The sequence below is a fragment of the Heteronotia binoei genome, chromosome 11 (genome assembly GCF_032191835.1).
Source record: "Heteronotia binoei isolate CCM8104 ecotype False Entrance Well chromosome 11, APGP_CSIRO_Hbin_v1, whole genome shotgun sequence".
Lineage (NCBI taxonomy): Eukaryota > Metazoa > Chordata > Lepidosauria > Squamata > Gekkonidae > Heteronotia > Heteronotia binoei.
In genome coordinates, this window is record NC_083233.1 from 9,494,546 (window position 1) to 9,555,493 (window position 60,948).

Below are 60,948 nucleotides of genomic sequence, written 5' to 3' on the forward strand. Positions count from 1 at the left end.
CTCTCTTGATGGTGGGGACTGCGGAAAGGAAGCTCTGGCTCTTTCTTTCCTTCCCTGGGGGCACAACAAGGAGGGGGAGGAGCCTCAGCCATTCATTAGAAGGATATAGGATCCAGAGGATGGTGACGAAGATGGTGAAGGGTCTGGAGACCAAGTCACAGGTTGAAGGAGCTGGGCATGTTTAACCTGGAGAAGAGGCAGCTGAGAAGTGATATGATCACCATCTTCAAGTACCGTATTTGAAGGGCTGTCATATAGAGGATGGTGTAGAATTGTTTTCTGTGGCCCCGGAAGGTAGGACCAGAACCAATGGGTTGAAATTAAATCAAAAGAGTTTCCGGCTCAACATTAGGAAGAACTTCCTGACTGTTAGAGCGGTTCCTCATTGGAACAGGCTTCCTCGGGAGGTGGTGGGCTCTCCTTCCTTGGCGGTTTTTAAACAGAGGCTAGATGGCCATCTGACAGCAATGAAGATCCTGTAAATTTAGGGGGAGGTGTTTGTGAGTTTCCTACATTGTGCAGGGGGTTGGACTAGATGACCCTAGAGGTCCCTTCAAACTCTAGGATTCCTCGGGAGGTGGTGGGCTCTCCTTCCTTGGAGGTTTTTAAGCAGAGGCTAGATGGCCATCTGACAGCAATGAAGATCCTGTGAATTTAGGGGGAGGTGTTTGTGAGTTTCCTGCGTTGTGCAGGGGGTTGGACTAGATGACTCTAGATGTCCCTTCCAACTCTGATTCTATGTTTCTAAGAGAGGCTTGTCTCAGTAGCTCTGCAGGGTGATTAATTGAGCCTGGCAAACTTAATCACCCAGTAGAGCTATAGAGCCAAGCTCCCTCATTGGCTGAGGCTGCTCCTCTCTCCTCCTCTCTTTGGGAAAAGGGAGGGGGGAGAGGGAAAGGCTGCTTTGCTGCTCTGGCTTATCCGGGGAGAAACACAAAATGGTGACCTACAAAAGCAGGCAAGGGAAAATGAAGCAGATGACAGCCAGTTGCTGGAGGGCTTGATTGGAGCCCTCTGTGGGCCTGATCCAGCCTGTGGGCTGTATGTTTGACACCCCTGGTGTAGAGATCTTAGCAGTTAAGAGGCTCCTGCTGCTTCCCTTTGCCTTCCCTGGAGATCGCTGGCGCCCTCCTCAGGGGACAGACTGTAGTGCAATGGTGATGTTTTTACCCATGGGCTACTAAAATACTTTGCATTTATATAGCCTTTTCTGTACTCAAAGCCCTTGGAACCTTTGCGGTGCCCTGTTAAGCACCTCGGGCTTCTTATCGACATTCTGCAGAGAAGGAGGCTGAGGGGATGAGAAAGAGTGGCATATGATATAGGTTTGCCAACTCCAGGTGCAGAAATTCCTGGATATTTGGGGGCAGAGCCTGGAGGTCTGGGGAGGAGTGGGACCTCAGCTGTGCATCCGGCCACGGAGTCCACTCTCCAGAGCAGCCACTTTCTCCAGGGGAAGTGACCGCTGAGGTCTAGAGATTAGTCATAAATCCAGAGCATTGCCATCTGCACGTTGGCAACCCTGCCCCCAAGTCACAGCAGAGGCAAGATTTGAACCAGGGCCTCTCTGATCCCAGTACATTCAAGTAACCTGCTGTTAACTGTGCGCTTGCTGATTTGTTACAGGTGGTGAACAGCGGCCTTATTTACCAGATGCATGAAGCCAATTAAGATGCTGGGTCTGTGTTGGGGTTGTCAAATGTCCAGGCAAGAAGACATCTCGGACTGCTCTGGGGCTTTTGAGTGCAGTTTGGCTAATCACGATGAGCAGAGGCAGCTTTCCACGGCACAACAACAAACACCACTGCCTGCAAATAGCCGCTGCGAAATGCAAAGAAGTCGTAGCTGGCAAAGTTGGCAATTGGCTGTACTTGGCTGCTGGGCTCCATGTGGCTTGAGGGTCGCAACAGCTGCCAGGCTGAGAAAGATAAAAAGGCAGCCTTGCTGAAGAGGTTTATAATACAACTAACATATAGTAGAATACTGACACCTATTAATTGTTTTGGCTCATGTTATATTTGCATTTATTTATATCCCACTTTTGCTTCCCGGTTGGGACTCAAAGTGCCTTTTAGAACATGGTTCTCAAAACTGCTCCAGATTGTCTCATGACAGAAGAAGAAGAAGAAGAAGAAGAAGAAGAAGAAGAAGAAGACGAAGAAGAAGACGACGACGAAGAAGAAGAAGACGATGACGAAGAAGAAGAAGAAGAAGAATTGCAGATTTATACCCCGCCCTTCTCTCTGAATCAGAGACTCAGAGCGGCTTACAATCTCCTGTATCTTCTCCCCCCACAACAGACATCCTGTGAGGTGGATGGGGCTGAGAGGGCTCTCACAGCAGCTGCCCTTTCAAGAACAACCTCTGCCAGAGCTATGGCTGACCCAAGGCCATGCTAGCAGGTGCAAGTGGAGGAGTGGGGAATCAAACCCAGTTCTTCCAGATAAGAGTTCACACACTTAACCACTACACCAAACTGATCTAATGTCAAATATATGTGTGTGTGTGCACGTGTATGTGTGTGTGTGTGTGTATGTTTGAAATGTCATAAAGTATGAAAGCCTTGTTTTATTGAAAGTTATAAATAATATTTGGCATTAGATCAAGATCAATAGCCCTGTTAATCTGTCTGTAGCAGCAGAGAAGAGCAGGAGTCCACGAGCACCTTACAGACCAGCAAAATTTGTGGTTGCAGGGGAGGAGCTTTCGTGAGTCACTGCTCACTTCTTCAGATCTGATATTAGGTGTGAGACTGGAAGCCATGTCTCCCAGAGGTGTGTGTGTGTGTGCATCCTTCTCTGCTTGTGCTAGCTGAGAGGGCAGAAACAAAATAAAACCTCCAGCAACCCTGTGAGGTAGGCGTCCAGGCTGACCCAGCCTTGGAGCAGCGGCATCCCCAAGTTTCACCTGGGTTTGGTCTGAGGAACTCCCTGAGTAAAACACACTATAAAGCAAAAGAAGGCTTTACCGAAGAAAGTAAAGACAAAGTAATAAAAATACAAGGCACATCCACAAAATAATAAAGCTATCTCATTATCTTACTTACTTAGGTCTTACAGCAGCAGTGACGGTTCTTAAGCATAGAATTCCAGAACATAAGAGAAGCCATGTTGGATCAAACCAATGCCCCATCTGGTCCAACACTCTGTGTCACACAGTGGTCAAGCCTCAGGTGTCATCAGGAGATCCACCAGCAGGGCCAGAACTCCAGAAGCCCTCCCACTGTTGCCTCCCAAGCACCAAGAATACACAGCATCGCTGCCCCAGCTGTAAGAATGTGAGAAAAGCCATGCTCTGTGTGTGTGTAAACAAGGGGTGGAGCGTGGAGAGGTTGGGCTTGGAGAAGGGGTGGGACCTCAGAGAGGCACAATGCCATAGACTCCACCCTCCAAACCAGTCACTTCCTCCTCAGGAACCATTGTTGTCACTCTCCAGGTTTAGGCTGGAGATCACTCAAAATCACAACCGCTCCCCAGGTGGCAGAGATCAGCTCTGCTGGAGAAAATGGCTGCTTTGAATGGTGGACTCTGGCATTGTACCATGCTGAGGTCCAGGGCTTTTTTTGAGCAGGAACGCACAGGAATGAAGTTCCAACTGGCTTGGTGTCAGGGGGTGTGGCCTAATATGCAAATGAGTTCCCGCTGGGCTTTTCTACAAAAAAGCCCTGTTGAGGTCCTTCCTCTCCCTATGCCCCACCCTCTCCCAGCTCCACCCGCAAAGTCTCCAGGTATTTTCCAGCACAGCCCTGGCAACTCTATCCCTCTTGCTGGCACTTGGAGGCTGAGAGCTCCTGGGAGAGGCCAAATGTTGGAAGCAGTCCTCAGGCTCAGAAAAACTTGGATGAGGCAACTAGTTTGAGGTGGAAGCATCAGGATAAGGCCCAGGCCAAGGCTGCCTCTGAGCCCCGCCCAGCAGCCTGACAAAGAAGCAGGAAGGCTGACCTTTTCCTAGGATCCCCTGCCCCCACCCTCCTCTGCCAGGATGTGATGTGCTTTCTTAAGCTAGGAAAACGGGTCGTCGTCTCTCTCTCCTTGCTTTCTGACTCATTTCCACTCAGGAACAATGGACTTGGACACGCCCCCCCCCATGTTTGGGCTCTGTCTCTGGCCTGCTTGGTCCCTGCTGGACTCTGAGCAGAAATCGGGCTCTGGGACCTCCAGGGAAATCCTGGGACCTCAGCGGGACCAGGCAGAAGGAGCACCTGGGAGGAGGAGGAGGAGAGTCAGGGAAGGGAAGAAGGCCAACAGAGTCGCAGCATGGTGCAGGAGTTAAGAGCAGCAAACTAATCTGGAGAACTGAGCTTGATTTCCCAACTCCTCCTCCCCATCAGGCCTGCTGGGTGACCTTGGGCCAGTCACAGTTCTTTCAGACCCTTCTCAGCCACACCAACCTCACAAGGGGCCTGTTGTGGGGAGAGGAAGGGAAGAAGAAGAAGATGAAGAAGATATTGGATTTATATCCCGCCCTCCACTCCGAAGAGTCTCAGAGCGGCTCACAATCTCCTTTCCCTTCCTCCCCCACAACAGACACCCTGTGAGGTGGGTGGGGCTGGAGAGGGCTCTCCCAGGAGCTGCCCTTTCAAGGACAACCTCTGCCAGGGCTATGGCTGACCCAAGGCCATGCTAGCAGGTGCAAGTGGAGGAGTGGGGAATCAAACCCGGTTCTCCCAGATAAGAGTCCGCACACTTAACCACTATGGCTGACCCAAGGCCATTCCAGCAGGTGCAAGTGGAGGAGTGGGGAATCAAACCCGGTTCTCCCAGATAAGAGTCCGCACACTTAACCACTACACCAAACTGGCTCACAAGGCTTTGAGACTCTTGTCTGTGCACTCTGTGTTTCCTCTTATGGGTCAGTTCCCGCCTGGCTCATTGGAGCCTTTAGGACTGAGCTTGGGGACATGGAAACAATGGGAAGCAGGATCCAACTGCCAGCCCCCTGCTGGTTCAAATGACCCAAGGACATTCTAGCGCAGGAACTCTTGAGTGTATCTAGTTGGCCCTGCTCAGCAGTCTTACTCTAACTGTAACCATGGGGTAACCTGAATAAAGAGCTTCGATCACTGCAGCCCTCACCTCTTCATGTATTGAACCCACTATTTAACAAGACTCCTTACAGTAGAGAAGAGTGGGGTATAAAAACAATCTTCTTCTTCGCTATTTCACAGATGAATATAGAGAAGAAGAAGAAGAAGAAGAAGAAGAAGAAGAAGAAGAAGAAGAAGAAGAAGAAGAAGAAGAAGAAGAAGAAGAAGAAGAAGAAGAAGAAGAAGATGATGATATTGGATTTATATCCCGCCCTCCACTCCGAAGAGTCTCAGAGCGGCTCACAATCTCCTTTACCTTCCCCCTCCCACAACAGACACCCTGTGAGGTAGATGAAGATATTGGATTTATATCCCGCCCTCCACTCCGAAGAGTCTCAGAGCGGCTCACAATCTCCTTTACCTTCCTCCCCCACAACAGACACCCTGTGAGGTGGGTGGGGCTGGAGAGGGCTCTCCCAGCAGCTGCCCTTTCAAGGACAACCTCTGCCAGAGCTATGGCTGACCCAAGGCCACGCTAGCAGGTGCAAGTGGAGGAGTGGGGAATCAAACCCAGTTCTCCCAGATAAGAGTCCGCACATTTAACCACTACACCAAACTGACTACACCAGACACATATTTATTCCCCTGCCAAAAAAAATAAACAAATCCATGCCCAACTCCTCCCATGCGATCATTGTGCATATTTTTCTCCCAGTTAATCTCCAACGGCAGCGTTAATAGCTGTTCCCTCCTCCATTTATAGCGGCCCCGTGGCGCAGAGTGGTGAAGCAGCCATACTGCAGTACTGTGGGTCTGAACTCTCTGCTCATGACCTGAGTTCGATTCCGGCGGAAGCTGAATTCAGGTAGCTGGCCCAAGGTTGACTCAGCCTTCCATCCTTCCAAGGCCGGTAAAATGAGTCCCCAGCTTGCAGGGGGGAAAGTGTAAAAGACTGGGGAAGGCAATGGCAAACCACCCCGTAAAAAGTCTGCCGTGAAAACGTTGTGAAAGCAACGTCACCCCAGAGTTGGAAACGACTGGTGCTTGCACAGGGGACCTTTCCTTTCCCTCCATTTTACCTCACGACAACCATCCTGTGAGGTAGGCTGATCCAGAGGTCTTAGAGTTCGTGCAGCAGCATGTCAGTGTTCAGCATCTTTTCCACACATCTCAGAGGTTCCAGCCTTCTTCTCTGCTCCCCCAGTCCCTTCCTCACCCCAAGAGCATCCTTCCCTGAGGCCATGTGGAGAAGCAGCCGTGGAGATTGCAGAGGAGGGAGGGGGCTGCGGCTCAGTGGGAGAGCACCCGCTTGGCACGCAGAGGGTCCCGGGTTCAATCCCCAGCATCTCCAGTAGGGTTGCCAAGTCCAATTAAAGAAAAATCTGGGGACTTTGGGGGCGGAGCCAGGAGACTTTGGGGGTGGAGCCAGGAGACATTGGGGGTGGAGCCAGGAACAAGGATGTGACAAGCATAATTGAACTCCAAGGGAGTTCTGGCCATCACATTTAAAGGGACAGCACGCCTTTTTAAATGCCTTTCTTCCATAGGAAATAATTAAGGATAGGGGCACCGTCTTTTGGGGCTCATAGAATTGGACCCTCTGGTCCAATATTTTTGAAACTTGGGGGGTATTTTGGGGAGAGGCACTAGCTGCTATACTAAAAATCTGGTGCCTCTACCTCAAAAAATAGCCCCCCCCAGAGCCCCCAATACCCATGGATCAATTCCCTATTATTCTCTATGGGAATCGTTCTCCATAGGGAATAATAGAGTGCCTAGTAGACATTTCCCTCCCCCCCACGCTTTCTAAAGGGGGGGCCTCCATACCAGGGAATCCCCCCTCCCTGCCCCCTCCCTCCCTCCCCCCCCTCTCTCTCTCTCTCTCACACACACACACACACACACAAATACTTACCGTACTTGGTCTTCTTCCAGCAGAATTTGCTGCTGTGAAAACGAAAGCAAGCTGCACAGGAAAAGAAAGGGAGGGGCCGTTCCTGTTTCCTGTGCAGCCTTAAAGGGACACATTTTAAAAAAGGATCCCAAGCTGTAAAACAACATGATGCCTACAGGTATGTTCTCTCTCCCCCCGCCCCCAGATTTTTTAAGAGCGGGGGAGGAGGCTGAAAATTCGGGGGTCCCCTGCCAGGGCGGGAGGGTTGGGAAGCCTAATCTCCAGTGAAAAGATCTGGAGGAAGATGATGTGAAAGAGCTCTGTGCCTGAGTCTCCAGAGAGCTGCTGCCAGTCTGAGTAGACAACGCTGACCTTGATGAACCACGATGCAGTACAAGGCAGCAGCTTCCCCTGTGTGTTCAAGGGGGTGAGATGCCCCTTCCTGGCGTTCCCGGAGCATGCTTCGGCGGGGAGGGCGGGATAGAAATCAAATCAGATTAAAACAAAACTCCTGCGCTTTCTGTCAGCAGAAGCTCTTCTTCCTCTTTGCAGCACCCTGGTCCTTGTGCTCTCCCCCAGGAAGATCATTCTGGGGGGTAGCAGGGACTGCAGATCTGAAAAACTGAAAAACAGCTTGAAGACACGCAGAATTGAAGCATAAGTCCATTGAAATGAAAGATCAGGAATATATGTTTTTCCCACCATATAGGAATGGCTAACAGGGCAGAATATAAACCCAGTGTCTTCCTCTTCCTCTTCTTCCTCTTCTTCCTCTTCTTCCTCTTCTTCTTCTTCTTTTACAGAAAGAATCTCCAAGAGGGGAACAGAATGGGGGCTGTGACATCCTCCTGTGTGTTCTGCGGTTATGGACTAGCACAGCTGTCCACATGGAATGGTCAACTTTGTGGTGATCACATACTCCTGTTACTGAAGTTAGGATCAGTTGTGGGCTGAAACAAGGTGCTGAAGATAAGGCACCTTCATCTGTGCCTGAAATGCAAACTGCAGACCTTGCACAACCTCAGTCTGCCTCAGGGCCATGCAGGGAAGAACAACCCTTCAACATAGTCAGGCTTCACTCATCAAAACTAGGTACTCTGCTGCATTACTGGCAATTTAAAGGGACAGTGCTCGTGTTTTAGAGGACGTGACTTTTCAAGGCGAAGGTCTTTATCAGTCTGAGGAAAGAGCCATCAATCTCAGCTACGGTGGCTGAATGGGATCTTCTTGTTTGGCAGTCTGCCTCTGAACGGCACCTTCTGGAGAGCAGCCATTGGGGGAGGATGAGGAGGCCTCTTGGGGCCAGGATAGCTCTGGTCCTCCTGGCCTTCCGCACACTATGCAAAACATACAGGAGAGCTTTTTAATATGGGCTAATAAGGCTGTAAAAAGGTAACAGTAGTCCCCTGTACAAGCACCAGTTGTTTCTGACTCTGGTGACGTTGCTTTCACAACGTTTTCATGGCAGACTTTTTACGGGGTGGTTTGCCATTGCCTTCCCCAGTCATCCACACTTCCCCCCCAGCAAGCTGGGTACTCATTTGACCGACCTCAAAAGGATGGAAGGCTGAGTCAACCTGGAGCCGGCTACCTGAACCCAGCTTCCACCAGAATCGAACTCAGGTCGTGAGCAGAGCTTAGGACTGCAGTACTGCAGCTTTAACACTCTGCGCCACGGGGCACTATATATAAGGCTGTACTGCAACAAAATATCTCAGAAAGATGTTCTGGTAAAGAGATAGGGACTGTGGATCATACATGTGTATCATACATACTGCCTATTGATGTAAGTATGATCCTATTATGTTTGCAGTATGATCCTACTATCTGTGTTTGGTGTAGTGTTAAAGAGGGGCAGACTCTAACCTGGAGAACCAGGCTTGATTCCCCACTCCTCCTCCACATGCAGTCAGCTGGGTGACTTTGGGTCAATCACAGTTCTCTCAGAGGGCGTTTTCGCACTGACCTTCTAGTGGCGCGACCACCCTCTTCACACCGGAGGATCTGCCCGGATTTCGCACAAGAAGCGCCGGCGCACACAAAAGAGCCGGCGACTTCAGTCGCGAAACCCGCTCAAATGGAAACCGCCAAGAAGCAGGAAAACGTTTGAGCGGGTTTCGCGATGGAAGTCGCCGGCTCTTTTGGGTGCGCCGGCGCTTCTTGTGCGAAATCCGGGCAGATCCTCCGGTGTGAAGAGGGTGGTCGCGCCACTTGAAGGTCAGTGCGAAAACGCCCAGAATGTTCTCTCAGCTCCACCTACCAAGAAGGGAAGGAGCTTTTAAGCTGCTCTGAGACTCCAAGTGAAGGGTAGGGTAGAAATCCAGCTCTTCTGCTGCTGCTTCAACATCTGCTTTATTTAATGTGCCATGTTAATACTTCTGGCTTATTTCAGCCCTGATTCCACTCAAGGTGTAGATTTCTGCTTCTTTTCAGATTCTGAACCCTCCTGCTTTGCTTATTGGATGGCCCATCCTGTTGGTTGTATTTGACCTATACTTTGAATTCTGCTTTGAGTCTTGGTCAGAAAGGTGGACTATAAATAATGTGAATGAATGAATGAGGAGGGTCTTGGGGCATCTGTTTAGCCAATGTGGGAAACGTTGCTAGTCTAAACAGACCTTTGCTATAGCCCACAAGGCCATTTATGAAGATAATTAATGGTTGTATTTTTACAGTGTCATATTTTTACTTGTTTGACAACATCACCCAAAGGGTGATTAACATGTGGAATTCAGTGCCACAGGAGGTGGTGGCGGCCACAAGCATGGCCACCTTCAAGAGGGGGTTAGATAAAAATATGGAGCAGAAGTCCATCAGTGGCTATTAGCCACAGTGTGTGTGTATGTATAAAATTTTTTGCCACTGTGTGACACAGAGTGTTGGACTGGATGGGCCATTGGCCTGATCCAACATGGCTTCTCTTATGTTCTTATGTGACACAGAGTGTTGGACTGGATGGGCCATTGGCCTGATCCAACATGGCTTCTCTTATGTTCTTATGTGACACAGAGTGTTGGACTGGATGGGCCATTGGCCTGATCCAACAGGGCTTCTCTTATGTTCTTATGTGACACAGAGTGTTGGACTGGATGGGCCACTGGCCTGATCCAACATGGCTTCTCTTATGTTCTTATGTGACACAGAGTGTTGGACTGGATGGGCCATTGGCCTGATCCAACAGGGCTTCTCTTATGTTCTTATGTGACACAGAGGGTGTTTTCGCACTCACGTTTTACTGGCGCCACGACCCTCCTCACGCCGGCGAATCTGCATGGATTTCGCACCAGAAGCGCCGGCGCACCCAGAAGCGCCGGCTACTTCCATCGCTAAGCCAGCGCAAACGTTTTCCTGCATCTTTGCGATTTCTGTTTGCGCTGGCTTAGCGACGGAAGTAGCCGGCGCTTCTGGGTGCGCCGGCGCTTCTGGTGCGAAATCCATGCAGATTCGCCGGCGTGAGGAGGGTCGTGGCGCCAGTAAAACGTGAGTGCGAAAACGGCCAGAGTGTTGGACTGGATGGGCCACTGGCCTGATCCAACATGGCTTCTCTTATGTTCTTCTGTGACACAGAGTGTTGGACTGGATGGGCCATTGGCCTGATCCAACATGGCTTCTCTTATGTTCTTCTGTGACACAGAGTGTTGGACTGGATGGGCCATTGGCCTGATCCAACATGGCTTCTCTTATGTTCTTATGTGACACAGAGTGTTGGACTGGATGGGCCATTGGCCTGATCCAACATGGCTTCTCTTATGTTCTTCTGTGACACAGAGTGTTGGACTGGATGGGCCACTGGCCTGATCCAACATGGCTTCTCTTATGTTCTTATGTGACACAGAGTGTTGGACTGGATGGGCCATTGGCCTGATCCAACATGGCTTCTCTTGTGTTCTTATGTGACACAGAGTGTTGGACTGGATGGGCCACTGGCCTGATCCAACATGGCTTCTCTTATGTTCTTATGTGACACAGAGTGTTGGACTGGAGGGGCCATTGGCCTGATCCAACATGGCTTCTCTTATGTTCTTATGTTGCTAACCAGTATTATAAATTCATTCAATAAATACAAGAATAAATATCTAGATAACTTGTCCAGATTTCAAAGTTTGCTTGGAATAGTTTCCTCCATGGCTTAGCCAAACTCAGCGAATCATTATCACATTTCTGAAATGCTCTATGGGGGATCTTTTCCCTCCCCAGTGACTACACCGACCTTCACCTGGAGCATCTAGGAATGGGCAGAAGCGGAGATAAGTATGTCATACATCCAGTGCCCACTAGGTGTCATCCTTGCACCAAACAACTGGAATCTATTAATGCAAAATTCTGTAATTCAAATCGTAAAATGGGCCAATTTAATAAATATTACCTACCTGCTTCCTTTTTATCTCACCTATCCTCCAAGAAACTCATGGCACTGTAGATTTTCCTCCTCCCCATTTTATCCTCACAACAATCTTGTGCTGGGCAGAGAGAGAAAGACATTGAGAACATGGGCCGAAGTGAGTTTCTTGCCTGAGAGGTTTTCCTACCAAAGCCCCAGAAATCCAAGGCTGGGGAGTCTGTTGCCTTATTTTGTCCAATCAGAGAGGGCGTGGAGTTGATAAGTCCCAACCAGGGATGAGCTGGCCAGTTTGGTGTTGGAGAGCCAGTTTGCTGTATTGGTTAAGTGTGCGGACTCTTATCTGGGAGAACCGGGTTTGATTCCCCACTCCTCCACTTGCACCTGCTGGAATTGCCTTGGGTCAGCCATAGCTCTGGCAGAGGTTGTTCTTGAAAGGGCAGCTGCTGTGAGAGCCCTCTCAGCCCCACCCACCTCACAGGGTGTCTGTTGTGGAGGAGGAAGGGAAAGGAGATTGTGAGCCGCTCTGAGACTCTTTGGAGTGGAGGGCGGGATATACGTAAATCCAGTATCTTCATCTACCTCACAGGGTGTTTGTTGTGGGGGAGGAAGGGAAAAAGATTGTGAGCTGCTCTGAGACTCTTTGGAGTGGAGGGCGGGATAAAAATCCAATATCTTCTTCTTCTTCAAGCTGACCCGTGGACCCGAGCCTATCAGGAGAGCCTATTCCTTTGAGCAGTTAGCTAACCCTTCGCAGTCCTGGCTGGGGCCACGTGTGACAGAACTGCGCAGGAATTCCAACTCCACATCTTATTTTTAGCCTCTCTTTGGAACTCTCCTGTCAAGGTATAGCAGCCCTTAAGTCTGTTTCCGAACATCCCAAGAAGAAGCTGGGATTCCCTCTGCAAATAAGGCTCCTCATGGGCCAGCATTTGTTCATTCATCCCTGTGCTGCAGATGGAATCAAGGGGGTTTCTTGCATTTTTAGGATTTTTTAAAGGAATCTCCCAAGAATTTCCCCCCAACACTACCAAAGGTTTCCTCATTGGACCACCATAAAGACAAAGAGGTGTGTTCTAGATCAAAAGAAGCCTGAACTCTCCCTAGCAGGTTAAAAAGCCTAAGCTGACGTTATTGTACTTTCGTCACATGATGAGAAGAGAAGAGTCCCTGGAAAAGACAATAATTGACGCACATAAGAAACAGATGCCAGGAATTTGTTTGCCTGTTTTTTGTACTGGAAACTAAATGTCCCTCTTCCCGCAGCCAGCTTTATCTGAACGAGGAGGTTTCTCCAGTATTTGGCCAGCAAAAGGACTTCATGCTTGCAATGCCCCCTGGAGCACCCGTGATCTAATGTAACAATATCCCACACCTCTGAGCTGGTCCGTTTGTCTTTCTAAACTGCTTTGCTGAAGCAGGTAGGAGAAGTCAGGGACCTTCCAAAAAGCTGAGAAAGAAAAGAGAGTGTTACGCAGCCTTTCCTTCGAAAGGGATCCCTCCGCTTTCCCCCTCGAAGAACCACATAAGGAAAAATTGCACTGCTTTCCCTCGGTTTAAGGAGGTATCAGTATAGTAGTGACATCAACAGTAAGGATACCTATTTCCCGGTTTAGCAGCCAAAGCACTTTGCAGCAAAGGAAGGGACAAAGGCTGACACATCTCAACAGGACTAGGAGAAAAGGATCAAGAGTCAGTGTTGGCCTGCAGAAATAAGCAACAACAACCAGGTTCTAAACTGCAGGCTGTTATGCCAGTCATAAAGGTAAAGGTAGTCCCCTGTGCAAGCACCAGTTGTTTCCGGCTCTGGGGTGATGTCGGGTCATGTTTTCACGGCAGACTTTTTACGGGGTGGTTTGCCATTGCCATCCCCAGTCATCTACGCTTTCCCCCCAGCAAGCTGGGTCCTCATTTTACTGACCTCGAAAGGACGGAAGGCTGGGTCAACCTTGAGCCGGCTACCTGAACCTAGCTTCCGCCGGGATCGAACTCAGGTCGTGAGCAGAGCTTGGACTACAATACTGCAGCTTACCAATCTGCGGGGCTCCTATGGCAGTCATGCAGAGATGTAATAGCAGACTGATCACTAGAGGAAGAGCCAGCATGGTGTAGTCACAGTGGTTAAGAGCACTCAGAATCTAATCTGGAGAACAGGGTCTGATTCCCCACTCCTCCTCTACATAATATCTGCCGGGTGAACTCGGGGGCCAGTCCGTCAGAATTCCCTCAGCCCCGCCTGCCTCACAAGGTGCCTGTTGTGGGGGGGGGGGGGGGTGCAGTCAGACAGGCAGGTTGCCATGGCAGGATCTCAGCTTTAAATGAGTTTGGGGCGGTTTCTGTCAATCAGACAGCACCCCGTTAGCTGGCCTCATAGCATCCCAGGCCTGTGATTGAAGAAGAAGAAGAAGATATTGGATTTGTATCCCGCCCTCCACTCCGAAGAGTCTCAGAGCGGTTCACAATCTCCTTTACCTTCCTCCCCCACAACAGACACCCTGTGAGGTAGATGAAGATATTGGATTTATATCCCGCCCTCCACTCCGAAGAGTCTCAGAGCGGCTCACAATCTCCTTTACCTTCCTCCCCCACAACAGACACCCTGTGAGGTGGGTGGGGCTGGAGAGGGCTCTCACAGCAGCTGCCCTTTCAAGGACAACCTCTGCCAGAGCTATGGCTGACCCAAGGCCATGTTAGCAGGTGCAAGTGGAGGAGTGGGGAATCAAACCCGGTTCTCCCAGATAAGAGTCCGCACACTTAACCACTACACCAAACTGGCTCTCCAAACTGATTGGTGATCCACCTTGCTAATGTGCTACAACCAGAGATCTGCAACTGAGTTGGTCCCCCCCCCCCGGTCAATTCCCACTGTGCATGTGCAAAGCAGACAAGCACATATGTGCTTCTGGCCGTGTTCTGTGGGGGTGCTGAAGCACACATCAGAGTGGGCTTGGGGGGGGGGGCGGGGAAGGTGCATCAGACACGGAGTGGAATGATCCCACCACTCACGCATTTCCATGGTGCTCAGATGCCCAGAAACTCACCGTGGAAGTGCTTAGCCAAGGTAGCCACCGGAATTTGCTGGTGACTATTTAATCCACATGGGAGTCATTTTAGTGTGAGGTGGGGACAAGTGGGGCAGGGAGCCAGATGTGCGTGTGTGATCACGCCCATTTGATCAGGAGGGGAGAGGTGGCTGTGGTGGGCCAGACTGTCCGTGTGATGGCACCTGGGGAGAGGAAGAGAAGAAGTAGGCATCCTTGAGACTCCTTAAGGGAGAGGAAAAGAAGAAGAAGATATTGGATTTATATTCCGCCCTCCACTCAAGAGTCTCAGAGAGGCTCACAATCTCCTTTCTCTTCCTCCCCCACAACAGACACCCTGTGAGGTGGGTGGGGCTGAGAGGACTCTCACAGCAGCTGCCCTTTCAAGGACAACCTCTGCCAGAGCTATGGCTGACCCAAGGCCATTCCAGCAGGTGCAAGTGGAGGAGTGGGGAATCAAACCTGGTTCTCCCAGATAAGAGTCCGCACACTTAACCACTACACCAAACTGGACAACTACACCAAAAGGACAGGTCCTCTTGTGGATCAAAAACTGGCTAGTTAATAGGAAGCAGAGAGTGAGTATAAATGGGGTATACAGGTCTCTTCTTTTTCTTCTTCTTATCCAAAACCCATGCGGAAAAGAAAGACACCCCCTGCCTCCCCCTCCAAGTAATAGGGACACACAAGCTGTGGAAATTAGAATGCTGAAGATTCTGCAGAAGAGGTGCTGCTGGAATGGCAGACTGAAGAGCACTACAAGGCAAGGGCCTTCCCTAAAGTCTGTTGGGCAAGAAACGAAAATGAACTGTTTGTTATACATAGTTTCAGCCACTATACAAGGATGCATTCCCCGCCCCCCCCCCCCTTCCATGCATGTTGTTCCTCTTAGGTGGGCAATTCACTAGCAGCAATGATAACAGAGGTGCTTCTGTGCATACACAGAAAGTAGTTCCCTTACCACTGGATAACTACAGCTTGCCCCACTTCCAAGTAATTATGGGGCTTTAGGGTTGCCAGGTCCAACTCAAGAAATATCTGGGGACTTTGGGGGTGGAGCCAGGAGCAAGGGTGTGACAAGCATGACTGAACTTCAAAGAGAGTTCTGGCCATCACATTTTAAAGGGACCGTGCACTTTTTAAATGCCTTCCCTTCGCTTAAAATAATAGAGAATGGGGTCACCTTCTTTTGGGGCTCATAGAACTGGGCTCCCTGGCCCAATCTTTTTGAAACTTAGGGAGTTTTTTGAGGAGAGGCACCAGATGCTATGCTGAAAATTTGGTGTCTCTACCTCAAAAAACAGCCCCCCCAAGAGTCCCAGATACCTATAGATCAATTCTCCATTATACCTTATGGGAATCGGTTTCCATAGGGACTAATGGAGTGCCCAGCAGACATTTCCCTCCCCCACCCCTGCTTCCTGATAACCCTGGAGTGGGAGGAGGGCCTCTAAACCAGGGGATCACCTGCCCCCAACTGGGGATTGATAACCCTATGGGGCTTCTCATGCCAGAGTTTAGAACTCCAAAGCACCGTTCAGAGCCCCTCCTTTCAGCCAAGGGCCTCCTGTTCATTCTCATGCCAAAAATGCCTTCTGGAAATAGACTGCACTTCCAAAAAGCATCTTCTTCTTTTCAAAAAAAAAAATCCCCTTGCTAAAACACAGAAGAGAATGCAGTCCTATCAGCACACTGAAAATAAAGAGATTAAAAATAAAACCTAAAGCATGCGATGCATTTTAATTCCTGCTGAAAGGCATGCTGGGGAGGATTTGCAGTTGTCCTCTAGAGGCAGCGAGGCACAAAACAGCTTCCAAGAGCAAGGAATTGCGGATGGTGCCGGGAGATCTTGTTGCTATGGCAATTTCAATTTTGCACCACGTCCTTTGATAGAGAGGATTATGAAAGGCACCTTCTGGAAGGGTGAGCATCACGGTTAACAGCAGATGCTACAGGTGACACTGCAGGCAGGTGAAAATCTCTAGATAAGAAGAGCCTTGATGGATCTGACTGAAGGTGTATGTAGTCCCACATCTCATTGCTCACAATGACCAGTCAGATGGCTCTGGGACTCTTTTTTGTGGGGCATAGCGGTTGGCTCCCTTCTCTGCCATGTGGCCAATAAAAGTCTGGAGGCTCCGCTTAGCTTTCTTTCTTTTTTCATCTAGTGCCCTTTTCGACATCATCACCATTTCCTGTGGTAGTAGATTCCGTGAATTTCTTCTGTATCACACAAAGGTCTCTCTTGAATCCAACAATAATTGATAGCATCCTGAGAGTCCAAACTATCATATTATGAGAGAGGAAGAAATAAAGTCTCTATCCACCAGGGTTGCCATCTGGCCTTTTTATAGGGGCTTAATGTATGGAAACTGGCAGTTGAAGCTTTCATGGCATGCAGGTAAATAACATTCCATTAAGCTGTTATTAAAAGGCCTGGACATTTCCCCCCAGGCCAGTTGGCAGCAGGAATGACCAAACACAGAAGTCTCTGGAGATTTTTCTTTTTTTACATTCTTGCTACTACACCAGGAACTGTTAAAAACTCAAATTATATTATTGCTTCACATCTCCCTTTCCTTATAAGCAACATCAATATCAACCTTTTCAACAAAATAACTTTTCAACAAGATAACTTTTCAGAATATGAATTACAAGCATGAAACCCACAATGACTTCTGGGGCACCTCATTTTCTCTTTTATCCTCCTCCCCACACTATTTTATCTTCCCTTCCTCCTGGAAGCCCCCATAACCTCCAGCCTTTCCCTGCTCCCTTCTCTCCTTCCCACCCACCAGCCAACCTAACTTTTATCTGCCTGAGGCTCCCAGATCCTAGGCTGATGTTCTAACCACTGCACAACACACCCACAATCAGCTGTCTTTCCTTCTCTTCCCTGGGCAGCTTCTCCCTAGGAAACATCCAGCCACATTACAAAAATCACCCTCTAAGTCCAAGTCACCTGCAGCCCTGGGGCACTGTCTCACAATGAAGCGAGAGACCATTTCTGTAAGAAAATAATAATGTGTACATAGAGACATCACTGGAGATACTGTGAAATTCTGAGGTACATCTGGGATGGAGGGAACTCAGGATATTAAGTTCCAGATGTGTGAAACCCTCTAAGCCAGAGTTTTGTTTCCTGGTGCTAATTTGGGCAACAATTTTACCTTGTGCCTGTCTGAATCTTTGTTGTCGTTGCTAACGCTTAATTCTGCATCCTTTACTTCTAAAAACCTTCAAATTCGACCACGTTGGGTTAAGCCGGGTTGGATCTACTGGCAGAGGCCTCCTCATGCCCTTTTCTCCCCAAGGTCTCCCAGCAGGTTTCCATGGCATGAGGGGTATTCCAGCCTGGGTCTCCCAGATCCAAGCAACCCCACCATGCTGGCTCTCCGTTGGAACCTCTGTGCCTTACGAGGGCAACATGACGTATACCCCCAAATAGCTGGGTTTTTAAATCGCCACAGCTGTTGTTTCAAACAGAAATGTTCTGCTTTTCTATATTTAAACAGATTTTTACATTTAACTGGCTGGTCTTCAACTGAACACCAAAAGTGGCAAAACCAGCAGCCCAGAAGACAGGGGAGAACAGAACAGTAGGATGGCATAAATGGACTAAAAAGAAAAGAAATGTCCCCTTCACATAGACACAAAGGCCAGCTCAGTGCCCCAGAAGATATGGAAGACGTGATAACTGCTGGGTGACACGAGAGGGAAATAGGGGAAGGGGAGGAATCAGCCAGCTTACTGAAAATGGGAGAGTGGGTGGGATTCTGAATTGTCCTTCCTGCTTGCAGTTCCTCACAGGGGCCCAGATGGTCTTTAGTCACAGCAAACTGAGAGGTCCATCTCCAGATAATGAAAGGGACTCAACCAGGGCACCTGTCTGCAGGTGGGGGTGGGGCTGGCCCTTCAGAGCTCACCCCAGTTTGGGGGTGAGGGGGTGAGGCTGAGAGCAGCAAAGGGTTAGTTAAAAGGGAAAAGAAGAGAGGAAGAATTGGCTTTGATCATTTATATTACTTGGTGGAGGAAATTTGGCAGTGGGGTAGGGAAATTTCTGAACTGCTCTTGCCTCCCCCATTCCCGTAGGCACCCAGTTTGTTCCCTCAAATAGCAACGCTGATGGCTGAAGGCCTACCACGAGGGCAGCCAAACGTGAGGGTTTCCGTGGGCTTCGGGGATTCAGTCAGGTACGCAGAAAAATCACCTCTTTATAAGCCAGAGAGAGAAAGTCTGCACAGAACAGGGTGATGCCAGAGTTGCTGCCAACATAAAATAGTGCCAAACGAAGGGGCGAGGGGGAGAGATTTTTAGAAGCTGGGGATAATTCTCAGTAGAATATTGTGAGGCCTTGAATTTCATCCCTCCCGATATTTGTCCGTGAAAATTCAGCTGGCCGATAATGACATTTTTATCAATTGTAGTGAGAGAGAGTCCGACCTCCCGTTGTGCCTCTAGAAATTTAAGAGATGGAAGACGAACGGTCCCTGCTGGTTCTCTACTCAATTCAATTTTCCAATTTAATTGTTGCAGCCAGCTCCCTCTCTAATCTTGGTCTCTATTCAACTGAGGCCATCATTGTGTGTCACTTGTCTGCTTATACCTGCCCTCTCTGTCATCTCCCTGGTCCCACCCCCTCTTCTTAAATTAAATTAGGTCTCATTAGATTATGTAGGGAGACAGATTGCTTGTTACAGTCATTGGTCCCACGAGAGAAATAGGAACACCAGCCATCTTTCACGGCCCCCCACTTGAGTAGCATCATTTCCCCCACGGGACCTGGTGTCAGGTGGCAGGGCCTCTGCGGCCACCACTTCTCACCAGAAAGCAGCTCAAAATGGTTACACAAATGTGCTTGCTCTAATGTGTTTAAGGCCTGCTTATCATAAGGAAAGAACCTTTTTCCTTCATTACCCCTCTAAGTCCTGTCCAAGTCACCTGCTGCAGCCCTGGGGCACTGTCTCATGACACATCTTTCCCCTAAGATCATTACAGCAGATGAAGCTAGAGGCCATTTCTGTGAAGAAATAATAACATTTGTACATGGCAACATCGGTGGGAGATACTGTGAAAGCTTTAGGTGCATCTGGGATGGAGGGACCCCAGGACATTAAGTCAAAACCGTAAAGCCAGTGCAGCATAATGTTGGGACCTTGTCACTCATAACAACTGGTGGCCATGAATGAGGATGGATATCACACGAGGCAGCCAGCCAGTGGGGGGTGGTGGTTAACATGTCAGACTAGGATCTGGAAAACTCAAGTTTCAATCCCTGCTCAGCCATGGAAGCTTGTTGGAGGACCTTGGGTCAGTCACATACTCTTAGCCTAACCACCACCTCACAGGGTTGTTGTGAAGGGAGGAATGAAAGAGTGGAGCATGATGTGAGCCGCTTTGGGCCCCCCTTGGAGAGAAAGGTTGGGTATAAACAAACAAAAGAATAAAATGTTTGTATAACTGTTAGCGACGCATCTGGAAAGGTGCACAGGTCTCCCTTGCTAGATTGTAAGAGGCCTCAGCATGTGGGGAATTTGACAGGCTTGGTAAATAATCTTCTTTAGCTAATATACAAGTAACTATCTTTGCAGGTTTTTAGACACAAAAAGCGTGAGATCGGGCCTTTGCGCGACCCCCTTCCCACGTTACGACTTGGAACATGGTTGAAATGAAAGGCTGCAATAAGCAACTCAAAAATAATATTCCAGCTTCATCATCTTGCATGGATGTGTTCAAGTTCTTCTTCTTTGTCGCGATTCAAGTATTAGATGGCGCTGACCTGCGCTTAAAGGGCACTCTGGATGGGATGAGAGCTTTTCTCATTCAGTTGATTACAACACCCACGCCAGGATGATGTTAAATGAAAACGAAATGAAAACAGATGGGAGGCCGGCAAAGCATCTGCTAAGCTGCCCAGCCAACCCGTTTTACCTGGAACCAGCCTCTGCTCGCATCTGGTGTCTTCCAATTGGAGATGACTGCTGTGATGAACCCGGCGGGTGCCAAGAAACAGAGACTCGTCTCTGAAATGCCCAGGACAGAAGCGCTTAAAATTGGTGGCACGTTACATACAGCTGCAACAAGACTTTGGTGTGGCAGACAACAGCCCCTTGTCTAGCATGCTGACACCAAAGCCAAAATAATAGTTCAGTTGTAGGTGCAACGAACAACCTGGGAAAGGTTTACAAAGCAACAATCTCTCCACAGTTTCTTTACTGGATCTCTCTCAGGTGGGTAGCTGCGCTACTCTGCAGTAGAAGAACAAGATTTGTGTCCAGGTCACCTTGAAGACCAACAAGTTTTTGAGAGACAAAGCTCCCTTCGTCAGATACAAGGAGGAATGAAGAAGAAGATGATGATGATGAAGATATTGGATTTATATCCCGCCCTCCACTCCGAAGAGTCTCAGAGCGACTCACAATCTCCTTTCCCTTCCTCCCTCACAATAGACACCCTGTGAGGTGGGTGGGGCTTAGAGCGCTCTCACAGCAGCTGCCCTTTCAAGGACAGAGAGCGGCCTAAAATCTCCTTTATCTTCCTCCCCCACAACAGACACTCTGTGAGGTAGATGAAGATATTGGATTTATATCCCATCTTCCACTCCGAAGAGTCTCAGAGCGGCTCACAATCTCCTTTACCTTCCTCCCCCACAACAGACACCCTGTGAGGTAGATGAAGATATTGGATTTATATCCCGCCCTCCACTCCGAAGAGTCTCAGAGTGGCTCACAATCTCCTTTCCCTTCCACCCCCACAGCAGACACCCTGTGAGGTAGATGAAGATATTGGATTTATATCCCGCCCTCCACTCCGAAGAGTCTCAGAGTGGTTCACAATCCCCTTTACCTTCCTCCCCCACAACAGACACCCTGTGAGGTAGATGAAGATACTGGATTTATATCCCACCCTCCACTCCAAAGAGTCTCAGAGCGGCTCACAATCTCCTTTCCCTTCCTCCCCCACAACAGTCACCCTGTGAGGTAGATGAAGATATTGGATTTATATCCCGCCCTCCACTCCAAAGAGTCTCAGAGCGGCTCACAATCTCCTTTCCCTTCCTCCCCCACAGCAGACACCCTGTGAGGTAGATGAAGATATTGGATTTATATCCCGCCCTCCACTCCGAAGAGTCTCAGAGTGGCTCACAATCTCCTTTCCCTTCCACCCCCACAGCAGACACCCTGTGAGGTAGATGAAGATATTGGATTTATATCCCGCCCTCCACTCCAAAGAGTCTCAGAGCGGTTCACAATCCCCTTTACCTTCCTCCCCCACAACAGACACCCTGGGAGGTAGATGAAGATATTGGATTTATATCCCGCCCTCCATTCCAAAGAGTCTCAGAGCGGCTCACAATCTCCTTTCCCTTCCTCCCCCACAACAGACACCCTGTGAGGCGGCTGGGGCTGAGAGAGCTCTCCCAGAAGCTGCCCTTTAAAGGAGAGAGTGGCTCACAATCTCCTTTCCCTTCCTCCCCCACAACAGACACCCTGTGAGGTAGATGAAGATATTGGATTTATATCCTGCCCTCCACTCCGAAGAGTCTCAGAGCGGCTCACAATCTCCTTTCCCTTCCTCCCCCACAACAGACACCCTGTGAGGTAGATGAAGATATTGGATTTATATCCCGGCCTCCACTCTGAAGAGTCTCAGAGTGACTCACAATCTCCTTTCCCTTCCTCCCCCACAACAGACGCCCTGTGAGGTGGGTGGGGCTGGAGAGGGCTCTCACAGCAGCTGCCCTTTCAAGGACAACCTCTGCCAGAGCTATGGCTGACCCAAGGCCATGCTAGCAGGTGCAAGTGGAGGAGTGGTGACCCCTACACCAAACTGGCTCTCCCTGAGCCCTGAAATCCTCACACCCTGGACATCTTGTTGGTCTCGAGGGTGCTTTAAGTGGGCTCACGTCACGCTTTTCTGCTGGGTCTCCTTCCCAATGACCTGATGGGAATTTGCCACCAAGTTGTACTTCTCTCCCTCACCCAGTGATTGGGAGTCCCTGGGATCATCTCACTTCACGGAAAAGGTTTTACGAAATGTTTTTAGAAAGTTGGGTGGGGCCAGGCGAAGCTTTTGTCCTGCAGGGTTTCTGATTGGTTGCGCAGGTTTTGTAGAGGTTGTCATTGTGACAGCTGCGCCACAGCACAAGGGTCTTCATTGCACAACTGAAGGTATATGCAAAAATATATATATTCAAAGGCACACCAGGAACATTTGTAGAGGGAATGCCGTTGATGTTGTTTACTTGGATTTCAGTAAAGCTTTTGACAGCGTTCCCCATGATGTTCTGATGGAAGAAGAAGAAGGTATTGGATTTATATCCCGCCCTCCATTCCGAAGAGTCTCAGAGTGGCTCACAATCTCCTTTACCTTCCTCCCCCACAACAAACACCCTGTCAGGTGGGTGGGGCTGGAGAGGGCTCTCCCAGCAGCTGCCCTTTCAAGGACAACCTCTGCCAGAGCTATGGCTGACCCAAGGCCATTCCAGCAGGTGCAAGTGGAGGAGTGGGGAATCAAACCCGGTTCTCCCAGATAAGAGTCCGCACTCTTAACCACTACACCAAACTGATGGGTAAACTAGAGGACTGTCGACTGAACTCTAGGAGACTTAGGTGGATAGGGCGCTGGTTGGAGAACTGCACTCAAAGAGTGGTTGTCCATGGCATTTCATCTGAATGGAGGGAGGTGTCCAGTGGGGTGCCACAGGGCTCGGCTCTGAGCCCAGGACTTTTAAATATTTTTTATCATTTATCTGGATGAGAGTGTGGAGGGGCTACTCATTAAATTTGCAGATGACACCAAATTGGGAGGAGCAACAAACACACCCAAAGACATCGAATTTAACGAGCTCTGAACATGCTGGAAAAGTAGGTGGATGTGAACAAGATGCAATTGGACAAGAATAAATGCTGAGTTCTACATCTAGGTAGAGGGAGGGACGGTGGCTCAGTGGTAGAGCATCTGCTTGGTAAGTAGAAGGTCCCAGGTTCAATCCCTGGCATCTCCAAAAAAGGGTCCAGGCAAATAGGTGTGAAAAACCTCAGCTTGAGACTCTGGAGAGCCGCTGCAAGTCTGAGAAGACAGTACTGGACTTGACATATCAAGGATCTGATTGAACATATGAACATATGAAGCTGCCTTATCAGGGGAGGGACGGTGGCTCAGTGGTAGAGCATCTGCTTGGGAAGCAGAAGGTCCCAGGTTCAATCCCCGGCATCTCCAAAAAAAAGGGTCCAGGCAAATAGATGTGAAAAACCTCAGCTTGAGACCCTGGAGAGCCGCTGCCAGTCTGAGAAGACAATACTGACTTTGATGGACCAAAGGTCTGATTCAGTATAAGGCAGCTTCATATGTTCATAGGTAACAAAAATAACATGCCTATTGGATGGGGGAATACACTACTGGGTGACAGTGTGTGTGAACAAGATCTTGGGTTAAGAGTGGACCATAAGTTAAATATGAGCAACCAGTGTGATGCAGTGACAAAAAAGACTAATGCAATCTTGGAGTATATCATCCAAACTGCAAGATGTCATAGTCCTGCTGTTCACTGCATTGGTCAGGCTGCACTTGGAGTCTTGTGTGCAGTTCTGGAGGCCTCACTTCAAGAAGGATGTGGACAGAATGGAGGGGTACGGAGGAGAATGATGAGGATGATCAGGAACCTGGAGACTGCCCTGTGAGGAAAGGTTGAAGGACTTGGGAATGTTCAGTCCGGAGAAGAGGAGATTGAGGGGGGACAGGATTGAAGGGCTGTCACTCAGAGGAGGGGGGCAGAGAGCTGTTCCTGTTGGCAGTAGAGGAGAGGACTCACAATCATGGGTTTAAATTAAGGATGGGAAGGTAGAGGGAGAGTTGTTCAGGATTGGAATCGGTTACCAAGGGAGGTGGTGAACTCCCCCTTACTGGCAATCTTTAAGCAGCAGCTGGACAAACACTTGTTAGGGATGCTGTAGGCTGATCCTGCATTGGGTAGGGGGCTGGACTAGATGGTCTGTATGGCCCCTTCCAATAAGTGCACTGCATGCACACGTATCTATAGTGAGGAGCAGTGGTTCGGGGTAGAGGGCTCTGCTTGGCATGCAGAAGGTCCCAGGTTCAATCCCAGACATCTCCAGCTAAAAGGCCCAGATAGTAGGTGATGTGAAAGATCTTCCTCTGCCTAAGACCCTGGAGAACCACTGCTAATCAGAGAAGACAATACTGGCCTTGATAGACCAATGGTTTGTTTCAGTATCAGGCAGCTTCACATGTATATCTATGGATCATGGTGGTTCTCCACAGCCTTGGGGCCACCAGCTTTGTTAACAAGCTTCATTGACAGCTGATTTGGCAAAGCTCACATATTTTAGAGAGCCCCCTTTCAAAATTCAGCTTCCCTTGTCTAAGGAGATGCAATCCCATGCAAGAAAACACCCAACTGTTCTCATAGCATCAGCCATTCAAGCAGCTGCATGGAGGGAACTGCTTGCCTTCCTAGGTCTCTCAAAGCCAGGGTGCTCAAAGATGGTGCCTTGTGCAAGTGCAGGAAGGGGCCAGCACATTTTAGGCTCTTTGAATTGCCTCACACGCCCCCATACTCAGCAAGCCATTTGTGCAGGGAAGGTTGCATTGCAAAGACCAGGGGAATGGGAAAATAGTGTGCAAAAACACTACCTCACTTTGCATGGTAGAGTCCTTAAAGCTGCATTGCAGAAACAGCTGGGAGATCTGGCATCTGCACCCCTGGGAAGGAATGGCAGAGCACATGGTCCTTCACATACAAGGCCCCAGGCCCAGTCCTCAACATCTCCGCTTTTGAATGGCCTCAGGAAGCACGCCTAGGAGGTGCCTAGAGGGCAGCTTCAAGTTTGACCAGCCAGAGGAATGAATCCTTTCTTGTGTGTTCTGATGCAAATGCTTCTGCAGCTGGATGTGCATATACTCATGGGCATATTGTCTTTGCAGAAACTTTTATTATAACCGTAAGCTGGTGTTAAAAATGTCCATTCTTGCTTCTCTTGCCAGTACAGGTGGTGAAAAGGGCCATCGAGTCACTGCCAATTTATGGCAACTCCATAGGGTTGACATCAGAGGTGTCTGCGGAGCCGCCCTGAACTTCCTTGGTGGTCTCCCATCCACATACTGACTAGGGTTGACCCAGCTTAGCCTCTGAGATCTGGCTAGCCTGTGCCATCCGGGTCATGGAAGCAGGGAGACATAGAGGCAAACCCAAAGCATAGTAGGTAACCTAACGGCCAGTCACTCACTCAGCCTAATCTAACTCACTGGGCTGTTGGGGATTGTCCCCATTTTATCCTGCCATGTGTATTTGGGAGGAAAGGATATACATTTACCAAACACTCCATGGATATGATCATCTTGTTTTCACTCCTGCCATTCAAGCACAAACTGGGACACTTTCCATCACTCTGAAGACACAGTTAGGCTGCCTCTCTTAAGGATATCACATGGAGCTTTTTTGTAACCTCCAACCAGCAATGCATGTGGCTCGAGAAGCCGCAACCTACTGTGGGATGTCCACATATGTGCTAGCTGTGGGAAAACCGGCACACAATCATCTAACGGGAGATTCCACAAGCAAAACTACAGGCTAACTCCTGTGCAGAATATCTCCCACCATGGAATTTTCTGTTAAGTGTCCCTGAGGCTCTTTCATTTGACACTTCTTCAGAGGCTCAAGCAGAACTATTTGTTATGGGATAAATGTACACGAGTTATCCGAGATCTACTGCAAAAATCTTAAAGAGAACTTTTAACACAGCAAATTCCAAATTAGTTCTGCTCACCCCCCTTTCAAAAGAAAATTCTTAGCTTGGCTACCAGATCAGGCAAAACCTAGAGACAGCTCCTGGTAGAGAGAACCATATGACCATGATACACATTCCACAATTCCAACACTTAAGTGTGCATGCACACGAAAGCTTAAACTTGGTCATAAAGGTGCCATTAGGCTCAAGCTTTGTTCTCTTGCTTCAGACCAATACAACTACCCAACTGAATCTATTCCAATGTGGCTTTAGGTAAAGAACTGCTAAATCACAAACCCAGCGAGCACCTTTAAAAAAAAACCCTAGCTAAAGTTATCCATTACTTAGCTAAAAGCAGTGGATTTAGTCAAGATTGGTTTGCTCCATAGGTTTCCATGGGATGGATGGACAAACTAGAGATTGCACAGGATATCAATGTTTTCTTAAAAGGCTGGGCAATGTAAAGGCTTCAAAGTGGCTCTGGGGAAATCCAATGGGTTATCAGGAGTGGTGGTGCCAAGGAAGAGAGGTTAGCTAGCTCTCCTGAACAGTTTTCACAAGGGAAGAGAGACTGGAGCAGACGTATAATCTGGCCCTTATTCAACTGACTTTCGCAGACTGAGACCCAAAGGATTCTCCACTAGCCTGCAGGGAGAGGTCCCTTTTTGCACCACACAGCAGAACAGCAAGGGAATCTCAATGTACAATTTGAGAACGGGGTCAAAGGTTCACTTGAAATACCCTGAGCCTTATGTTTTTTGAACTCACAGCAATAGTGTTATTACACAGCAGTCTTGTCCCATGGAATTCTGCTGCATTTATACCCCCAGGAACATTAGAGCAAAGTATGTAACTCTTGCCTCTTCCATTTTATTCTCAACTCTGAAGATTAGGCTGGGATAAAGTGACTAGTCCAATGACTGAGTGGGGATTTCAACCTGTCTTTTCCCAGCCCTACTTAGATACTAGCCACTACAACTGAAGAGCCAGTTTGGTGTAGTGGTTAAGTGTGCGGACTCTTATCTGGGAGAACCGGGTTTGATTCCCCACTCCTCCACTTGCACCTGCTGGAACGGCCTTGGGTCAGCCATAGCTCTGGCAGAGGTTGTCCTTGAAAGGGCAGCTGCTGTGAGAGCCCTCTCCAGCCCCACCCACCTCACAGGGTGTCTGTTGTGGGGGAGGAAGGGAAAGGAGATTGTGAGCCGCTCTGAGACTCTTCGGAGTGGAGGGCGGGATATAAATCCAATATCATCTTCTTCTTCTTCGCTGGCTGCCTTACTTTCCCCTACACAGATAGGAACCAAAATGGCTGCTGAACATTTCTCAGAATGCCTCATCAAGATCTGTGGTCACCAATTTCTTAAAGCTGCAGACACGGCTTCTATTATCTTGATGGCTTAGCACCCCACCCCCCAAATATTTTTCAACGAATAAGATGTTTCCCTCAGCATTTTAGGATCCCCCTCCCCGGCCATCTGTCTCTGGCTCCATGGATTTTGTATGGATTGTCAATGTACACCCCGTGGCCTAGCTCAGAATGTGCAAATGATTCTCATATAAACCTAGACCCCAGTTATCCGCCATAAAAACCAGACATGGAACACCAATGAAAGTGGATGCTGTCTAAAAACCTTCAGTTTATTCGTTAGAATTTAGCAAGAAGGACATCCATTTTAAAAACACAGAAAAAACACATTAAAAGGTTTTTACAACCAGTGAAAAGAAAACCAACCAAATTTAATGAAATACAAGTGTAACTAAAAAAACAACAACCCAAAACTAGTTGAGGGAGTCACAGGGATGGAGTGAGAACTGGCCCAGAAGTTTGATCCACCGGTGCAGACAAAAACATTGTATTATGAGGCAATGATTAAAAGATCTATTGTGAGCCAGTAACACTTCACTGTGAGCAATTTGACTGGCTTCTGCTGGAATTGTTACAAACAATGGTTTCAGAGTTCCAGTGCAATGCGTAAAATGACTGTCACTGCAGCCTGTGCAAACTAGATGTTGTCAAATTTCTTATTTGGCAAAAGGTTTCTCTATAAGCACCCTGATCTAGTGGTGGGGAGTTACACATGACTAGCTGCGTGAGAATGCGGACAGGAATTTCCACATGGACATGCACACACGTTGTCATTGCCTGCAATGCATGATCCATGTGTAAATCTTCTCAACAGTCACTGTCTAGTCTTTTGATGTCAACATTATCTGAAAAGAGCTACATGAGCCAGAACGAACCCCACCTATAAGACTTGATGTTCTGCAGTGGAATGTTGAAGCCTAGTAATGCTGGGGAGGGGGAGACACTTTGCATTGACCTAACACTTCCTTCGCGTTTAAAGCATGAAACAAACATTCTCTCAGTAATCCTTACAACAGCCTTGTAAGGTAGGGGTAGCTCCATAAGGCAGTTAGAAGGCTGAGATAACAGCACAGTCGAGGGCTACATAATTCACAGCAGTGGAGAGTTGTAAATCAGCACCTTCCTTAGCCAGTCATGCTACAATGGCTCTTACTTGCATTGCTAAGGGACCAACATATTATTTCCTTTCCAAAGCTGGAAGTTAATCTGCAAGCTCTAGCAAAGCTATTGCTAACTTCATCAAGTTTCTTCCTTTACACACACTTCTCAACTATGCTACATCCAAACCCCACACCATAAGGGGCATGTCTTTCTTTGGGGACCTCTTACAACACACACACAGTGATGGAACTTTACGCCTGTATAGGAGAGGAGGAAGGCTAGACAATATTTCTTCACTCCCGCCTCTCTCGTGGTTGTGAATGTACTTAGCCCATTTTTCCTCTGCTAAGCAGAAGATGACATGGACCAAGATCCCTCCAGAGCACCTTAAGGAAAGAACATACAGGTATCCACATCATGAAAAGTTTTTCTAAGGGAAACAAAAGGGGGGGGGGGAAACCCTTCAGAAACAGTTTGCAAAATGGGGAGGCCTTTAAAAACAGCCATCATGTTAACAGTGGCATGGCAAGAAAGGCAAAATTAAGCCAAACAGGATTTTATACCCAGCAAACTTTAGGTAGTGCAGAAATATTCAAGCAAACGACTCTTCCAATGAAGTTAGATGGAGCATCCTTTCAGTCATCGTGGCTGTTTCTTCACCAGCAGAGCAAACCTATTTTTGCATCCGGAAATACCAGCAAACCCATCACAGAATAAGCTCGTTTGCCCTCCCTTAAACTGTTTTTAAGAGGCACATACACAGTTCCTTTATGCATGTATTAAATAAATTTGGAAACCTGCTCCTAGGATTGTAGGAGGGCAGGTACATCCGTGATCTCAGGGATGCTAAACAATGGGCATTCACCACAGCTATATGACACTTAAAGGTCAGCTTTTTCCCAGTTCACAGGGAAAACCTGCAGAACCCATTTTTAATCAAAGCTTCCTCCAAGACTGGGGTAAAAAGTAAACAGTGTAGTAAAGGCAGTGACTGTGCTATCAAACAGCTTCCAGCGCTGTTAAAAAGGCTGCCTCTCTCGTCACCCTTTGCTGCCTGTTCCTCCACTAATCTAAAGCTGTGAACACACAAAGGCAGACAAGGGTTGCATGAGATAAAGCCTCGCTGTTACTGGTCCCTTAGCTCAGCTAAAAGGAGTGGAATCACTGGAATGCATTTGGCTGTTTCCTGCCTGGAACAGGACCAGCCCCTTTTACCCTCCGGGGCGAAAATATATATATATATATATATATATATATATACTGTTGGGGTTTTTTTACTTTCATCCTTTCCCTTCCAGTAAAACCATCCCAGTCCTGCAAGAGCCATCCTCACTATAGCTACTGGAATGAATCCTACTGCAGGGACAAGATCTTAACTAAGAAAACTCCTGGCAAGAAAGGAAGGGGTTTCACCCAAAGAAATTCAGCCATGGGAATGCTTTGGCAAAACCACGCCCCCCCCCTCCAAAAGCATTCAACATATGAACATATATGAACATATGAAGCTGCCTTATACTGAATCAGACCCTCGGCCCATCAAACTCAGTATTGTCTTCTCAGACTGGCAGCGGCTCTCCAGGGTCTCAAGCTGAGGATTTTCACACCTATTTGCCTGGACCCTTTTTTGGAGATGCCAGGGATTGAACCTGGGACTTTCTGCTTCCCAAGCAGATGCTCTACCACTGAGCCACCGTCTCTCCCCAAAACATATGAACAGATGAAGCTGCCTTATACTGAATCAGACCCTGGGTCCATCAAAGTCAGTATTGTCTTCTCAGACTGGCAGCGGCTCTCCAGGGTCTCAAGCTGAGGTTTTTCACACCTATTTGCCTGGACTCTTTTTTTGGAGATGCCAGGGATTGAACCTGGGACCTTCTGCTTCCCAAGCAGATGCTCTACCACTGAGCCATCTGGGCAACAAGTTTACAACTATAACAACAAAAATGAGATGACACGCAACAGTTTTCTAGTTTTAAATAGTAACCCAAAATCCCACCCCCCAGTTCATAAATCGAAACCCAAAAACAAAACCAAAAAGAAACACAAGATTATCTCAACAGGACCCTGCGAGGATAATACATCGCTATCAAAGACACCAAGGTCTATTCATGGCCCTGAAAAAGCGGGGGGAGGGGGGGACACAATATGAAAAAAAGACCGGGGGGGGGCATGAAATCTTCCAGTACATCTCTCGGCGTAACAACAAACAGTGAGTAGAGAATTGAACATGACACATTCCCCCCCCCCCCATCCCATTGCACAAGTGATAACAGCAGTCAGATTTTTCTTCAAAACTGTAAACTGCACTTTTTCTTTAAAAACAGTAACTAGTTAAAAGAACAGCCCCAGTGAAAAGCTTTCCCATGAATGTATATAAAACGGAAGAAAAAAGAAAAAACATATAAAAATAGATAACATCGATCTTATATGCATATAACATGAAATCTCAAATGCAGCGTAGACCCAGCACTTGGTAAGCTGACCTGGACAATCACCGGGGGGGTGGGGGGTGGGCTATGGTTGCAGCGGTGGCAAAATGAACAAGGATTGTGTTCCCTTCCATTTTGTGAAATCCATAAATTGCTTTTATTGTTCTGGGGGCAGCCCCTGGAGCCAAACAGTGGTGACAGTCACACTGGGGGAGCCCCTCAACTGTCAGTACTGCTGGTCCAGTCCAGAGGAACCAGTCAGGTGGAAGCCCGCAAACACATGCCTATGCTTCTCAGATGAACAATGCTAAGAAAAGAACTGAGCTAATTCCAATTCTTAAATTTCTGCAACCGCAAACTGCACAGAAAGGAGTAATCTCCACATCAGCCTAAAGACTTACCTCAAATACTAACATAACACCGAACCATTTTGGTCCTCCTGCAACCTTGAAAAGGAGAAAGGAATCAGACCGTCGAGTCTCTCTCTGTGTGCGCATGAGCTGGCAATGGAGAAAATGATGCACACACTATCTCTGTTAATTGTTTATGACTTAAAGATGCTAAAAAGATCAGTTTGTCAGTGGCAGCAGAGACAAATGTGGAAGGCAAAGCTCCGGCTTCGTTCACATCACCCCTCTTGGGGACAGAAGTCACTTCTTTAGCTCTCAGCCAGTTCGGCATTGCTCTATCGTCTAGACGCTCTATCGTCATCTTAACAACTGAGCTGGACCAATAGACCTTTCCACAACTCAGCTATTTCCAAGGGTTGAACAGGGACAGACTTGCTGACAGGAGATGCCTGGCTTCTCAGCACAAAGGCCTCCCGGATACCCTTTTTGTCATTTGAACTCTAAGTGCTGTTTTATACATTACTCCAAATCGGGGTGTGTGTGTGTGTGTGTACAATCCAGGACTGATTGTCCTGATATGCAGGGTATGTGGGATACTGCTTGTAATGTTCTTGGTATTAAAAATGCCCTGTAGAGCCAGTTTGGTGTAGTGGTTAAGTGTGTGGACTCTTATCTGAGAGAATCCGGTTTGATTCTCCACTCCTCCACATGCACTTGCTGATGTGACCTTGGGTCAGCCACAAGTCCTCTCAAGGCTGTTCAGCTTAAAAGCAGTTCTGGGAGAACTCTCTCAGCCCCACCTACCTCATAGGGTGTCTGCTGTGGGGAGGGGAAGGGAAAGGAGCTTTGTAAGCCACTGAGAGACTCCTCTGGGTAGCGAAGGGCAGGGTATAAATCCAATCTCTTCATCATCTGTTTGAACATTTATACCTCACTTTTTGATCCCATGATCATCACAGTAGCTTAAATGAGCCTTTAAGCCTTCTGTCATGTGAAACAGTTAGAGTCCAGGGGCATCTTTGAGACAAGCAACTTGGTTCTACCGCTTCAGACCAACATAGCTGCCAACCTGGATCTGTCTTCTTCCATGTCGCTGAGGGGACAATCCAGTGCTTTCCCCTCCCATCTAAAGCCCCAAGGCAATCAGCGTGCCAAACTGAGGCATATGCTGAAATTTGTGCTAGTTTTCTACATACAGGGATATATATAATTATATATAATTTAAAAAACAAAAACCCCACTCTGGCCTTGTGCCCAGTCTGGGACAAGCCAGGATTCTACCATCTTATTCAGTGTAATGTGCAAATGATTCTACTAGCCCAGCTGTTCCTGCTGCAGCTTTCGCCTCCCAAACGCTAGATCTGAGTCCAGTAACACCTCAGAGAACAGCAGAATCCTGAGGGTTTCACTCTTGAAAGCCCATATCCCTCAACTCTTGTTGGCCTCTGAAGTACTACTGGACTCGAATCCAGCTGCTCCGTCGGAGCCTGGCATGGCTGCCCCCTGAAACTATCTTCCTTCCCCCAGGCTGAGACCCACCCAACAGGAAGGGCCCCAGCACCATGCCCCTCCAGGGTGACCTTTCCACAGCCAGTTCTTGCCCTCAGATGAAGTAAGACTATACATTTATGAGATTCTTATAAAGCAATACATTCCAGAAAACCTTTTGGAAACAGGTCAATTTACCAAGGAAGAGCCCAATAATTTGTACGCATTAATATATAAAATGTTTTTTTTTTAAAAATCATTCCATTAAATATGTACAACCAAAAATGCTAGAAGACACACATTTACAGATAAGAACATTCTAATTTTTTACATATGCAAAAGTGACACCTTTTGACAACAAACTTCACAAGATGTCTTTGGTGACATGTTTAAATGGAAAATATGTTGCCCCCACCCCCCCACCCCCAAGAATGCAAGGCCAAGCGAGGCCACTGTGAAAAGCTGTCCACAGTGCAGATGGTTTGATTGTGAAGAGTCCTGGTGTGGGAACAACAGCAATTCAAAATGGAGACAAAATGAGGCAGGCCCAGATCCCCAAACTGGAACCTCACCTATCATACAGGATTGTTTGCCAAGTGCATCACAAGTAACCCTCCCTTTGGCAGATGTTGGTAGACTGAATATCACCCCTCTCCCCAATCAAAATGCCCCCTTGAATGAAGGAACCCGATTTTTGTTGGTTCTCCCAAGAGCTCCAGCTGCCTGCTAGAATTTCTACATCAATATTGAGGGTTCAGGTTCACCTTATTGTTTTGGGAGAAGCTACAGCTGGAAGCAGAAGACAGGAAATATTCCATTCCACAAGTGCAACTCCACGTCTGGGTTTCTGGATTCCACCCTTACCAACCTCCTGTTGAGCTGCCTGCCATTGGCTCAGTGGATCTCATCTCTTCTAAGCCTGAAATAAATATCCCAACATTGGTAGATTCCAGAATCTGGATGGATTGCTTTGGCCAGCCATTCCAATACTCACTTATGGCAAACCTTAGGCCTATGCTTGCTTCTCAGAAGCTCTGTCCCTCTGACTCGCCCACTAGTAGCTTCGAAGTATAGGAAAGAGTTGAAGGAATAATGTAGCTTTTGGAGAGGCAAGGATTAGGAATGGAGTAAGCCACAAGTTCTCACAAACTAATCTATGGAGAACCAAAGGCTATTCTCCTCCCATACGGCCACTGCTGGGGCAAAAAGCTAAGGAGGGTTGTTGTCTTTAGGCCTCATTTTTTTTGCTTCCAGAGGGTATCTTATTGGCTAATCTTGGAAACAAGATGCCTACACGGCATGACTCTGATGTCCACTTCAGGTGGCAGACAGAAAATGCCATGGGAGTAAGCAGGAGGGGGAGGGTGACCTCCAGAACATCAGTCCACCAAGAAGCCTCTCTGTACAAAGGCATGTTGAAAGCTCCCCAACACTCTTGCTGGTTTCAGCTACACTTACACAGGACAACTCCTGAGTGGATTGTGCCTTGCTTTAATTCATCATTGGGTTTGTGTATGCCAAGGTGACATTTCAACATTCCGCCTTGGGCAGTGACATGTCTTGGGCCAGATGGGAGAGACAGAGATGAGACCTCACCCAGTTTGCTCGCTACGGACCCTACAACACAAGCTACGGATTCCAGCCCGCCAAGAAGATGCAAGGAAATTGCAACATGGCAACTCCAGGTGTTAATCTACTTAACAGCTTTTCTGAAATATTGCAATCCAGTAGAGAAACCAGTTCCACCAGAACAAATAGGCCAGATTCACCAAGATTTAGATTTCAACCCAAGTATTCCAGTGTAACTAGTTTGGTGACTAAGCTTAGGGAACTCCAGGTACTGGGGGTACCCAGGAACAGACATTCTACTAAAAGAAGCTCAGTCATCACTAGAACATGAGGGAATTCAGTCTTTAAATGGGACACGGCATGAAGCGCAGACTTTTTAAAAAATCACCCCCTTAAAAATCTGCAATTGTGTCCCTTCTCTTCTAAAAGCATACCCTATCTAAAAATATCATTTTCTCTCTTGCCCTGCATTGCCCATTTTAACCAAGCAAGCTATCATCACAGCTTTGCAACTGGTTCCCATCCATGTCCTCGACGGGCAAGAGACTGTATGGATTTTCCCTGTTCTGTGGATGCAACCATTCCCACAAATGACTTTCCTCAAGAAGCTGAAAAACGGAGCAAACCATTCCAGTCAAAACCCCAAGTATTTAAGAGAAAAGGGCAAAAGCTTTGGCCGCCTGACGGCTCCAGAAAGTGATGCTGCCCCTTTAACTTAGGAGGCCAAGACTGAGATGCTAACAGATGGATCAACTGTAATCAAAGGGGCACTGGAGCCGGCATCTCTCCTTCGTCCCTTTACTGAGCAGTTATGGAGGCTCACGGAGTGAAACAGCAATATTGTTACTCTAGGGAAGAGCACCATCAGCAGAATTTACACTCTGCACCATCCTCACCACTGAGGAAAGAACTGACTATGTTACCCCCAACTCTAATTTAAAGTTAACGGTTTGCAACATTCCAAATCCCACCACAACCCTCGGAACCCATCCCACCCTAACCCATCACCAATCCTCACATCCGCTATTTGGCTACCGTTACATTCATTGTGACATTCTGACAACTGGCCGAGGGTGTGGTCCAATGTCCGGCTCTCCCTTTCAGCAGGTCGTCTTTGGAGCTCCCACAATGCTCAGCCTCACTCGCAAAGGCCTCGTCGTTGCTGCAGTGAAGCTGGGGTCCTCCTTCCATCATGTCCACAGGCTTACAAACTGCTGGCTTGTCAGGGGAACAGGCAAAAGCAAAGCTGGAAGGTAATTCAGAACCGCTGTCTCCCAAGGGGAGCACCCAAGCCAGCTTTTTAGCCACGTTGTCTCCACAATGCCTGCGAGTGGCAGCAGACACTTCTTGGGACTCAACTGGAGCCTGCAGAGGGAGACTGGAAGGCCTGGCCATCAGTCTCGGCATCTGAAGCACTGGATTATTGGTCCCATCGTGTTGAGGTCTCCCAGTGGTCTCCTTCATCGAGTTCTGCAGCACTGACGTGAAAGGCAGCTCTGTACCCAACAATTCCAGCGCACCCTGTGTGCTCTGGCAGCCCAGTGCATTCAGATCACAGTCCCACTGTTTTGCTTCTTGAGAAGAAAACATATCTGTACTGTGAGACACATTCTGTAGTCCTGGCCAAGGAAGGGTGCCTTTGCCTTCCCTTTCTTCAGCAGAACTTGGAGGGTTCTCCTGGCCGGTGCTCAGTCCTGGCCCAACAGAGTTCTTTTTGCAGCCACTCCTTTTAGACCAAAGCTTGCAAGGCTGCAGGCCGTTCTTGGATAGCTGAGAACTTCCAAGCTCAAACTCCAGACTCTCAGTGTCCAGGGACCGGCTTCTCCTGCAGATGGACAACGGCTCTGGCATGGGTGGGCTCAGCTCCTGAAGCCGAAGACAACGGGGGAGGCTTGCAACCCCCCAGTTACCGCTTTGGAAAGAACTCTGTGGGTACCCAGGAAACATTCTCTCATCACATTCAGCGAAGGATTCTTTTGGAACGTAGCTATCATCAAATCCCTCAAAGGATGCAGCAATGTCCTCATCAGTGTTCATCTCCAAGTGCTGCTCACACTCCCCTTCGCCTTCCTGCTCAACATCCACAATGTCAAACGTGACCATAGTCGGGAGAGCAGGAAGGTTCTGAGTGAACGCGGAGCCCGAGTCCGAGCTCCCAAGGCTTTCAGAGAGGCTGGAGAAAAGAGTCCCACTGCTAGTGAACTCCACCAGCGCTTGAGAGAAATTCACAGCCTGCTCTGGTTCACATTTGCTTTCTGTGCAGGACTCTCGAAAGCTGGGTTCAGTTCCACTGTGAAGCTCGCTTGATGGGCAACTGTGGCGGCCGTGTGTTCTGTAGAAAGGGTACGTCACAGATTTTTCCAAGGCCAAGCCGCTCAAAGCATAGGACTCGAGCACTGTATGCTCCAAATTAGAATCCAACATGACACCATTTTTCACAAACTCAGTAAGGCAACCGCCATGTACTTTGGGACCATAATTGCCATCAGAGCATTTTTTGGGGCACAGCATCTCTTGCAAGTCCCTCCAGTCTTGGTTTTCCGCTGAGATGCTGGCGTTGAGGCTTCTGCTCAAAGCATGAGGAGCGCCCTGATCGCAACCAAGGCAACGTGGACACCTGCCAATGAAGCCAGCCGCTCTTGTTTTACATTCACTGCACTCCTTTTCCCTGGGACGCTGGTCCTTGCTGAGCACCTCCAGGTGTTTCAAGACTGGCTCTCGCTGCATCTCCCAGTACAGAAGCTGCTTCTGAATGGCAGCCAGCCTCTCCTCCTCTGTTTCCATCACTCCGCTCTTCTGCTCCATCATCTGGACCAAATCCTTCTCTGCAGGGATTGAAAAGTCCAAGAACTGGCCAAAGGTCTTGGAAGGGGAAGCCTTCCTGTCAAACCAGGATTCATTCCCATGGGAGGGACTCATGAGCCCATCATCTGGCTCATAAAATTCATAAAGAGCATCACCGCTATAGCTATCCCTTGGGAGGCGATCCTTCTTGATTTCTTCATCTCCAGCCTCATCCTCAGGACCTGGGGTGGTGGAATCATAGTAACCCTCATCACTATTGGGAGCAGATTCTTGTTGGTCACTGTGCGGAGTGAGGAGATCCATGTCATTTCTTGGGCCTTCAGCATAGAGGGGAGGACCCTGCTTGCAACCGTTCACTCCTTGGAGCTCAGTGTTTGTCACGATTTCGGGTAGGTGAGTTTCATAAGTGGTGGCATCCCCTTTGACAGCACCTTCCCACACCTGCTGGAGGTACTCCTCTATACCATCAGGCACAGCCATCTCTTCCCCTCCACCCTGGTAAGTAACAAGGCAGGAACTCCTTTTGGTGGCATCTCTAACCCGCCCTGCGGAAGCGGAGTTCTCTGTGATACTGTCAATATCCGGCTCAGCAATAATGTCTCCACAGCCAGTGAAAGAGTCAAAGCTTTTAAGGGAAGTCACATCTCCAAACATCAAGCTAAGCTGGTCCCCAGGAGGGACAGAGGGAGGATCGCTGTCTAAGAACTCTGGTTGGAGAGCATCTGGAAGGCCGTCATAGATAGAAGCTGCACAGAGGGTGTCACCCACTTCCGATTCAACATCTGGAGAGTCTTCGCAGCTTGCAATCCCAGTGGCTGCTCCTCCAGCAGAATTGTTTTCATGAGCTACCAGCTGGTCTGTCTCCCTAGATTCTACAAGGCTTGCCTTTATTCCAGGCGCAGCTTGATTATGAAGGCTCTCCCTGTGCTCTGGAGGAAGCACCGTGCTTTTAAGAGTCGTCTTCTCAGAAACCGGCTCGGTTTCAATGCCCACCTGCTTATTTCCTTGGCCTTGCTCTTCAGCCACAGCTCCCCTAGAAGTCCATTCTTGCAGCTCAGTTCTCTCAGGTTCATTAGTTTTGCTCTTCCGATGCCGCCGAATGCTGTTGAATAGCCCCTTCAGCCCTTTTTTAGGCCGTGGGAGGAACAAAGATTTATCTCCACTGGGTTTCTTCTCAAAGGCCTCGGAACTCCCACAGAGAGAAGTTGACCGCCCGACAAAACCAACCTGAGAGCTGGCATCCGTTGACAAAAGAGCACTCTGAGAGCTTGGCAGCTGAGGAGAAGGGAAGTCCGTTCCACCATCCGAAGGGCTCCGGAGGCGTCTTCCACCAGCATCTTCACATCCAACATCACTGAGGCCGTCGTGAGTTTTACTTTTGCACAGGCCCTTTTTAGAGGTCCCCTTCCCCGGGCCTTTGTTCTTCCCTCCAAAGAAGCTGGGTAGTGTACAGATGCTCCTCTTCCCACCAAAGAGCTTGAAAGCCGTTTTCTTCAACTTGCCTGCAGCTGCTGGCTGCCGATTCTGCTCTGCGGCTGCGAAGGAAGCATCGCCCTGTTCAGAGAGCTGGTCAGCTGCCCCATTCTCCTCCTGCAGCTGCCGATTGTGGGTCTCGAGTTGTCCGCAGAGGGTGGATGGAGACCTGGCTCTGACTTTCTCCTCGAGGCAGGAGGCACCTGCAGCAGCCATTCTAGCATGCATATTCAACTGGAAACGAAGACTGTGGTGGCAGCATCTTCCTCAACATGCATTGGCTGAAGCATCATCGCTCGTCTGGGGGGAAAAAGACAGAAAAGGGAGAGTCATTACTGTCAAGTCTCTGTACAACTCTGGTCAAGTCTGTACTGTACTTTGGTTCAAGCAAAGAGCCTTCTGGGTAAAGCCTGTCTGTATGCCAATGCTGCTAGCTAAACCTCTCCCATACCCCCCTCCTTTTGCTTTGTTATGTAGCCTTGCTTTGAAATGGGAATATGGGAAGCTATAATCTGTGCCTTCTCAGGCCAGGCATCAGGGGGAGGTTGGAGCCAGAGAACGCTGAAGGCCAAAGCCGGCCTGAGAAAGAAATTGTAACATCAGTGTGCGAATGTGCCCTGCATAGTGCCCCTCCCTTAAGAATCCCTTTGAAGTGTACCTTATATGATGGCATTGTACTGTATGATCTTTAGTCTTTCAATTTGAACCTATCCAAGCCTATCCTTATCAATAAACCAGCAACTTTGTTTCTACCCCGACTCGTTATTGAATTTGGAGACTTGACAATTACTTCACAGACCTTTGGAGTAATTAAAATGTATATCTAAATGCTTGGGAAGGGGCTGTGGTGCCATAGCAGAAAATGCACTTCCTGGGTTCAGTTCCCGATCCCTTCAGTTAAAGGACCTCATGGAAGGAAGTCCTTTCTGTGGCCCCAGAGAGCTTCTCCAAATCAGAGTGTGTGATACTGAGACAGGCGGACCAATGGTCTGATTGCACAGGAAGCAACTTCGTACCTCCAATCAAAAGCAGAGTCACAACCACTAGCATACTGAAAGCTGCTGTGACTTTAGCAGCTGCAGGCTGGCAAGAGGTTTAGTGTTGGCGTAAACCCTATCAGCAAAGTTTCGTTCCGCTAAACAACATTAATAGCACGAGAGGGAAGAAGTTGGCAGTTCTAGGTGGGAAATGTGATTTATTAATTGGATCTAACTGCAAATAAACTCATAATAACGAGTTTAAATTAATAATGGGGCTCATAATAATGGGTTTAACTTAAGGGTGGGAAGGTATCGACTGGATATTAGGAAAAACTTTTTTACAGTACGAGTTGTTCAAAAGTGGAATCAGCTACCAAGGAAGGTGGGGAGCTCCCCCTCTCTAGCAGTCTTTCAGCAGCGGCTGGACAAACAATTGTCAGGGATGCTCTAGGTCAGTGGTGGCGAACCTATGGCACGGGTGCCAGAGGCGGCACTCAGAGCCCTCTCTGTGGGCACTTGCGCTCCCTCGCCTCCCCACCCCACACACGAGGCTCTGGAGTCATATCTCATTGAAGCTCCTCTTCTCCCCAAACTCAAGCTCCTTCCCCCAAATCTCCAGGTATTTCCCAACACAAACTTGGCAACCCTAACTGGGCCTCCTTCAGAAAGACAACAGGGCACTCCAACCTTTTTGAGCTCGTGGACACCTTTGGAATTCTGACGTGGGGGGTGCAACCACAATGCAGCCCCCAAGCATAACACACAGAGGAAAATTCCTTGCAGGTGTTCCTGCAGTTTTAGGGAGGGGGTTAGATGGGACCCACTAGGGCAGGTGTGGCCAAACTTGCTTAACATAAGAGCCACATAGAATAAATGTCAGATGTGTGAGAGCCACTAGACACAAACGTCAGATGTCTGAGAGGAAGGAAGGAAAATAGGTGGGGAGGGAGAGAGAGAGGTGGAAAGAAAGCAACTTGAACTTTAAATGGATTCTCCAAGCTACTGGCTGGCTTGAAGAAGTGGTTTAAAGAGACAAATGCCTTCTCTGGTGGGGGCTTCAAAAGCCACACAATGTGTGTGAAAGAGCCACATGTGGCTCCTGAGCCACAGTTTGGCCACCCCTGCACTAGAGAAATGGGTATAAGGCAGCTTCACATTTTCATGTGGCCAAGACCTGGTTGCATTTCATATTTCAAAACTGTTATGGCACAGCCCAAGCCGAAGGGAAGAAGAGAGCATGGGTGTGTGTGCGGGGGTGGGGGGAGAGGAGAGATCAGGACCTTGAATCAAGCACGTATTTTTGAAGGGATGTGGGTTTATTACAGGAAATGTTGGATCCCACTAATCTGACAGAAACAGTGGCCGGGATCGCCTCTGGTTTAGGAGTGGAAAGGGAGGAACTGCAGGCTTCCTTGCTTTTAAATACGATGCTTCTCCCTTTGCCATAGACCCAACATTGATGAACAGGGGAGCTGACCGGGTTTCTCGCGATGATAATGGATTTAAAATTTTGTTAAAAGAAATTAAGTGCTAACTTTACAGTATGACAACAAGAGATAAGTCCCCCCAGATTGTTACTAGCTCATCCGAACCAATACTAGAACAAAGTTTGAGTCCAGCGGCACCTTTAAGACTAACAATGTTTTATTCAAGGTATAAGTTTTCATGTGTGAATGAAATGGTGTTGATCTTAAAGGTGCCACTGGACTCAAACTTTGTTCTGCTGCTTCGGACCAACATCTGAACCCACCTGAACCAATGGTAGACACTTAAGAGCTCAATGTAAAAAGAAGTTCTAAAAACACCCAACTTGCTTCCTTGCCTGGTTGCCTAAATGAAATTTGGACTCGCCACAGAAGGTCAATTGAGGATCAAGGTACACATGAAGCTGCCTTATCATGGCCCATCAAAGTCATGGCCCATCAAAGTCAATCTACCCAGATTGGCAGAAGCTCTCCAGAGTCTCAGGCAGAGGTCTTTCTCATCAACTCCTGCCTGTTCGTATTTTAACTGGAGATGCTGGGAACTGAACCTAGGACCTTCTGCATGCCAGGCAGATGTTCTACTGCTGAACCACAAGCCCTCCCTAATGGTAGCCAAAGGACTGCCTTCTCTCATACTTGCCAGTTAAGATCCTCACCTCAAGACCTATCTTTTGGCCCTCACCTACAGAATGGATGTAGAAATGGAAAGTATTTGGAAATTTTGGAGCCGAGGGGAACAAGTTAACCTATTTTTCCTTAGGCAGGTGATGAACATTCTGAAAACTGAAATATCTGTAATACTTTCTTATCAAAACTGAATTTATTGCACTGCTTCAATAACATAAAAATCAAGCACATAAAATTTAGCTTATAAAACTAGCTTCAAAACGGCTTCAATTTTTGTCTGTTTAGCTGCAGGCAGTCCTCTGGTGCAGCAGGGAACAAATGACCCAAGTGAAAATTTGCAAGCTTTAACTTCGTTGCCACTGTGCAATACGACTCACAACAAACACATTACCATTGATAATGCATTACCTTTCTAGCCCTGATGATTTCTGAAGCTCATTCAAACATAAAAAGAGGAGCACAAAAATCACACCCAGGTTCAAAGGAATGGCTCATGCACACCTTCAAAATTAAATGGTATGGGAGTGGAGAGGACCTGGGATACTTCAAGTATTTGTTGTGGCTCCTTTTTATGCCTCATATAACCACAAACCAAATATCCTTGGGGGATAATCACACATGGAATGAAACACAGGGCAGAGGGTGAGTCAGCGTATCCCCTAATGTGACACCTGGATTATTCTAACCCCAAAAGGCATGAAGCCCCTGGGGCAGCATCTCCCTGAGTGGGGCTCCTTGATCTTAAACTGAAAAGAGGGTTTTGTACCAACAATATCCTGTTCTGTTGACCTACTAAAAGGGCAACAGTCCTTCCTCTTTGGCATTTGCTCACTCATGTTTTCCTTCATGCCACACTGCTTCCTTCTAGGGAGATTACAGCCAACTTTATAGTTTGGCATGACCATAGCTGGGGCAGGAATCACTTCCATTCCATTATGCCACGAGGTGCACATTCAAAGCTATAGAACTATCACCTGTCCCTGAGACTACTTCAACCATCCTGTCGTAAGCAGGCTACAACCATTTTGGGCATGAAGCCCACTCCTGAGGGGTCAACAGCCAGCCACATTTTACTTCCACGTGGCAATCCACCAGAGATATAAGAGAGCAACAACGTGGTAACATTTACCTCCCAGCATTGCCAAAACAATTTGCTCCCAGTTTACATTCTCCCATCGCTCGCCAGCCAGCCACCGACTGCCATGTTATATCCTTAAACAAGAGGCATTACGAAAAACGGCGAAATTCGAATTGTCTGATATCAGGTTTGTGGCTAACCATATCGAACCCAGTTCAATGGATCTGTATTTCTAAACCCACCCAGTACTTGAGGAATCATTCATTTTTGCATCCCTGAGGTTTAAAGTTAACTACCATATAAAACTGAGGGTCTGCATTCAGCCTGGGAATAGGTGATGTGGCAGGCAAAAAAACCCCAAACTTCTTTCCTACTTATAGCTGGATTTATTGGGAAAGTTTTGTTTTCCTTTCCTCACAGGATTCATTTCAGCATCTTTATTTCCCAAAAGAAGTCTTTGCCTGTGAATTCAGAGGCACCATGGTCTCTCAGAAAGCAGGCTAGAGCAGCCCATCAAATGGCCGGCGCTCACGTGGGCCGAAGCCTCCTCGGGTCACAAGAGAATGGCCTTTCCATTTGATTACCTCAGCCTCGCACAAAAATTCTACATCGATGAGCTCATCCCGCCACACACAGGAGCGCACCAGAATGCCAGCATGGGCAGTTCTGCTGTGAACAATTTGGGTATGGGGGCAAGCCAACTAGTAATAACATTAAAATAAGGGTGAGTTTCAGAAGATTTTCAGCACTGGTGCCAACAAAAAGAAAAACAGCCCGGTCTGGGCTCTATCAGACTTCAGGGGCAAGTGTGGCAGGCTGGGAGGATTCAGATGTATTTACCCTCATGTCATTCCATTCACAGATATGGAGGGACAACCCTTTAAACGGAAAATGGAGCATGCAGCTGAGGGGAACTAAACCCTGTCTTTCATGAATAGAAGTCTCTCCCGGTAGAAACATCACCTTCTACCTGATCCTTCCTGGAAAGACCAGGAATTGAACCCGGGAGCTTCTGCATGCCAAGCGGATGCTCTACCATTTTATAAGGGAGGGGGCACATGTTTGAGTAAATTCACATGAATCTTCTGGTCAATCTGGATTTGACTGTTTGTTACTCCCATGGAATATCCAAAGGAAGAATATCAACCATGGTTCTTCATGTGAATGTTAAAGCGATGGCAAAATCCCATGTAGCCATTTACTGCAGTTATGGGGAGGGCAAGTCTTACATTTACAAAAACCCAAGTTAATTCTGTATTTGGATTAATCAATTAATCTTGACTGCCTGTCAGCTTGTGTTCCTTGAAGTATATTCTATGGTTTGAAATGTTTATTTTCTACTAACCAATTCTTGAAATCTTTGCCTTTGCTAACACTAGTGCCATGTTAGAATGTGAAGGGGGGAACAAGGAGGGGTGATTAAGGTGCCAGAGGCCAGCAAGGTCTTTGAAATGCAAACATTTGGCCGTTTCTCAGGCGCTTGCTAAAGACGAGCAAGGCCACAGCAGGGGAGGAGAGACAGTCTGTGCATGGAGCAGATAAGAGGGATGCGAACTGGTTGCTATCATCGGACAGACCCAAGTTTTATTGTGGGAAATGATTTAAACCCCCTATGCTTTGATGTATGCCCATAAATGCCAATGCCTTTGCCTATTTCGTTATCCGTATCAATGGACCTGCGTAGCGAGTAACATTGTTGTAATCAATAAAATAGAAACTTAGTTTTTACACAAAGACAAGTCTATTCTTTCTTGAAACTTCAATGCCCCCTTCGCTGACACTGCCTAATCCTACAAATTTAGGTGTACCTAAACACACTGAAGATAAACACCTTAGACATGTCTAATCTTTATAGTGCATACTGACACTGTAAATCCTAACTATGGAAGTAGATCACCATTTATGCAAACATTAAAAAATGTATGATCGTGACAGTCGACACAGTTTTTCTTGGTTTCTGTTGCAGTCTGAGGAAACTAAAACAACACTTGAAAATGCACCTTGCAAAGCATCAAACTATATTTAAAAAGCATGTAAAAGAGAAAAGTTAGTTTGTGTATATGTTTTATATTTTTGATTTTCTTTTATATTTATGTGAAAATGATCTAAATAAGTCATATTATTGAATACCAAATGTTGTTACTGTAACTTTTACTTCAATAAGGAAAAATTAATTAAAAGATGTCTTAATTGATTACACACAGCATTATTAATTGATCAAGTTTGTAATAAATCTAAATCTGAAGGCAACAATAGTTCTTAATCTGTCCCAGGACACTTTCTAGTCATAAGAATATTCTCAGTAGAGAAATTTACCAATTCATTGACTGAATAGGGCAAGTCCTAATTATTTCAGCAATTGGATTTTTCCCATAAAATGGAATGGAGAAAAATGCAGATATCTATTGTCCCCAAATAAACAGAGATTTGTTCTCAAATTCATGTCTTGCAAATAAGACCAGAGAAGTTGCTAGCTCTCACACACTTGCATTATCCTGCACCCACCTTTACCTGTTAGCAATTTTAGCTTAAAAGAGACACACACGCCCTGGTTTTCATCAGTCTTTGAACCTGGGACCTTCTGTATGCCAAGCAGATGCTTTACCATTTTATAAGGGAGGGGGCGCATGTTTGAGTAAATTCACATGAATTTCATTCACAGATATGGAGGGACAACCCTTTAAACGGAAAATGGAGCATGCAGCTGAGGGGAACTAAACCCTGTCTTTCATGAATAGAAGTCTCTCCCGGTAGAAACATCACCTTCTACCTGATCCTTCCTGGAAAGACCAGGAATTGAACCCGGGACCTTCTGCATGCCAAGCGGATGCTCTACCATTTTATAAGGGAGGGGGGCACATGTTTGAGTAAATTCACATGAATCTTCTGGTCAATCTGGATTTGACTCTTTGTTACTTCCATGGAAGGGGATTCTGGAAACAAAGCACTGACTATATACAAGGTGTTAAATTCTGCTTGTTTCCCAAACGGTTAATAAAAAAGAGTCCTTGAGGTGGCCTGACAGTCAACTGACTACCTGTTCATACTGAGTACCTATTATCTGAGCCATGGTCAAATATTGTAAAACAGTCCCTCAGCAAAGAACGTCAGTGTTTTAAGCAGCTCCTAGTTTATACCACTATTGTAGTAAGAGCAAGAGTGAAGGTCTCTGTTCCCTTAACCCTACAATGGTTGCCCGGGAAAAAAAAATTGGTTTCCCTATGGCTGCCCATTAATGCCCAAAACATGGGGAGTGCCAGTCATGGACTGCTTGAAGGCCCCCTCCATGGGATAAAAGCAAGGATGCAGCACAGACCTGACCCAATAGCCCAGGCTAGTTCAAACATCTCATCTTTCAGACGCTAAGAAAGGTCAGCCGTGGTTTGGATGGGAGGCCACCATGCAGAGGAAGGCAATGGCAAACCACCTTGAAAACCCAACTGGGTTGCCATCAGCCAGCTGTGTCTTGACAGTGATTTCCACCCCCACAAACAGTGCCAGTTGGAAGAGTTATGCCCTCCCTTCCCCGGTGACGCAGGTATGATCCCCATTCTTCCCCTCATGTCAGCCACCCACCTGGACTGTCTTTTACAGCCTCAGACGAGTTGAAATTCCAGTGTCACCGGCAGCTGGACTCTAAACCCTCAGAAAACAGCTCTAGGCATCTCTGAACAGAAAGAACTGACCAGCTGTGCAAGCACAGCTGCCTTTAAAAACTAGCTCTGAAGAAAAAGTTGCAAGGATTTTGTTTTATTTATATTTTATTTTCACTTCTTAAATACTGTAACTTAAGGCCAACTGCAGCATTCCAGGGCAAAAAAGTCAAAGTAAAATACCACCCAGAGACTTGTTCACATTTATAGAAAATAGGGTTACCTCTTTTAAAAGTTTGTGTCTAAGCACCTTAAACCATTTTTAGACCTGTTGATCCAAAGGCTGTTGATAAAGTATTTTGCTGCTCTTCTAAGAAAAGGTTTAATTAAGAAAAAAATCACCACTATTTGACTAGTCAATGAACCAGATCTTTTTAACTGCTGGCCAAATGCCCAGCAGGACATATCCAATACTCAGCAAAATGGTTTGCTTTCTGCTTTCTCCTTTTTACCTAACATATCTAGTTAACTTTATCTTTGGAAAGTTCAGAAGTTAGCTGTTCTCCGTGGCTGTGTTTATTCCTAAACATAACACCTGCATCTAGATTTAAGCAGACAGCACTGAGCTTCTAGGCTGCCATTTAAAAGCCAGGCTTCTGCTTATGCAAACACATTCCTTGCCTTCTTCGGATATTTGAGCACAGACAAATAATACACAGGGAGAGCCACAGCTCAATGGCAGAGAACATCCTTGGCACACATCAGGGCCCAATTCAACATCTGTGGTCTCTAAGGTCCTTGGGGAAGGAGACTAGCAAAGCTCCTGTAGAGCTATTGATAGTCCAAGTAGGAAGCAACAGCTGTTGAAAAATCTGAGGTTGCTTCCTATTACCATTGGAATCTCCTTTTTTAAAAAGTTCAGAGTTCTCCAGCATGCTTGAAACGCAGAAGTTGTGAAAAATCAGCTTCTGCAGGTACCAAACTCCCAACAGGGAAATGGTTGGGGCTTGACCATTTTTAAGAGGAGAGCAGAGAAAGCAAGAGTGAATCCAACTGCTAGCCACAGGGGAGCATGCCCCCTCGTGAGATCCCAGAGCCCCTCCTCCAATTTTAGCTTCTATTAAAAAACAAAAGCAAAAAAACAAAAAAACCCCGTTATCTGTACAAAAAACCTGTAAGGATCATGCATACTTCATGCATCTCCTTGTTTGGTGATAGAAAGTGCAGTCATATCTCCACCAAGGCATGGCAACTCCTCACAGGGTTTTCAAGGTAAGAGGCATTCAAAGGTGGTTTTGCCCTTGGCTGCCTCTGCAACTCTGGAGTGCCTTGGTGGTCTCCCATCCAAATACTGAGATCTCACAAGATTACCCTAACCTGGGTCAACCTGGCTGGGGAATTAATGGTTTAGTACTAATAAAACAAACCTCTTTTCCACCAGCATTTTAGCCAATGAGGGCACAGCTGGATGACTGACCAATATTATCTGAAGAAGTGAGTGGCGATTCACAAAAGCTCACACATGCCCTGCCACAAATTGTGTTAGTCTTGAAGGCGCTACTGGACTCTTGTTCTTTCTTAAAGATTAGGAACTTAAATATGACTCAATTTAATGTATAAAGTAACTAGGGTTACAATGAAACAGCCAAGACTAGCTGCCTACCTGCCCTCTGACTGCGGCCCCCTCACCCAGACAGCAGGAGGGTCACAACGGCCAAGAGGAAGGTCACTCTGGGTTGCCACCACCTCACCCAAACCCAGCCTTGCAACACAGCAAGGGGATCCAGCCCTGGACTTTCTGGAGGAGAAGGCTGGGCTGATGCAGGAGTTCTGCAAGCCCGTTTGTCTCCTTCGCCGCCTGCACCGCACACCTCCCGCCTCCTCGGTGCCTAAATAAGTCTTGGAGGGCCCGCTTCCTTTTGCATTTCTGCCACCCACTCCCCCGGCCTGCATTCCACAGGCTCCAGCCCTGACTTACCGGGGGAGAAGGCCGGTGCCATGCGCATGCGTTTCTCTCATTCTCACACACACACAGAGCGCGCATCACACGCATCACGCCCGCGGCTGAGCCCTTCGGGCCCCGTTTTGTTTCCCTGCCACCCGCCCCCACGGCGGCGGCCTCCCCTTCGCTCCACTCCGGCAAACTTGGCGGGGCAGCAGGGGGGCCCAGCAGCCACAGACCTGCCGAGAGGCCGCTTTCGGAAGGGAGGGGAGGAGAGGGCCGGTGCGCGCGGGGGAGACGGAGGGCAGGAGGCTGCAGGGAGCGCAGCGGCGGGGCAGGGCAAAGTAGGCAAGGAAAGGGCCTCCTCCCGCGGGCGCCGAGCGGGGCGCACAAAAGAGAGCGGCTGCCGAGGGAGACGCTGCCTGCTGCCCACCACCGCGCAACCCGGGACGCCGCTGCTGCTGCCGCAGACACAAAGGGCGGCCTTCCTCCTCCTCCCTGCCCGGCCCAGCAGGCCAAGGGCTTGGCGACGGACCGCGCCTCCCACCGCTGCTCCAGCCGCCACTCACCGGCCTCCGCTGGTGCGCCCGGGCACCCTCGCGCCGCCGCCTCGGGAGGAAACTTCCCGGCCCATTTCGGGCTCCGGCCGCGCCTCCTCTCCTCCCCCCGCCCAGTCGCCAGGGGAGGGCGGGGCGGAAGGCTGACGGGCAGCCGCGCCGAGCCACTCAGAAGCGCCCGGGGCGGAGCCAGCCGGCCTCCCGCCCTCTTCCAAGCTGGGTTGGAGCGCGGCGGGGGAAAGGGCTCGCTGTCCCGGGGGGGGATAGAGGACTCCACCGTGTTGGCCCCGTCCACGCCCAGGGAATTGCTGATTGCCACAAGTTGGGGGTCGGGGAGCCGTTTTGCTCCAGGCCACTTTGCCGGGGATCCTCGGAGGTTTGCCATTTTCTGGCCATGGAGAGGAGGAGTCACGGGGGTGAGGGTTAGAGGCATTGGTGAGGTTCCTGCCCTGGCCAGGGGTGGACTAGATGACCCTGGAGGACCCTTCCTGCTCTCTGATTCCGCTGTGATGAATGGCTGCGATGCTAGTCAGTCTCAAAGCGGGGGCTAACTTTTTCCTTTGTTGGCAGCCTCGAGGTGGGACGTATGGATGCTTTTGGGAGGGTGGATTCTACGGCACCGTGCCCCACTGAGGTTCTAGAGTTTCCCAACCAGGATCTGACAACCCTAGGAAGTCTAGATTGGATCAATTAGATTGGAAAGCAAGTGAGCAAGTTTGATGGGGTTGCAGCCCAGGCCCAGGATCCGGGAGACCCACTTTCCTATGGGAGGTTGCTGAGCCACCTTGGTACTAGTCCCACTCAGCCTAGCCCACCTCACAGGGTTGTTGTTGTTAGGATAAAAGGGAGGAGGGGGCAGTAGGGTTGAAAGGCAGAGGAGAGGAATAAATGCTCTTCTCTCCGTTTTTGTTAGCTGCCGTGAGCAGGTATCTGGAGAAATACATATCCATGTCCTAAATAAAGAACTGCTGTGCATACTGAGTATACACCGTTTCTGTTCCTCCATTTTATGCTGAAAGCAATCCCGTGAGGCAGATTTGGCTGAGAGGGTGGCTGTTCCAAGGTCACCCAGGGAACTTCTGAGCAGGCTGGGATCTGACCTTGGCTCTCTCCACTCCTCACACTCCAACCACAAGGCTAGCCTGGTTTTTATGAGACATGGTATTTTTGTTATCAGAAAATCTCTAGAACAATAAATACAAAGAAAAAAGACACGGATACAGAGATGGGAAAACTGTGATCCAGAAAAACCATTCAAAGAGGAGGCTTAAAACATAAGGGAGGAATATGTAAAATCAGTGTACTGTAATCAATATCACTTTAGATTTGTTAATTCCAAGTTAAAACAAAACCAAATTTTCAATTATTTTATCAGTTTGTAACATGACATACTTTATTTTTAACGACGCACTTGATATTTTATAATTTGTTGAGTATACTGCTGAGGCACTGTGCTATATTCTTCAGAACCATCCGGAAACTGAATGGTGAATTCACACTGCTCAATAAATCCAAAATAAATTCTAAAACTGAAATCCTGGATTGTTTTTTCTGAAAACAGCGCCCCAAGAACTCTGGTCAAGGGTTTGAATGCTGTGGTGAGGTGGTCCAGCAAAGACGGGTTCTTTGGCTGGGGGCGGGAGGAGATTTCTGGCTTAGTGCAGACTCCCAGCTCTTCTTAACCATGTGCCATTAGCACCAGTGTAGATGGTTACAAGCTTGGATGTGTTTCCGGACACCTCCTTATCAATGGAGGCCCCAATCACAAATGTTGGCAGACTGGTGTTTTTCCAACTACGCCAGATCAGGCAAATGCCCCCCCACCTGTCTCGCCCTGACCTAGCCAGAGTAATCTACTCAACGGTCACCTCTAGACTTGACTACTGTAACTTGCTGTTTGCAGGGCTACTCTTGAAACCGATCTGGAAGTTACAACTGGTCCAGAATGCAGTGGCCTCTGTCCATATGGGGACATCATTAATAGCACTTATACAACCTGTGCTTTGCTCCAGATTGAGTACCGGGTCAGGTTCAGGGTGCTGGTTTTGACCTTAAAGGCCCCAAACAATCAGAGACCAATGCACCTACGGGACCACCTCACCTGGAAGGCCCCCTGGAGAGCTCTGCACTTGGGAAAACACCATTTGCTGGAAGTCCCTGGCCCAAAGAGCATCTGGCTGTCCTCAAACAGAGCCAGGCTTTTTCCAGCCCTGGTGGGACTCTCTGTCAAATGACAGGAGGGCCCTGTGGGACTTGTTACACTTCCACGAGGCCTGCAAGGCAGAGATGTTCCAGCAAGCATACAGCTGAGGACAGCAACTTTTTTCAACACCAATCGGTGGCATTCGCTTGCCTTCTCACTCTGCTCCTCCCCACAGCTAATGAGGGTCAGAAATGTATGTATTATGACACTATGTAGTTTTAATGGCATACGATGTTTTATATTAAAAAGGTAAAGGGTGCAAGCACCAGTCGTTTCCGACTATGGGGTGACATCGCATCACAACGTTTTCACAGCTTTTTTACAGAGTGGTTTGGCATTGCCGTCCCCAGTCATCTACACTTTACCCCCAGCAAGCTCAGAAGGATGTAAGGCTGAGTCAGCCTTGAGCCGGCTTCCTGAACCCAGCTTCCACCGGGTTCAAATTCAGGTTGTGAGCAGAGCTTGGACTGCAATACTGCACAGGGCTCCTTATTTTTAATATATGTTATATTAGTCCACTATATTTTAATATATTATTTTGTTTTAAATTGCTGTACACCACTCTGAGCTCATTCTCCAGGGAAGGTGGTATAAAAGCCATATAAATAAATAAATAACCCATCTTAAAGGACTAAAGGAAGAACGTAACTAATCTGTCTCCTGGCTTGATTTAAGGATGATGTTACAAGCTGTTTTTAATAACTGGAATTAGCCAAAATACATATAGAAAGTTTCAGGAGGGTATATAACCAAACACACAACGGTCTGTCCCTTACATTCCCCCCCCCCACCCCTGCTTCAATCAAATACCTATGTTTCATTACTGGGATATTAGAAGAAGAGTTGGATTTATACCCCACCCTTCACTTGGGAGTCTTAAAGTGACTTACAATCTCCTTCCTTTCCTCTCCCCACAACAGACACCCTGTGAGGTAGGTGGGGCTGAGAGAGCTCTGACGGAAACTGCCCTTGAGAGAACAGCTCTGAAAGAACTTGTGGCTGGCCCAAGGTCACACCAGCAGCTGCATGTGGAGGAGCGAGGAATCAAACCTGGTTCTTCCCGATTAGAGTCTGCCAGTCTTAACCACTACACCAAACTGGCTGTTAGGATTTTTTTTTAAAAAATTAAAATATTAGAAATACATGTTTTTCAAAATAAAATTTTGGTTGCTAAATATAAGCCAAACCAACCTGTGAAGCCAGATCCATTTTACTTGCATCATGTGCTTGCTCCAAAGATCTCAGTCAAGGCAACATCCATCCGCCCTCCCATCCAGGGAAATAGGGATGCCAAATAAAGCTTCATAGCCAATTGAGGTTTTGGGCCTGGATTTCCTTGGTCTGAAATCCAATTCTCAGTCAAGCAGGCCCTTTTTAACACTCTGTGAGGCCTGGGGACTCGATATTCCCACTCACAACACCCTCTTCCCATGACACTTTTTTGGTCCAATGTGCATGCAGTCTTTAAAAACAAAACAAACATCATATCCTCCTCCTGATACGTCCAGTTGCCATGAGGTCTGCATGGGGCAGTGCGCACTGATTCAGCATGAGCACAGTGACCACTTGGTATTCCAGGGTTCTAACTTGTGCATGCCTGCATGATACACGCAGATTTATAAACGTGCACATGAGCATGCATGCATGTGTCTGCATGTATTTATCTCAAACAAACATCTCTGCTCCTAACAACGAATACTCAGAGGTAAACCAGAGGGATGCTGGCTAAAAATTATGCTAGGGAAGGTACCGGGCGGGGGGAGGGGAGGTGTGGACCAGAGCCATGGAGCTGGGAGACATAAACCTCCCCCCACAACTTCCTCAATAGGCCAAGAGTATGGTCAGATGCCACATGTTTTAGCAGCCTTGCCAAACTGAAAGTGTCCTGCCTGGGTACATTGGCTGGCCTGGAGACCTTCTAGGAATCTTTTGTATGCTACCTTGTGCTGCATAGTGGAAGAAAGGGGGATTCCCCCATCCCTGATGTGATCTAATGGCTGAATAAGAGCACTTTAAAGACGCCATCAGGGTTTGTAATCTTTTTAGTGTAATTGATTTTATATATGTGTATATCGCCCAGAACCTGACACTAGCCTGAACAGGGTGATTCAGATGCAATAAATAATAATAATAATTTACATGCAATAAATAAATCTTTATTTATAGCCTACCTTTCTCCCTGAGACTCAAGGTAGATTACACATTACAAAACAATGCCATCAAGTAGTATAGTGACATGAATTAATAATAATAATAATAACCAATAACAACAAAACAACAACAACAATAAACAGTGCAATAGGGCTAGAATTGCAAAAATTAGAAACGGTGTTTTAAAAAGTATTAGATGTGATATGTCAATGCAAAGAGAGGAATGACAGAATTCAAATACAATGCAAGAAAAGTAGCATAATAGTGGGGAAAATCTCAGAAACTGGAGAGGATTTGCTTTAAAGATTCGGAAGGAAATCTATGCTACCCAGGCAGCATAACAGTCCCAACTCAATCCCTCCCCAAACTAGAAGTGAATGAAACGTTGAGAGATCGGCAATGTCCCCTGTCATCACTTGGCCATCTGAACCAAATGCTACGGAAATACTCCATTCCCAGAATAATACACAGTAATCTCACATGGACAGTCTAACGATGGAACAACCCTTCAACCAGGCTGCTGATATATCCTCTGAACTCCTTCCTTCGGCAACAAAATCTCATCTGTCCCAAGCCTGAAGTCACGGCCATATTTCAAAGTTCTGAGCAGTTGCAATAAACAGCTGTGACACTCCAGCAACTGAATCAATACCCGGAGAGGATTATTTTTAATAAACTGAAGTACAGCCGGTAGCTACAGGGATTTCAATGGCCACGCCCTGCTCTTTTCTTTTTTTTTAATTGTTCTTTGTTCAGGTTGGGGCTTCATGGGTTCTGCAACAAGCCAGCATTGTACATGTTTCATGCAAGCATCTGGAAATGCTTTATATTGTGCACACATGGCTCATGTTAGACGTACGTATCACTGCCCTTTAGTGTATACTTCCATCTTGGAAGAGAAGAAGCAATGTCGGCGCAATGTCAAGTGGGGGAGGGGTGTTTCAGGAATGTATTACGAATAAATGTTCCTTTCCTCCTTTCTGATCTGACCTTCAGAATCTTTTCCGTTCAAACCAAGGAAATGCAGACTCTGATTTGACTGCGTTATGGCAGGGGTGGGTAGTGTACTACTGGCTAGCTTCTGTGTGACATCTGCAATACCTTCTCCTCCAATTTGTGAAGGCAGGTTGCTTATTGATCTGCAAAGTGAAAGGCACATTTTCACGCGTGTGTCTTTTACAAGCAGATAGTCCAGAGGGGGAAGAAGAAGATTAAGTTCTGAAACATCGCATGTTTGGAGCACCGGTAGCAACATGTTCATGCTAGGGTTGCCAAGTCCAATTCAATAAATATCTGGGGACTTTGGGGGTGGGGCCAGGAGACATGGGGGCGGAGCCAGGAGCAAGGGTGTGACAAGCATAATTGAACTCCAAGGGAGTTCTGGCCATCATATTTAAAGGGACAGCACACCTTTTTAAATGCCTTCCTTCCATAGGAAATAATGAAGGATAGGGGCACCTTCTTTTGGGGCTCATAGAATTGGACCTCCTGGTCCAATCCTTTTGAAACTTGGGAGGTATTTTGGGGAGAGGCACTATACTTAAACTTTGGCACCTCTACCTCAAAAAACAGCCCCCCAGAGCCCCCAATATCCGCAGATCAATTCCCCATCATTCCCTATGGGACTCGTTCATGGAGGTGTATAATGGCTGTGGGGGCGGGGCTTCCCCTGCCGGCCAGCTGGCTGGGGGAGGGGAGAAGCCTGTAAAACCAGGGGATCCCCCACTGGGACCTGGGGATTGGGAAGCCTAGTTCATGCTATGGCTACTAACAGAATGTTATGGTGGTCTTTTGCCACAGAGGCCTCTTCCACGAACCCCCCCCCCCACCTCACCTTGAAGGATAAACTATCTGCAATTTGCGGTACCCTCGGTCAGAAATTCCTGTTTTTTAAAACTCCCAGGGATAGCTACAAAAGGAACCAATTCACATCACAGCTGTGAAGGTGGGGAGGGGGCTGTAGTCATTCTCCCCACTCTGCTTTTCCTATCTCAATTGGCCCACGGCCCCTCCCAGCTATTATTTGCTATACGGTGGGAAACATGCTGTTACTAGATGGTACTTGTATGTTCCCCCCTCCCACAGGGCAATCGGCAATGGCTGGGGGGGGCACTTGTCTCAGGGACACTGTGCGAAGGGGAAAGGTTAACCCCCCACACACTACAAACACAATCCAAAATCTCCTCCACCCAGACCTCTTCTTTGCTTTTAAACAAACACAGAGAGGATCTCCCAGCCCCTCCTCCAGTCTGGCTGGAAGGTATCAGCACAAGCCAAACAGTGGTGTCCCCGTGCAAAGATGGTTGCGAAGAACAGAAGGTTTAGCAGGGCCCTGTTTGCAAAATCCCAGCTCAAATGCAGTTGGGGGCTAGTCTGAGAAAGGTCACTAATCACACACTCTTGGAGTGGGATTGTAAATCTTTAAGCTCACCATGGTAACTAAAGCTCCAGTCTGTTTTCATCTGCATCATTCTCATCCCTTGTCAAGCCCAGCCCATTTCCTCAGGAAGGAGGAGCGGAGAGTGTGGGAAAGATCTTGCTGGGCCTCCAGGAGGCAAATGAGTGAGCAGATGGTGGCTGTGAGTCAGGAGGAGCTTTCAAGCCGGGCTGGGGAGCAGAAAGAAGAGCACAAACCAAAGGCAAGCCTTGCAGCCAGTCCTGGAAGAGTCCTTTGGAAGGCAAAAGGACAATGCTCTGACAAGTGGAGGAGCACAGAAATATCAGACCTATGTGAGGGGGCACCCTAATGCACCATGAGAGCTCCTGGTTGCTTCATGAAAGAAATAAGCTAACAAACTAACGGATATATTGTCCTGTGAAAGGGGGCTTGCTGCTGCCTCTCTGTATGGACAAAACGAAATACTACTTTACAGTAAAGGTAGGTCAAGGTAGTCCCCTGTGCAAGCACCAGTCGTTTCCGACTCTGGGGTGACGTTGCTTTCACAACGTTTTTGCGGCAGACTTTTTACGGGGTGGCTTGCCATTGCCTTCCCTTTCCCCCCTGCAATCTGGGTACTCATTTTACTGACCTCGGAAGGATGGAAGGCTGAGTCAACCTGGAGCCAGCTACCTGAATCAGCTTTCACTGGAATCGAACTCAGGTTGTGAGCAAGGGGAGCAGTACTGCAGCTTTACTACTCTGCGCCACTTTGAACATATGAACATATGAAGCTGCCTTCTACTGAATCAGACCCTTGGTCCATCAAAGTCAGTATTGCCTTCTCAGACTGGCAGCGGCTCTCCAGGGTCTCAAGCTGAGGTTTTTCACACCTATTTGCCTAGGCCCTTTTTAGTTGGAGATGCTGGGGATTGAACCTGGGACCTTCTGCTTCCCAAGCAGATGCTCTACCACTGAGCCACCGTCCACTTTACTACTTTACACAGATCTGAATGTGGAATTCGCTGCCTGAGGATGTTGTGATGGCCACAGGAACTAACAGCTTTAAAAGGGGATCAGACAGATTCATGGAGGATGTCAATCAATAGCTACTAGCCATGGTGGCTGAGGGGAACCTCCACAGCAGAGGCTCTAAATCTCTGAATCCCAGAGCCAGGAGGCAACATCAGGAGGAGGCTTTGGCCTCCATGCCCTGTTAGCTTTCCAGAGGAACCAGCTGGCCGCCATATGAGACAGAATCCTGGACTAGATGTGCCACTGGTCTGATCCAGCAGGACTCTTCTTATGTTCTTATCAGTGGAAGGCCTTGGCCTCTGTGCCCTGTTGTTGGCCATTTGGGGGAACTGGCTGGCCATTGTGTGAGAAAGGATACTGGACTAGATGGACCACTGGCCTGATCCAGCAGGGCTCTTCTTAGGTTCTATTTCTGGCTTCACCCAGTGGCCTATCCTGAGGTCCCATTTATTTATGATGCCAAATGACATGGTCATCTCCACTGTTGCTCCAAGACATAGCAAGCTTATGTGAATAAGAATCATGACGAGAAAGTGAGGTCAAGATATGATGACTTTTGGCCCCTGTCTGTGATGGACAGCCTCTAGTTCCACCCCAGCAAACCCTTGGCTACAGGGGAAATAGGCAGATGCTAAGCAGCCAATGAGAGGCTGTGGAAAGTCTGGGGGAGGGGAGAGGAGAGTGAAGTGGCAGGAAGGTCACCTCAGAGAGGGCTTGGGGAGCAAAGGAGAAATGGGAAGAAACTCCCTGGAGAATAGTTAGAGAAGGAAAGGCACTCAGATGTCTGTGGTATATGCATATAGGACTCAGGGGCCTCGAGAGAGCCAGGAACTAGCAGCTTGGGGAACTGTGAGGAAACTGAGGGAAATATCCCAAGACACCCTATTTCAATAGGCTGAGATTCTTGCATTTAAGGAGGAGTTCCAAACAAAACCATTATTTCTCTGTCTCTGACAGAAACCACCATGTCAGTTTAATAATGCTAGTGGAGCAAAGTTTGAGTCCAGTGGCACCTTTAACTTTCTTGGTCTTAAAGGTGCCACTGGGCTCAAACTTTGTTCTGTTGCTTCAAACCAACGCAGCTACCCACCTGAATTTTTGAGTAATAATTCTCCTGTGCTGGTGGCAAATCTGACCATCCTGAGTGGCTGGGGCTTCGTGGGACTGTGGAATATCAGCCTTTGGCCTGTCAAACTATTAATCAAGAGTACTTGTGTGCCAATGGTTCAGTCTGCTTCTCTCTCCCACCTGAGTAGCTGCTTTGCAGGTAGGATTCTGTGTCATTATAACCTGCTGAGGCTGCTTCCCTCCTGCTTTGGTCTCCACTGTGGAGAAGGACTGTCCTTTTCCTATGCAGAGGCTGCAGGGACGGGGGAAGGGATGGAAAGCTGAAGTCAGATCAATTCCCTGCAAAAACCAGCCATCTTGAGGTGTATTTTCCTTCACAACAGGCCTTATTCCTAATAGTTCATAATGCTCTACTCTGTGTGTGCAAGTAATTCTATGGTATACCATAACACAACCAAGCAAAGCAAAAAACAAAAAAACCCAAAACCCCAGATCATGGCAAAAGCTTATACTGATGCTAAACACCATAAGGCTGAATATGACAGGAAAAGGCCACAAAAAATCACTGCAAACAAAAGGAATTATGAGCTTCAGTGTCAGTGTCTGTGTGGCTGTCATCATGCCCCGCCCCCGCCCCCCATAATTATTCTTCCTTATCTCCATTCTGGGCCTCTTTCAGGGCTTTGAGCCACCACAGACACGGGGACACACACACACACACATTTGGTGGTGGGGAAGCCAGCATCTGTTTCAGCTGTGGGTTGGGTGGGAAGACAGCCAGGGGGGTGAATGAATGTCACGGGTGGGGGGAAGTGGGAAGACAGCAAGGATGCAGGTGACTGAATGTTATGGGTGGGAGGAGTAGGTGGTTTGGGGATGGGTGGTATTAGGACAAGGAGTAGGGGTGGGAAGACCCCAAAGGTGGGGGAGTGAATGCCTTGACTTAAGTGGGTAGGTGGGAAGACAGCAAGGGGAGGCACTCGACAAGATCCTCTTTCTAGACCCTGTTGTATTTTCCTTCACAGCAGGCCTTATTCCTAATAGTTCATAATACTCTACTCTGTGTTCAAGTAATTCATTATATTCCTTGTCTTATCTACAAAACCATTAAGTACTGAGCACTTCTAAAGAAGAGACAATAAACTTATCTTGTGTTGTGAAAGGAAGAGGTTGGTATGAGTCACTGAAAGAGAAGGGAAGAAAGCAGTAGAAATTCCATCATTCTTCCTCCTCAGGCTTCCTCTGTCATAGCAGCTATTAGAACTCTCTCATTGAGCACTCATATGCCCATGCCATAACTAAAGTCATCTTGGTCGCTCACTGCCAGTGTGGTGTAGTGGTCCAGGATGCCAGACTCGCATCTGGGAGACCCAGGTTCAAGTCCCTCCTCTGCCATGGAAGCTGGCTGGGTGGTCTTGGCCCAATCGCATTGTCTCAGCCTTACCTACCTCACAGGGTTGTTGGGAGGATAAAATGGAGGAGAATGATGTGAGCCACTTTGGAGCTCCAACGGGGAGAAAAGTGGAGCATGAAGTGATTAAATAAACACATACATGCTGGGAAGGTGTGGATGGGTTGGGTGTGGATCTGAGAAAGCTCCTGGCCATTACATGACCCCAGCCAGAAGGAAGACAGTTCCTTATCCTCCTTATTAGATTCAAGTGCAGTAGCACCTTAGATCCCAATGAGAATTTCAGGATATAAACTTTTGAGAGTCAGAGCTCCCTCAAAATTATACCCCACAAATCTTGTTGGTCTCCAAGATGCTCTTGGACTCAAATCTAACAGCAGACCAATACAGCCAGCCTCTAAAACTATCCTCCTTTTCGTTTCTCTGACCAGGAAAGACCACTAGAGCTCTTCATGAGTAGACCCTCTTCCATCACCTTTTCTAGCTGGGGCCACTTTCGGTCTTCCTTGGGAGCTTCGCGCCAGAGCTTTCATACGCACTATCCCTGGGTGCATCTCGTGCAAGGCTTCAAGTACTTGCTTCCAGAGTGGGGGAGGGACCACCACTCTGCTGCCCCAAGGAATACACCCTTTGTGTAAGGAGAGTTCCTTCCGGTGGGAAACAAATGGTCTGAATTCAGCATCCAATTTGCCCGTGGGCCAACCCCTCCCCACCCAGTCCAAAATGCATGCAAGGATGCGGTCTCTGCTTGTGGATCTGGCTACCTCTGCTGTGTGGAGGGGCCGCTCTGGCAGAGACTCCAGGAGCATCATGTGGTGGGCCAGGGCCGAATCTGGGTCCATCTGCGGCAATGGAAGGCGGCTGAGTGGCCCATTGCCTTGCTGGGGCGGTAGACAAGCTTGTAGGTGTATGAGTTGAGGAACTCGTTCCACCGCAGGATCCGCTGCGACAAGATCTGTGATGTCTAGCGGTCTGAGGCGAGTAGGCTGAGCAATGGCTTGTGGTCTGTGGCAATCGTGAAGGGCCTACCATTCAGGTAGTTGTTGAATTTGTATATGCCCGCCACGATTGCCAATACCTCCTTATCTATTTGGGCATAGATGCGCTCAGCCTGGTCAAAGTGCAAGAGTAATAGGCCATGGGGACCTCTCTCCCATCTGGGAGTTGGTGGCCCAGGACGGCGCCCACTCCGTAAGGGGAAGCATCGCATGCTAAAATCATGGGGAGGGACTCGTCAAAATGGTGGAGTACCTCATTTGAAACCAAGATGTCCTTGACTGCCTGGAAGGCTGCGGCCTGCTTTTTTTCCCAGAACCATGAGGCGCCCTTATCTAGGAGTCTGTGTAGGGGTTCAGCCAGGGCTGCTTTGTGGGGCAAGAATGAATGGGTTGGGGTTGGTAAAAGTTCAGGAGCCCCCAAAAACTTTGTAGCTTCGCCCTGCAAGTGGGGGCCGAGGCCTGTACTATCGCCCCATTGGGTGAATTCCCGCAGCATCCACTGCAAACTCCAGGAACTCCACCCTTGGCACCTCAAGCGAGCACTTCTCCCACTTCACCTTGAGACCCGCATTCTGGAAACGGCAGAGCACCTCTCGAAGGTGGCGGCAGAACTCATCGGCGTCGGGTGCCACTATCAAAACGTCATCGAAAAAGGGTTGTACTCCGGAAATCCCTTTAAGGAGAGAGTCCATTAAGCTTTGGAAAATTCCTGGAGCCATGCTGACCCCAAATTGTAGCCTCCGCATCTTGAAAGCCCCCCCGGTGCGTAATGATGGTCTGAGTCTCAGCTGTTTGCTCATCCACTGGAAGTTG

General features: G+C 48.0%; 1 protein-coding gene across 2 annotated transcripts; it reads right to left on the reverse strand.

Moving 5' to 3' along the window:
- Positions 1-33,000: 33,000 nt before the first annotated feature.
- Positions 33,001-48,956, reverse strand: AMER1 (APC membrane recruitment protein 1). Of its 2 annotated transcripts, XM_060249478.1 has the most exons (3): positions 48,905-48,956; positions 35,496-38,931; positions 33,001-33,703 (listed from the first exon to the last, which is right to left on the reverse strand). In XM_060249478.1, exons 2-3 carry the CDS (start codon positions 38,857-38,859, stop codon positions 33,645-33,647), a joined length of 3,423 nt encoding a protein of 1,140 aa, XP_060105461.1. In that variant the 5' UTR covers positions 38,860-38,931; positions 48,905-48,956; the 3' UTR covers positions 33,001-33,644. The 2 variants fall into 2 exon arrangements, with proteins under 2 accessions (XP_060105461.1, XP_060105460.1); XM_060249477.1 differs by having other exon boundaries at positions 33,001-38,931.
- Positions 48,957-60,948: the final 11,992 nt, after the last annotated feature.

Coding starts and splice junctions, on each gene's coding strand:
- AMER1 (XM_060249477.1), bottom strand. CDS start 38,859: ATGCATGCTAGAATGGCTGCTGCAGGTGCCTCCTGCCTCGAGGAGAAA.